Below are 72089 nucleotides of genomic sequence, written 5' to 3'. Positions count from 1 at the left end.
CTTTACATGAGACAGTTAGCCCTGCCTTTGCTTGCCTTCAGTTGAGACCAGTCTGCTGTGTCCAGCCATTGGAAGCTGGCATGTGCACAAGAATGTTTCATGGGGCTTTGTGTGTTCAGATGAAATATGTATGCTCCAGTGTGTTCTGCTGTGCTTGTGTATCTGTCCTGCTCAGTCAGGAGGAGATGAGCAGCTTCCTAAATAATCTGTTCTGCAACAGCAGAGCATTTGAGGGGAGCTGTATTCCTGGAAATACAGTGAAAAATAGGGAAGTCAGAAAGGCATGATCTGAATCAGACTACAATACTAAGCAACAGTCTCACTAATGGTGCTTTCTGCCAAACACTGTTTCACTTGCTTTCAGAACTGTCTGCATTAATGACTACTTCCACTTGCTAGTTATTTACATAAAGTATTGTTCTCATGTCACTGCTAGCAGCTAGATAGCTGCTCCTTGCTAGGTGAGATGAAAAAGCAACAGATAGACCAAGTTGCAAATGAATTCAGAGAAAGCTGGGTTTAATGTGGTGCTAGGAAGGATGAAATATTCCTCCCATAATGTCCCCACCATTCACAAGGTCAAATACATCACCACTGTGAATGCCCTTACAAGGGACCTCACCAATAGGTGAAGGGGATGGGCAAAGGTAGTCTGTGCTTTCCTTGATGTGTTTACTTGTTTCTCAACCTTTCCTGGAAAAATACAGGTGAATCTACAGGGACAAAAAAGAAAAAAAGGGAGAATATCAAGATTCCTGAGGAGAAGTCATAGGAAAGAAGAAATTGCAGACCTGCTCAGTGACTGTGACAGGTAGCACTTTTCCATAGTCTCTGGTGGACAAGCATGATGTCTAACCCCCATGACCAGCAGTGAAGCCCTTCATACAGCTAGAGAGGTCACCAGGCTGTCTGTCAAGTTCTCACACGTTTTGAATCAGCTTCAGGTTCCTGATGGTGGATAAGCAAATACAAATCAGTCTGAAACATTAAATCCCTTCCCTGAACTTAAGTTTCTTCCCAGAGAAAAGGAGACCATTCAAATACATTCATAAGAATTCATACAAATACACCTTGGTGTGATTTAAATTCTGCTCAAAAGGAGCTTCTTTTGTGTTTTTGGCTCATGACACATGAATTGGCTACAGATTCAGATTTTATCTGAAAAGCATACCATATCATATGTGTATCCATTGATAATACAAGTCAGTTACATACAATTCTAATATACTTTGAATAAGTTAGAACTCCAAAGGGTGCTCTATTGATGCTCAACTTAACGGTGAGTGACTCTTCATCTAAACAAGAGAAAAACTGAGTGTAAAGCCCGCGTCCAAAAACATAGGTTTTACTGCAATTTGCTGCTGAAACGTCAGAGCCAGCTGATCTCATTCAGTGGGAGAGCTCTTCATTGTTTTCATTAATCTGCCCAAGAATAGAAAAGCTGATGACTTAGGATGGCTGTAAAGATTGGAGCTCAAAAGTTCAGAGCATTTTGACTTAATTTAACAAGGATTTGGAGACATAATTACTATATAAACTTATATAATGTGCACTTACTGAAGAGAGTGAAATACAATAAATCAACATTTTGAAAAATTCCTGCAATAATCAAATATATTAATATCTTGGGTGAATAATTAGTTCCCAGACTAATGTGTGTTTTCTAGCTTTGTCTAACCCATTGATCTAAGGAATTTTGATTTTTTGGCATTTTTGGTGCACCAGAAATGTGGTTGCAATGGTGACTTAGCTCCAAAATTAATTCTTATCATAGCACAGTTTAAATTAAAGCAAAAACCCCTCTCCAAACTTATTTACCCAATTTAATAGAATTTAAATGTATAGAAGGCTTCTGAAGAGAGAAAAGTTATAGTCCATTCTCCATGCTTTAGGAAAGCAAGTAACACAATGCAGCAAGGCCGCAATAAGTGAGACACTAAAAGACATTATTTTAAGAATAAAGACTACTGTTATTTGAGTAGACCCAGACAGATAATGAGCTCTGTAGCACTGGCAAGTAAAAATTACTTATTTAAGACCTGATGTAGATAACACCGACTCTGTACTGGATAGAAGAAGGGTTATCCTAATATACTAAAGTAAGAAATGGAGCAATTTAAAAGCTATACAACATAGTAGGAACTTTTGATAGAACATTTCATTTTATATTTCTAGACATGTGGGAGAGGAGAACTTAGAGATAGTTATAAGCAGGGGGGAGAAAAGAATATGGTATGTCAAAACCTGAAATATCTGTCTTTTATTACTTTGAAGGCTTATTAATATTTGTATCTTTGATATGCTACCTACTTAATATAATGAGGTTTATCTAGACCCACCTTATCATGCCAAACCTGAGTTAGAGCCACATAATATTAAATATGCCTTCCAAAAAATTGGTTGATTTTTTTTAAACTGAAAATACTTTATAGTTTTTAACACTTTTATTTGATGAAATGTTCTAGTTTTTCATTCCTAAAGAAGGTCAAACAACATTTGAAGACACACGCAATCAAAAGTGGGTTAAATTTAAGAGAAAAAGGTTTCAAACTATTGTAAAGAAGGAAAAAAAAAAGGAAAAAAGAAAAGTACACTAGTCCTTGGAATAAACAATGCAGATACTATGCTTGGCTGAATTCTAAATGTAGCATTTTTGTGGACAGCAATCAATTTTGGATATGGTAAAGTAAATATTCCCAGTAGATGGATAAAATGTAACTGATGTTATTTTCTAGGGCAAAAACTGAGTCTATGTCCTCAAGGCTACTGCAGAAAGCAAAATCTGCACATCAGTGCTTGCAGCAAACAACTCAAGTGACTCAAAAGCTTTTCTTGAACCTAGAGATGCAATGTATTAGAAAAAGCACTAAAAAATTGATTTCCATTCCATATCTCTTTCCAGCTGTGAGAGCCAGTAGGTTTGGTTACTTTTGCCCCACTAGTGCCTCAGAGTCCTGGCTGTCTTTGAGAAACTGGAATGAGCAAAGTGTGCCTCAAATAATGGGAAATTAAGCAAGAAGGGAGGGTTTAATCTTCTTGATAACTGTAAATCTAGTTTCTAGGGAATTACTTCAGAACTGGAGCTCGCCCTTTGATGGTTCTGAAGATCTGGTAGTATGACCAAGTATCAGCTTTTTTGTGGTTACACTCTGTTTGGTCTCAGGGTGCCTGATTTGCCAGCCCACTCTGTCAGCATGTTTGTGTGTTTATTTTTAGTAGCAGACTGCAGACAGACAATTGCTGTTGGCTGCGGTGTGATTTCTTCACATTTTCAGGTGTCCATCATCAGTCCTTTGCTGGATGTTGCCTCTCCCTCCAGAACTGGCAGAATGTGTGATGAGAGAGGTCCTCAACCCTTGTGGTGCTCTATCGCCTATCTCTGCTTCCTTCATTAAATAGCAGCAGTTTTTAAAGTGTTTCAAGTTTTCCTGGTTGATTTGGTATTGAAACAGTGAGAAAGGCTTACCTGAGCTGTTCTGCCAGCTTTGCTCTGAAAGCAGTAACCTCAGGCAGAGGGGCTGTGATAAATGGTGGGAAACTGTAACACATACAACCACTAGACACTTCTCTGCAGATGAGTTTTCACTAGAACCATTGCTTTGGTTGATTTCCAAAGTGCTAAGATCCAAAACATGTTGAAACAGAAACAATCTTGTAATGAGACTGGAAAAAAATCATAACGAAATGGTTGCAGTGGAATTCAGTTCAGAAATATGTTTGGTGGCTGTGGAGGCAAGTTGCTGACCTTACTGATAGAGCAGAGAAGTATTTAAGGTCATAAAAATGGTTGTCAACAGGAAAGATATCTTGCAGTCTTCAAAGAAAAAACCACTTGTGTTCTTTTGCTGCTTCCTCCTCAAACAGATTTTTACATTTCCACGGAAAATAACATCTTATCAAGTAGATGGCAAGTTTTGATATTTCAAATGCTTTATTTAATTGCCAAAATCAAATGATGCTTGCCTCTGTGTCCTGCAGTTGAACTTTGCCCTTAGTAGAGCACTGTTATCACTGCATAGAACCACAGAGAAAAGTTTGAAGTGGAAATTATATATATATTTTTACATAATGACAGTTAATACTTTTCCGCCTAGTAAAATTGCTTTCTTATAATTTTCATTAAATGGTTATTTGCAATGTAAAATGTCCATTGTAAATTGGCAGATAGAATTCAGGAATCCCTGTGTGAAATTCCACAGTTTATATGCAAGAGTTTCATATAACTAAGTGGTAAATATAAATTAATAATTTTCTATGATCTCCTCATCTTTTATGCTTATTCCGCCCTCCAAATAAGTCCCAGAATTCCAGAACCTGGGAGCAATTTTGTCTAAAAAAAATAAATAACATTCACATCTCTGAAACCTGATCCCTTGAGTGCATGGCTGCTGAATATGACTTGTTTTTTAAGTTTTTGGGTTGCTTTCTGTCACTATTTACAGTGCTAGACAGACCTAGTGGAATTTAAAACATTACTATTTTTGTAAAGGCTACTTAAATTTTTTGCTGATGTACAGTTTCTCAGAACTATTACATTTTCCCAATCTTAAAAATGTAGAAAAGTCAAAGTTTCCAGTTCATCTTTAAGCCACTGTTATGATATTTAGATATGATATTTACAAAACTATCAGGGAATTTGACAATCTTGTACTGCATTCAGTCATACTAACTTCCTGTATTGTTGCTTATCTTTACATTTTCTTTAGAAATGGTGCTTTTATTTTGCTGCTTTCATTTTTAATATTGGGCATGAGGAACCTGCTTCCCACTCCACTCTAGCCCCGTCACTGCACACAAGGACAATATATTCCTCCTATTACTCAATAGCTAAATCCCTAGAGCATTTGTTTGTGAAGGAGGGAAAATGAAATAAAGGGCTTCTTAATCCCCTGCTCACCAAGCTGGGTACATGGCCATGCTTCTCTCTTCCTTTGAATCTGGGTTTCTGTGCAAAATATAGTGCAGTACTCCTGAGACCAGGGCAGATGGAAGCCAAAACCTGGCACTGCATGTCTTCCTACAGCCTGCTGAGCAGCCCTGTGGGCAGTGTTTGCCTCCAAGGACATATGCCTTTGTGTCTGACTGGTCAGAACATGCAAGCCTGGCCTGGATGGCCATAAGAAGGTGCAGAAGGTGCTGGAATGGGTGCATTGCATATCTTTGGTCTGAAAACACGTGCTGCTCCTCAGCCTTGGACGACACAGCAAGGTTTAGTAATAGACATGGAGTATTGGGTGGGAAGAGCATAGAGCTTGAGCTGACCCATAGTTGGATAGGCAAGGGCCACAAGAGGTGGTGGGGAAGCAGGAAGATGAAACCTGACAAAATGGCCACTGGCTATAGTCATTCTGAGTAAGATCAACAAGAGGGTCACCAGAAGGAAAGGTTAGACTTCAGTCACTCTGTTCAGGAAGTTTTATCAGCAGGAACCCAAAGAGAGAGGACTGCATGAAGAAGCATCTGATTAAATTGACTAGCTCTTGCTATCTTAAATCTGATGGGCAAATATTTTTAGACAAAAACTGGGTAAACATATTTATTCAGCATAAACTGTTTGTTCCTCTGAGGAAAATTGTGGGAATTTTCGTGCTTGCAGCTGGCACGCATACTGCTGTGCAATGCAGTTTGCAGTCAGACTAGCAGTACCCCAGTTGTAGCTGACCCCAAAAGTCTAATCTTTTGCTAAACATTTTGAAGTGTTTTCTTCCTAAATACTAACTCAATTGTTTACTGCTAATGAATGGTAGGGCTGCTAGCTGCAACCAGTATATATGATGCTTTAATTGCAGAGTATGGCTCAACAGAAGAGTACTGGGAGTCTGGGTGGGGGCTGAAGGAGGGACTGGATAATGACACAACACAAAGGTGTGCATTTGCAAGAGAGAAAACCTGGAGCTTTGCAGAGTTTCCAGTTATAGTCCAGGTTGAAATACAGAAGACCAGTTATGCAACCCAGAGCCAGATTTTTGGCTCTCAACGAAATAACGTTGGTGGCCTACATGGAAATATAGATGGATTCATTCCCTGAACCCCCAGGGAACATGGTAGGTGTGTGTGGTTCTGGCACAGGCAGCCATGGAGCAGGAAGGGCGATGGTGCTGAGCTGCCAATGGCTAGAGAGCACAGCACAGCGTGGGATGCCCAGTGAACCTTTTGATCAGTGCATGGAACTTGGCAATCCCGAGGCTCACTCTCGCCAAGGTTGGATTTGTGAAGAGATTCAGTGACATGCAGCCATTCCTCCAGGGTATATGATTGAAGTTCATGGCAGATTTGCCAAAAAAATTTGCTAAATTCAAGCACTGCCTCCTCCTCCGTCCCCAGGAGTAACCTCATCCTACACATGTGCACACTACACTACAGGTACATTAGGATGCCCACTTAATTGTAGCACAAATTCTATTTGAAATGCAGTGAATACCCAATAATAGCACCTAATAGCATTCTTCACTCCCACAACTCTTTGTTTGATCCAAAGGTTAGAGCATTTAAAATATCATCAAGAAAACACAGTGCTTACTGATTGAGACAATTGGATTCCTTTGGAAAAATATGAAACAAGACTTAACAACAAACTGCCAAGTGGTACTACCATGTCAATGAGATACTTCTTTCTCAACTTCTGGCAAAGAAGTAATTGCCTCTAAGAACTCATTACTTTATTCTCAGGGATGATATTTAAAAGATTTAGATGCTATGCCTCTGCCTTCACTGATGCTATTAATTGGTTTTGAGACACATCCCCATTTTGTCATTTCTAAAGGTGAAGGCTGTTCTGTGTTTTGTTAATGATGACAGCACTACTGAGAAAAAGGAAGGTCTAAAATATTTGACTTTAAGAACATGACAGATTAAATAACCTGAGGGGTCCTAATAATCATCATTCACAATGTAGGAGATGACAAGGGGAAATTTCTAAGATGACATTTTGTCACTTGTGGTAGTCACTTAAAATGACAAAAGCTATACATTCTGCTCTGCAGCTTCTTTACTCTAATTGGGCCAATTTTGCTATCATGCTATTATCCTGCAGAGCAGAACTGGTGACAAACAAAGAGGCTTTTGTGATCTCAGCTGAATATTCTTCCATGAGCTCAAGAAAATATCTTGCCAAAAGAGAATGAAAATTGTCCCCGCATTTTGTGACTGGCCAGAAGCCTAAGCCTCATGTCTGTCTGGAATAAGTCTCATCTGTATTTTTAGTTCCTACTTGCTTATGGTGGGATTTTGCAGAAGAGGCCACAAGTCAGAGGAACTAAAATCGCATTTGGGATTTTTCCTGTTACGTGAAATAACTTACCTTGGGATATGGCGTGGGAAAAAGAGGGCTAAACTTCCCTTCTGCACTTTTTGCAATTTTGGCAGTCTGCTTTAATTTAGCCATATTTTCTACTATGCATCAGCACATAATAATTCCCCTTAAGTATGTAATTACACAAAACTTGATTGTGTTAGCACACACTTCTTTGTAGCTATTGGGAAACTTAATCCATTTTAAAAATGTTTGAACTTTGGGAGAAAATTTATCATCAACAGCTACATGAAGAGTAGTAAGGAAGTGGTTCTATAAGCTGTTAATGTAGTGTAAAATCCTGAAACAACCCTTCTTCTTAAGACGAAAACATATTATTTGTTATCATTCAGAAGCTTTGGGCAAAAATATATTTAGTAACACACATTTGTTAACATGGAATAAAATGACACTGGAGTGTAACATGAAGTGTATGTGGAGTGGGCATATATCTAGATCATCTAAAATACAGTCATTTCATGGAAGTGTTAAGCTGTTAAAATGTATTGTTATCAAGAAACAGTTGTTTATTATAACAAGCATTGTTTTTCTGCATGACAGAAGTAGGAAAATTACATTATTAACATTGTCCATGATTTAGACAAAGATAGCCTTTGTTTTCATCTACTGAACAAGATATTTATATTCATTGTTTTGGAGAAAGTAAAATTGGAAAACAGAAGGTAAATATTTCTCTCAATCCTTTAGCACATTTCAGTCTGCAGGGTTCAGATTAAGCAGTGACGGTGGTGTGCAGTTAGTCAGCATTATGTAAGGCACCAAACATTGTAAAACAGACTACCAAAAATATTATGGTGATGTCACTTTGGCTGAAGAGCTGCACATTTTCCCAGACTTGCCCTTTACTCCATCTGCATATGTTACAATTCATATAATCATACATTAGTTTGGGTTGGAGAAGTCCTTTAAAGACAATCTAGAACAGCCTTCCTGAAATGAGCAGGGACATCTTCAACTAGATCAGGTTGTCTGAGCTCTATTCAACCTGGCCTTCAGTATTTCCAGGGAAGCTCTCCAGACAACCTGTCTCACCTTTCTCACTATAGAAAATTCCTTCTTTATATCTGGTCCGAATCTGTCCTCTTTTGGTTTAAAACCATTGCCCTTTGTCCCATTGCAACAGTTCCTACTAAAAAGTCACCATCTTTCTTGTAAGCCCCCTCTAAGTACTAGAAGGCTGCCATAAGATCTCCCCAGAGCCTTCTCTTCTCCAAGCTAAATAGCCCCAACACTCACCCTTTCTTTACAGGAACATATTTCATCCCCCTAACCATTTTTGAATCTCCCTCTTCTGGACCTTCTCCAACAGGTCCATGCCTCTTCTCTGCTGGGGCCCCAGAGCTGGATGCAATACTTCAGATGGAGTCTCACCAGAGTGGAGCAGAGCAGAGGGCCAGAATCACCATCCTCAACCTGCTGGCTGCTGCTGCCTGTTTATGCAGCTCAAGATACTTGGGACCACTCCGCTTGGTGTTGTCTGTAAACATGGTGAGGGAGCACTTGATCCCACTGTCTGTGACAGTGATGAAGATATTAAAACATCCTTCCCAATACAGATATTTGAAGGACATCCCTCATCCCCAATCTCCATCTGGACATTGAACCAGATTATCAGTTATCAGCTCCTGACTTCAGCAAGAGTTGTTTAGTTAGCTAAGAGTGCTCGCATCTCATTTCTAGCTACCTTACTGTTCCTTCTGCCCTCCTGAAATTCCAGGTCAAATTGGAAGTTTTGTTGCATTAATGAAGCTTCTCCATGAAGTATGCTTGTTTCCAGCTCCACAGCCACATGGTGCTCATGTAGCTGAATTGAATGCCATCCTACTGCTGACCCACCTGAGCCCTCTTGTGCCAAAGATCCCTGAGCAGCTCAGTTTTTTTCCTCCCGAACTCATCCCATCCCAGACTTCTTGCATAAAACCCACAATAAACTGCTGAAAACTTAAAGGAAGGATGCCATCCTTAGAGGATAAGCTCTAGTCTCTGATGAAAGATCCTGGTAAATGCCACTCACTGCAAAAGAAGTGCATCAACATGAAATGTCTGCATCAAGTGAAGGAGTCTGCATCAAGCAGCATATGTTCTGACAGATAATTCTTTCAGATGATGACAGGACTTAAAAATGTCTTAATTGGGACTGACACAATGCAATATATTAATTATTTGACAGTGCATAATATCTTTATTTAGAACAATAAAGCATATGTATATAATGTAAATTCCAAATCTGAACTGTATAAAAAGGGATCTGGGAAAACACCTATCTTTAGGAGGACACATATGTACATACACATCACAATTTATAAACTTCGTTGATTATCTTCTGTCAGAATGTAACTATGCAAAACTGTGCTGACATTTACATTGAAATAAATGAATTTGCCCATAATGCAACCAGCAAATGTCTGTGTCTCTATCACTAAAGAGTCTGAAGTTTCCGCGTTCCATTAATTTGAAAACAAAATAGCAACATGCCACCATTACTGTAAATCTGGATTTAAGACAGTTGAATCCTGTTCCTGAATTGAAAAATGTTAGATAATTCTTAAATCTACCTTAACTTGTAAATCTACCTTAAAATATCAGTATTTTATGTGTACAGTTGGATTTATTCTATTTTGTGTACTGAACAGTTTCAGCATATTATGTTGAGCAACAGAGAAAACAGAGCTGCTGCAGATGAGAATCTTAAAAATGTGCAGGTTGTACACAGACTCCACAGTAAAATACATTTTATAAGCTTGCTTATAAAATGACCTTTTGATGAAATAAGTACCATTAATTCATTCAAGTAAACACAAATCTAAAGTAGAACAGTTACTCAGTATAAGACTATCTGCTTTTTTATTCTCACAAGGCCACTAGTAATTGCATGCAAAGTTCAACTATTTCAAAGAAAAACTAAAATGTTACATTTCTCACCAAACCACAGATATCCAAAAGCCAAATTTGGTTGACTTTTACATAGAAAATATAAAACACTGCTTTTTTCCCCAATTTTATTTTAAGAGGGAGGGTGTTGATTTTCCAACTGTGTTAATGCATGGGCTGTCTACCCAAAAGGAAGACTAAAAAACTGATCACTGTTTAGAAGTTAAACTTCTTTAGAAACTAAGAAGCAATTAAAGGTCTATTTCTGACACCCCATCTCCAACTGAAGAGTACCTTTTTCTATTTCCATTGATTTCAAAGATATCTCACAAGTCAGTAGTCTTTCAGAATCTCATTATGTCCAAAGTATAGATTTCCTCAGTGGGAAAGTTTCCAGTAAGTTCACAGTCCCACTTGAAAGTGCCATGCCATCTAGTGTACCCACGAATGTCCAGAAGTCTCCTTCTGCTTTGCAAAAGGATTGAGAACACCCAATCAGATCTCTCTTGTGTTCAGATTTCTCAAAATGAGGGCAAAGACTGGGAAAACAATGTTGCCTAATACCAGTTCTGCTACTCCAGGTGTCATACGACTTCTGTGCACATTCAAAGAACAACATTTCTGATATGAAGGTCAAAAGTTTATATATGAGTTTTCTTTGAGTTCTCATATAACTTAAAATTTACCTTGCTCCACAGAAGAGATTAAAGTGTTTGACATCATTTGACTTAACTTTAAGATGTTGCTTCTGGAAAGTGAACATTTTGTCATAGTTAGTTTTTGTTTATTGAATGTTTCACTTCATAATTGATATTTTCTATAGCAATGAAGATTAAGAAGCCTAAAATATCATGCTTTTGAATATCAAAGTATAATTTGGGGCACACCAATGTAACCCAGATTATGTCTTATTGAGTATCTGATTTTCTGGAAAGAATGCATTTAGAAAAATGAACATTTTTTATCAACAAAGAGCAATAATAAATACAAGAATTTTGTTTTATTGAATCTAAGAAAAAACCCCAAACCCTCAAATGCATAAACTAGCCTCAAGAGCACTTTGTATGAAGTATTTAAGGTTTTTGTATTATTTGTAAGGATAATTGCTTCCATTTACTGTGGATACTTTTTGATTCAGTCATAAACAATAGACAATTATTCTCTGCATTACCAATAAGGTGCAAATTCCCATCAATTAAGTAATGCTGACATTTCCTTTATGGTAACTCTTAAATAAGTTTGAAACTCTAAGTCTGAGGGCCTTGGAAGTAAAGAACTACACACAGTCAAAGAAGACTCAACTTCAGATGGGGAATTCCATTGTTTGAGGAATGCACTTGCTGTTTTGAAAGGATGAGCAACCCTGGTTATTAATTGGTGAGTGTTCCAGCATCTTCAGAATAAACAGGAAGGCCTACTTCTGATACTAAGTTTCTTCTGATTTAGTCTAAGTGAAGTTCCTCAGGTGATGCAAACCCCAAAGTTCCGTTATCCTTAATAGAACTATGCTAATTTATACCAGCTGAACAGGACTAGAGGACCCTTTTCTGACAAACTGAAAGTGCAAAAAGGGCCTGAATATAAATAAAAATACCACATGATCAAATCCTTCCATCAGTGAATTCATGAGAAATTTCAACATTGATTGCAGTAGGGTCACAGTTCCACGCAGAGTGGCTACATGCCACATCATCAAGTATGGTAAGGTTCTGAGATTTTTTTCTAATTAGGAAAGACAGTTTTACCAATAATACACACATACACAAACAAACACACACAAACACACAACACACAGACATACACGCATATATATTATATGCCATATACTTTCAATGTATGGTTCTCAGCAAATTGAGCAGAAGATTAAAACTTCCACATGAACTCTTAAAAAATTTAGTAACTGTACATTTTAAGAAGAACCCCAACTTTATGCAAAACTGTAAAAGGTGTTTTTTTTGTTTGTTTTGTTTTGGTTTTTTTTTTTTTTTTTTTTTTTTTCTTTTTTCTTTTTTCTTTTTTTCTTTTTTTTTTTTTTTTTTTTTTTTAATAATTTAAGTTACTCAAACTAAAACTCTTGCTGACCTGGTCAATATCATGACAGATGACAGTTTGTCACCTCATGTGAGCCTTAACCTTTTACTCTTCCAAAGTACAATCCCTAATACAGGTAAACAATTCATACTCATTATCTGGGAAAAGACAAGATGAAAAGATGCACAACTACACTTGAAACTTTTACCATGGTATTTTTAGGATTTACTTGAAAATGCACATCTGTACATCAGTCCTGTTCATATTCCATGGATACTGTAACAGTAATAGATGCAGAAGACAGGTGGGAAACAAAGCCTTTCTCTTTTCTTTCAAAAGAATTAACTTTCAAAAGTGGAGAATGCCAGGATATTAAAGCTTACTAATCACTTAAAACACAATGCAAGCATTAATTACAGCTGATGTAAGTAAAAGCTAAATACACTCTCAGGATCTTTCAGATTTTCTGCACTATACATTTAAAGACAAGGTATCAATGGCATGCATCTTCAGAATTTAAAATGCATTTCACGGGTTTGTCTTTATTGTGATGATTGAACGCAATTCAGACTCTACTTTGCCTTAGCACGACTGGAAATTTCCCCAGTGTTCACATATCCAGCTTCTTAATTCTTCGAAGTTCCATGAGGTACATGCACCTCCTGTTTATTTTGTCTTCATCCAGCATTTGCTTCTCCTGAACAGAGACCACCAACGCTGATGAATTCTTGAGGCTTTCTGGGGTGGGCAACCAGCCACCTGGCACCCGATAGAGACCACGTGCTGCTGTACACACAGTCTTTGACAGGAATAAACACAGCTCCTTATAAGCCTAAGTCTAGAACATGAGCTCATGGCATGACTTTGCTTTCAAGTTTTATATACAATGTTGAAGAGTATGTTATCTGTATCCATTTCTGCATTTTCTGTCAGTTCAGAGACCTTCATCTAAAGACATTGATTTAAGGTAGAGGACACAGAATTTAAATTAAGGATGAAAAGGTATTTAGGACTTAATGATTACACACAGTTGGAGGCATTTGAAAGATGCTTTTTTGTTCGGGACATACTTTGCTTGCCAGAGTCAGCTGAAAGTATTAATGCAATTAAAAAAACCCGAGTGTCACACAAGGTAGATATTCACATAAGATACAGTCCTGCTAAGTGTACACTCTTCTTGTCATTGTTCAATTCAGTGTTGGTTTCACAGTAACAAACACAAATTGTCCTCATTTCTGTATCATGTCTATGGAGTCATGGGCAGCAACAACAGATGCAGACTCAGTCTGTCACTCCAGAAGGAATACGAATGTGCTTAAAGCTGCTTCATTTATGAAGCGAACATGGAACTGTTACCTGCCTGAAGAGAAAAACAGAAATTCTGATTTTGCATATTAGTTTTCCTTTCTGTATTACTAAACAGTAGAGCTTTTCACAGACATACAACATAGACATTATTTTCTTATAATTTTGTAAATAAATTTAATGACACTTATATAGAGATTTCTTTACTCAGAAAGAAAAATGTTATAAGATGTACTTTCCTGGTCCATGAACACACTTGCCTGCAAAAGCTCATTCATGTCATCTAAGGCAATGGAACAGCTCTCATGGTTTTACTTAAGTGTTACATTTAAGCATTTTGGTACTGGCAATCTCTGGCAGCAAATTTCCCTTTGAAGTCATCTGGACAAACCAAACTGAATTTACATGTTTGGAAAAATGGAACAACTTATCCAATGCAGTGACAACTTTCCTTCTAAACGAGCATATGGTAGAACCAAAGCAGACAGGGAGACTGAAAAACCTCCCAAGCTGTAGCTAACTCAATCATATTGAATACCTGAGAGTAACTGTTACAGGATGAACTGCAAAACTGAGATTGTCTGTTACATTCTTATGCTGCTCTTTCCACTCATGATAAAGAATGAAGAGACTCTTACACAGATGTAATGGATTGAATACAGTACTGTTTCTGTGGTAAGAAGCCTCTTGCCAGAGAAGTGCTGTTCTGCAGAGCACAGCTGGGACTGAGAAACCTCACTCACCTTTGCTGTTCACTCTTACATACTAAAGCAAGACTATTGTATCTGATAAGGCTACAGAGACTACAGAAATGTGCTGACTAAGCTACAATTAATAAAAGCCCAGGTCTACTTGGCCTGTTCTCTTACACTCGCTAATTTTACCAGATTGTGTTTTTCAGTTCACATCGCTTTAAAACAGCTGTAGTGTAACAGCTGAAAGCTTCGCTGTCTCAGCTCTAACACCAAAAAGGAGAAGCAGTAGATGTCCTTTATTCTGGAATTCTTGTAAATTTTATTCTGAAGCACTCAAGTTAAAAATCAAAGGTCTAAATTAATGATACTAAATTAGCTGTCTAAATTAGCTGCTAAAGATCTTATGCACAAATGAAACCTACTGATAGCAAGATTTCTTTTTTTCCTAAAAATGGACTCTGAATCACTTTTTATTGCAGCAAAGTAGCTAAGTCTATGGTAAAACTGTTACCATAGCCAACTTACCAGTACATGAAACAGTAACAGTGTTGAGGGAGAAAAAGCAACAGCTACACTTGTAGATGTTCCTTTTCTTTTTGCTGCAACATACTGGAAAAGAAAAGGTCCCTTATTACTACAGTAACAGTCTTTCAAGGAAATAGAATAGATGGTTTATAAGTTAGCTAAAATAAAAAGGGAACCCAAAGAATTAGAATTTATGTTTGATATTAGTTCTTCCTACTTATAGATGAATATTCCTACTTTCTCAGGGAGAAGAAATTTTTAATAGTCATCTACGCCATATATGTCAAAACACATGCCATATAATTAAGAAGACATTTGATAGAGAATGCAATCTGTTTCAAGTTCCTGCAATGGCCCTCCCCTGCATTTAACTGTTTCATCTTTTCTTCATATAAAAAATGTTTTGTATTTTCTGTGAAGTTAAAAGGAAGATGTATGCTCTATTTCACAAGTTTTAACACCTATGAGAATGACATGCAGAATGAGCCATTTGTAGCAACTAATATACTTGGTGAAATGAATATACGGTCTTCTATTCTATATACTGTACTTGAAGAAAATTTGCTTTAAGAATTTATTACTTTAGCAAGCTGAAACACTGAAATTTTCAGCTTCTGTAAACAAACTGCTAGATCAGAACCTTGCCTATTTGTCCCTTTGCCAGTGGACAGCACCAGGCATTTCAACCAGTGTGAGAACAGTACAGGACAAATTCTTCTGCCACCCACATCAGATCTTTCCCTATATCATTCATAGTTAAAATCTAATCAAACATCATGAAATATGAAGTTAAACAATATTTTCAAAATGCTTTAGCATAGGCTATTCTTACTTAAAATGTCCCTAAGTCTTTTCCTGGATTTCACAGAATTCCTTGCCCAAGTCATGTCCAAGGAACTTCAAAGCCTTGAACCGTAATTTCAAAGGTATATTTGATTGGCTGAAAACTTCTTCTCTTTAAAAATCAGATAAAGTACTGTATAAGTAGGAAGAGAGCCATAAATCACTTCAGGATGACCTTAGGAAGTTAGCATTTGAACAAGTTCTCATTAACTTTCCACAATTAAAAAAAAAAAAAAAAAAAAAAAAAAAAAAAATTCCACCAAAAAAACCAGAAAGTCATTGCTTTCTATTTATTTCCATAACTTCAACCTACACAGCAAATTTACTTCAAAATTACTTTACATCCCAGAGCAAATAGCAACATTTACTTTATTTTGTTGTTTTCCCTATAGGTCTCAGCAATCCTTTCTCACACTGGGAATAAAGACAGAGACAATAATGTACCCATAATAAAATGCTGTATGCAGAACTATCCTCCATATCAATTTCTATGCCTAAACCAGAAAGTCCTTTAAAGGACACACTCTAAGAATGTATTTTACCTCTGCAGCAAGACCCTGTGTTTGGGGGTTTTTTGGGTTTTTCACAAAGCTAAACAGGAAGCAGTTCTCAGAGATAAATTTACATCTGTAAATACAAATTTTAAGTGAAACAATATACCTTATCTCATTTTCTTCTTGATAGTCACGACACTGTGTAGTTTCAACACTTTCTGGTCTGGATTTGGGATGTATTTTCTAGGAAGAAAATGCATTAAATATAAATATTATAAAGCTGTAAATATTCTAAAGCTTTCTTTAGTAACTAAACAATTGTATGTTTCAATTTGCTTCACATGTTCAATATCAAAGTCATCTTGCAAAATGTAAGCCAGATCTTGTCCTCTAACACACATCTACTACCGACATAAATATTACTATTGAAGTTTTTGTATTGTAGGCAGGGGCATAGGAGCCAAAAGCAAAAAAAATTCCTTTCTCAATATACAATAGAGAAACAGAAAATTGGATGAATCACACAATTTTTGTTTCCAATTAGAGAGTGATCATGCTGATAAGACAGGATTAACACTTTGATGGTGGAATTCAAGAATTTGACACATAAATTTACATCTTCAAGTCACAGTTAAGTGAAGATCAAAAGAGATATCTCTTGCTTTCAAATACAGAATGGTTCTCTTATTCCTACCTCCCCACAGCTAAGAAATGTAGTATCACTATGTAAACAATTATATGTAGTATCTATCTCTTACCTTCCAGTATATGGCTCCCAAAATAAAGCCAATAAGGAGAGACAGCAATGATGTCAGTGCTATGCTGATCCCTTGCAGGCTGGAGCTACTAATGAAGCCAAGTGCTTCTTCTGTAATTAAAGATACTCTCATTAGTGAAGACAGATTTATAGCAGAAAACTGTCTTCAGGGCAACACTATTATCAAGAGCACTTTCATGCACCACCTACATAACAGTATCTTGAATAGCAGAACAGATACTTCAAAGTGCAATGTACATGAGATGCACTTCATACAAAATCCTACAGGAAATTTTTGACCACAAGGATGCTCCACCCACTTTTGAAACAACTGTTGAAAAGTACCAACACCAATTCTCTTTTTGCCATTTGTAGAGAATTATCTCTTTCCCACACTTCAAAGTTTTGGATTTCTTAATTTTTGAAGGTCTTACTTTGAAACACAAAGCAATTATTTGGAAAAGAATATGTCAATTTGTGCATTTACATTAGTTCCATCAGACAACTCCCACTGATTGGAGGCACTCTGCCTTGCCACTAATCGATGACCAACATGAGGACTCTCAAGGGAGGTTAATTTAACAGAATAAGCCTGATCACTTCTAAAGCTGCCTGGAAAGGTACTGTTGACTTCAGCAAGATCAAACCCTTGTAACCTTGAGGTTTAACTGTGTGTTATTTGGTTATAACCATTTCTTGATAGCTTTTAACGTTTTGTTCAGAAGAGCACCCATCCTATTCTTTCATGTACACAAACAATTCCATTCCCCTCACTGGGAGCTGCATGCATGCTGAGACTAAAATTTGGCCCTTCAGTTATTTCATCAAGAGCAGGACGTGGAAAGTCCTACAGAGTCACCTGGGGACCCTCTTGAAATGCAAAGTGAACCTCAGGAGACAGGTCTTTTAGACATTGTCCACCCAGGTTTGGTTGATTGCAAATTAGGTGTCTGCAGCTCAAAAGGTGGGTATATTGACAGATTACAGAAAAAAAGAACCAAACTATAAGCACTGGAAAAGTGTAGGTGATTGGATACATAGAAATGAAAATGAACTGACAGCACTCAAAATGTGTGACTCATGCAAACAGCAAATGTCTAAGCACATACAGTATGATATACTGGGTCAAACAACATGTGTTTAGTACATTATTAAACAGCCGCCAAGAAAATACTTTAGTTTAGAAAGGAGTGTTCTTATAATTAACTAGCAATTCATTTTCAACTCTCAGATTTTCTTGTTGGCATTTTTCAATTTTTAGACAAATATTCTTTTTATTTCTGCTGTGTCTTCTAGGCTCAATGTAGAGAGAAATAAAAAGAGAACATAAAGTCTGTATCTTATCTATTCATATACTACATATATCTCTGTGTCTCAAACACTGTTTACAAAGTCTAAGTTCTGACTGTAGGGGCTTGAGTTTCACTCATATCCAGTAGATTCGGCACACTAAAAGGAAACATCAGTCAAGCAGAACCAATGGTAGCTTACTGTGAAAGAAATCTGTCTACAGAAAGGAAAGATAGCAGACAAAGTTCTACAGAAGTGAACATCAGCTGAAAAAGAGAGGCTATTCACTAGTCTGCTTCTGTCTGCGCAGACATTAAAGCCAAGAGCAGACATTAACTGGGGAGACATAACCTTTCCAACTTTTTGTCCCAGATTAGGCATAGAGGATGCTTGCTTGCAGAACTGATCTTCAAGAAAACTGGGCAAACTCAGGTGACTGGAGCCAGCCTGAACAACTCTAAAAATACTCTTCTGTTGTTGTTTATCTGAATTGTATTCTCAGAAGAAAATACCGATATTTCTCTTGTGCTCTAGGCAAGTAAAAAGCAATCCTCATTTGCCTAATGTCATTCTTCTCAGTGAGAGACTGCTGAGTTTTACAACTAAATTATGTAAAGCATAGGAGGATGGCCATGTTTTCTGGATTCCACCCCGCAAACTTCAGAAAAAAATTAAAAAGTGAAATAAAAATCAAAGGAAAAACTCTTCAGGTCATGTAAAGCATAATGTATTTGATAACATGCTATGGTAGACTGTATAACCTCAAAAACTCCTTGCCTATCTGCAGTGCTGGGCAGCATGTCATGGCAAGCATGCTCTTTTTTACATGAACTGCTAGAGAAATGTTCTGTATGCAGGGTAATCAGTGATATTTTTGTACCTTTGTTTTTAACAGTATTTTTCACAAACTTAATGCAATTTAAGACAACACAAGAGACCCTTTTACAATGAGATATCTAGAACTGGAAAATCGGATTTCTGAAAAGTTATCTCCAATGGAGATGATTTCTTCATCATCTTTGGAAAACTGGAAGGAATTTATAATTAGGTTTCTATGTGGGGACATGCAATCCAGGGATCCAGCCTAAATGCAGTCCCATTGTGACTCTCACCTTAGCCTACTTCTTAAAAATGACAACAGCTTTTATTTTTTTTTTTCCCCAAAACCTGACATGAATTAATTTGAAAGTTAAGTAACCCATAACTACCTTAAAAAGCAAGCAACAACAGAATATTTAATTTCACTTTCAAGTCCAGAAAAAATTCTCTTGAAAGATCTGGGGAGAATGAAATGAGTCATGGCAGGTTTCTTCATGTGCCTTTTATTTATATTAAAATTTAAAATGGAACAGGCTGAAGAATTTTCAGTCTGGAGAACCTCCCAGGAACTTGTGTCTTAATGAAGAAAAAAGGAGAGAAGTAAAGAAAATTGGCTACCACAGGGACCTTTTCCTCTGTTAGAAACTTTGGAGCTCTACACAGAAAGATTCTGACTCCCATCAGTTGTAAAGGCAGAGCAGGAGAAGGAATAGCATGAACCAGGTGCATCAATAACTTTATGACCTCCTTGGGCAATGCCAGAGGAACTGCTGACTCTATCCAGCAGAGTGAAAAAGGGGAGTGGATGCAGGCCAGCATCTCTCAGAGCTCTCACTCTGCATCTTGTGGAAGATTCCCTAAGGAAGTGAGGTCATTTGATGCTGATTTACATATAGTCTTCCCAGACATTGGGATGTTAAGCTGTAAACAAAATATATTTACTTTAAAAGCCATTCAGCTACACAATGAAGTTATTGAGCTGCTTCCTACCTTGAGCCATGTATGATTATGATTGAAAGCACTGTCTTAATTTTTTTTTTTTCCGTATATGTCTCAAAGGAATTTTCAGTTTACCTCTGCTCAGTTCCAACATAATTACCACAAGATCTTATCTGTAAAAATGCAGAGCAGCTCTCACTTGTTCATTAGGGTTTTCCATTAACTATTATGTTGGAACAAAGGCACAGAAGGCACCATCAATTGCATTAAGCCATAGGTGAACATTTTCAAATTGTTGTGCAATTACTGAATTAAATCATGGTATTTTTTTTTCTTAATTAAAAAAGGAGACCTTCTTCCTAAAAACAGTTACAGAGATCTCTGTGTTTACATGTTCTTTGAGCTACTCAGTACTAAATAATAGGGCTAAATTATTGTGAGGAAATTACAGACAAAAATGGAAGGAGGCAATACTGAACTCTCCGTGAAATTATAAAGAATGTTATGGCATTCATCTGAAGGAGATGTTTTAGTCACAGCTAGTAAGTTCAAGCTTTGATCAGAACAACAGGAAATTCATCTGATGGGCTCAACCACTGAAGGAAGAGATTAGGACTCAAGACTTCTTACCCTGACACTTCTTCTTTACATGGGAACCATCTCATCTACACTCTCTAGACCAAGTGTGGTATAATCATCCAAAGAAATATGAGCAAGACTGGAACTTTAATAGCTAATTGGAACTTCAGAGGACTACAGTCAGATAACACAAAGAGGAAGAAACAAACCAGCCTAAATAAATTTGGGATGGTGGCAGTAGCCTTTTGAGAATGTTATGGGGGAAAAGATGAAGTGGGAACATGTTACAAGTCTACATTCAACACTACAAGAATGAAAAAAACAGTATTACCATTCAAAAAACAATTAGAATAGCATAATTGTTCTATTTTTCATTTAGCTGGGCTAAGACTTTTTGTGTATATTTAGTTGAGATTCTACTCTATTATTGTAGTTTAATTTTATTGTTGCGTAAGAACAATGGAGTAATGAAATATGACAACAAAAGTAGGAAAAATAAAAATCCATAACTTAGCTAATTTATATGCAATTTCTATGATGAGTATTTCACAAATTATTTTATTAGATGATGCACTTCAGGTTTGTCTAAGTTGAATTTAGAATTGGGGCAGTTCAAGTCATCTGACGACACAGACTTTATTAATAGATTCAAAAGATATTAATGTGGAGGGTTTCTTTTGGAAACACTGAATGCTTCTAAATGCTCTAGAAACTATTAAAAGGAAAAATAACTCAATTTAAAACTGTTTAAAATTAAAGGGTTAATTAAAAAAATACTGTAGTTTGTGTCTGAAGATTTTTTTTCAGGCTTCCTCTCTTCTCAATGTTTTCCTTTTTGAAATTTGAATCTAATGGTGCTTTTTTGAAAACAGTAATGAAGCGAGGGGAATGCTACGCTGGGGAGTCTTCACAGGTGAAGTACTAAGGTTTATTCATTGTTGTTCCTTCCAAGAAGGTAAGGATTAACTAAAATCAAAATTTCCTCAGCAATAAAGTCAAGACAAAACTAAGATTGGCACTAAAGGCCATTTCAGAGAAGAAAACAGTAATGTCAATAAAGATTCAACAGCTCCCTACCTGCAAAAAAACACCAATTGAGTAACTACAATGGAACCAGTCAGCATCCAAATTAATATAATTTAATCTGATTATGAGTTCAAACTGTCCCCAGACTCAGCCAGACATGCAGTCCTCATGTCATTTCTACATAAGGCTGTTAACTGATATCCAATTTTCCAATAAATTGCTTAAGAGAATGATAATCAGTTAAAACACACCTGTACAGCATATGGTAGGCAATCAATTTACTGCATTATTTTAATTAGGCTTTTTTCCTAGTTGATTATCAGTTCCAATTATAAAACAAGATTAATAATCCTGCTTCTGCACTCTCCTCCACAGTACAGACACAGGTGCCACACTGCACTGCACTGCCCAGCACCCTCCTGTTCCTGTACTGGGTCAAACTCCTTTCATCTGAACTGCTCCTGTAATCTGTCTGTCTTTTGGCTTCTTGATTCATTCCCATTGCTTCAGGCTGTGGCTGAATATTTTTCCTCTAGAAATGACAGCAAATATTCTCACATGCTCAGACCTGAGAAACAGGTATGCATTCTTTAACCCCTTCCTAGTGCCTCAGAGTTGGTCTGGGGCTCATCAGGTTATTTGCAGACATCTCTGTGACCTCGTGGCAAGGAATCTACAGCAGTGAGTCTTCTCTTTTCCAAAGACTGAGGCTGGCAGCCAGGAGTGGAGGGGTTTTTGTAATTCCTTCTACTCTGAGGGGTTCTGGGCTATGATGACTTAAGGCCTACTCTTAATTAGAAAGCAATCAAGAAGGGCTTAAAATCTGATAGCAGCTGTGAGCCAACTAAAAGGTAGGATGCATAGTGCTAAAAGCCCAGAGGGTAACTAGATTACACATTCCAAAGAGAAGAAGCATGAGAAAAAACTCAGGCCTAATAGCAACTGTGCCACCATCAGGAGCTACCACTGTGCCCATTAGACCACATCAGGCTGCCCCTCGGCACGTGTTTCCTTAAGCATGGGGAGTACCAGTCACAGACCTCATCATCACACATTCAGATAACATAGATGTTCGTGAAGTGAAAAGGGGAAATTGTAAAGAGAGCTAGATACACATTGTCATCTTGACATGTCTGGGAAACAGGAACAAGGAAATAAGAAGATTAAACTTTGATCACCATTTCAGGAACCTCTAAGGAAAATCCCCTCTTGTTCACATGGGAAGCTCCAGATAGTGTTCACCTTGTTGTACATGACATCACTAAAAGTCCCTGAAACTTCACTGTTTCCCTCCACCCTTTCTGACCTCGTGATAGGTAATATTGAGGCTCTTACAGGAACCAATCTGGGCACTTATCAGGGAGCTGCCATGTAACACAGTGACTAAGACAGATAAGAATGATGGACATGAGTATGCCAGAGAGATTACATCCTGCCTGTCGCTGACCCCAAGTGAAAGCTGGCTGACTGTGGAGATGGCCCTACTGCAACTACAGCAAACAAACATGGGGACTGTCTTAAGGGCTGCTGTAAAGCTTGGGATTGACAGTACTTTCAAAATGCAATGCACAGGTATCCTCTTTGTTCACACTAGAGCTGAACATATATATCTATATATCTATATATCTATATATGAACATATATATATATATATATATATATATATATATATAAGCTCTTTGCATAGCTATTCTGTTCATTTGGAGAGACTTTCTTTTCTGAGAGTTAAAATGAGGTGTCTGGCCAAATTTGCTGAGGCCATATGACTAGTGAGACCTCATGACAGCCAAAACTAAGAGGTTTGCCCTCTCCAAGTTGTAGAGAGCTGTCACATAATTGTAACTTGATAGCATCTCTACATTTTTATGAGATAAGTTCATTGCATTTCGGTATGACAGCTGAGAAACACATGGTACACCATCAGGAACATGTAACTTCCCATTAATTTGCACAATTAATTACATTCTTTTCCTCTGAGCTCTCACAACCAGCTACCAGAACAAAATGGAGACATATATTCAATCACTTGTACTTACTGTTACTGCTAGTGCTACTGCCAATGCTGTCATTCCTAAGAGAGCTGGCAGCAACAGGAGGAAACAAAAATGTTTTTGTGACAGCGACTCTGGAATCTAAATAGAAAATGAATGTGTCAGAATTACAAAACTTACAATACAGTTCCCTCTATATAAGATGATGGGCTACAGGAGTACTCTGATGTGGCTACAGGGCTGTTTTAAAAGCTGGCTATAGGACTGTTCATAAAGTGAATTAAGCCAAAAAAAGGCAGTTTTATTAAGAGGTAGAAGTGTCTACATGCTGAGTTGCTGCTGAATGGCTAATCTGGAAAAGCAGTTGTCATCTGTCACTAGAGAGAGTAAAAGAAAAGGCAACACAAACCCTCCATTTACTGGAAGGGTAAGAAAGAGCTGCAGGAGCTTGACCTGAGCTTGTTAAAAATTTTAAATGAAGTAAACATTGCCCCTGTTCAGGAAAAGTGAGATGAAATTGAAGGTGATTTGAGGCTGCTGTGATTTACAGTTTGTCTTAACTTCCTCTCCTTTCAGTTGTGCAATCTTAGGCTCTTTTACCATCTCATAAAACTAAACAGAGCATAAAGAGAAGATAAGAAGAACAATGTAAAAAAGACAATTCAGGATTTATTTTGGATGAATAGAAACAGAGCAGCATAATGCAAGGTTATTTTGATTATACTGAGAAATGATGTATCTAGGAATGATGGCTCTAGAACTTGACTTAGGACAGAAACACAACCTTCAGTGTCAGTAGTTAATTTGTAGTAAAAAGGTGACATGGAGGCGTGGTACCATACCCTTGGCATCTCTGAAATCCAAGGAAAATCACACATTTTTATCTGCCTAGATTCTGCTTCCCAAAAGGAGACCCCTCTTACCATTCTCTGGTGTTCCTACTGTTGAAGGCAGAATGCAGTCATTCCTATCCCATCTGTCTGCAGACTCTTTGTAGACCTCAATGGTACTATTAAAGTGCCTAAAAAAATCCTCAGGAATGAAGTGACCTTCTTCATAAAGGTGACCATTTTCTTTTACAAAATCCTAGAGTAAAATATAGATTCAGCTTGAAAGAAAGTCAAGGGAAATGCTCATTTCAACACCTCAACAATTTATAAAAATACCCAAAGATTATACAAAATTGTTTAAATTTTTAACCTGCAGACAATCAGATTAGCTGTATACAATCTTCATAAAACATACAAGCCTTCTGATCTGAGGATTTCAAATTAGCTCTGGAATGAATTATTAATACAGTGTTGCAAAATTGCTAAGGAATGAAAGATAGTCTCCCATCCTATACTGAAAACCAAGAGACTTTTTAAAATTCCCCTCATTAAAAAAAACCCTCCTTGATTTCACATAACTTTGCAAAGTTTCACATGAGTCTTTTAATCTGAACACATGAACATGACAATCACTGGTATTGTCATTAAGAGAACGGGGAACAGAATACAATAGCTGGGATACACCACTGCTCAGAAACAGGCTGAGATCCCTGATAATGTACCTAAAAATACAAGCAACTATAAACAAGGAAGCCCAGTCACTCTGAGGTCTAACAGACAAGTTTGTTATGCCAGACTAAACAATATGATTGAGATCCATGTTGATGATTGACTGTTTTCTTTCTTTTTTTTATGTCAGCAAGACAAATTTGGCCTGGGATTACTCTGTACTCCCAAGAAGGACAGTGGTAAGAATATGGTCTAAGTATGTCCTACAGAAAACCTCCTGGTTTTGGCTCCAAAGTTATTTTATGTTTGATGCTGAAAGTACTAGACTTAAGATCATTATTCTCTACAGAAATCAATAGCTAGTTGTTTTGCTGAATTACAGGATATTTACTTTTCCATTCCACGAAATAAAATTCCTCTTCCCCAGCCACATCCCAGCTGGGTGCTTTGAATCATCAGGACGAAAATAGAAAAGAAAAAAATATATATACACTGAAGATTGGAAATAATTCAGTTTGAAATGGAAAAGAAGGGAATATCTAAATACTCACAGCAATGCAATGCAAATACATGGCAAGCTTACAAGGTTACTCCATTCTAAGAGCACCTGAATGTTTTAGTTCATTTGATTCCTTCTGGGTGTTGAAAAGGTGCAACTACAACAACTAAGGACTTAGCTGATAAAAATAACTGCATACAGAAGATAAAATACTTGCTCTAAAGAACATGGTGGATTTTACTTGTTTTATTCAGTGGGACAAAACCTTCAATCACAGAACTTATCTTCAATTACTGATAGTCTGGTCAGATTTGGACAACTGACTAGAAAAATAATTTCTTTCCCCCTTCCCTGCCTGCACAGAGAATCAGACATCTCTTAAGTGAGAATCCTTCCAACTGCTGTTAGAATCCAGAAACACACGAAAAAATGGATCAATATCCCCTGGTCTTTGCTGTGCCTTTTTCAAAAAAAGCAAATTAAATCATGGAGAAGCTTTCAGAGCTTCACACACAGTTATACATACTAAGAGTATATTAATAACTTTAACCACATCATCTTTAAATTTACATTCAGATCACTAGCAAAAGATATAATTTAAGCTGGACACAGAAGGAAGATTTCTGCTAGTTTTAAGAAGACCAGAATGAATTAATTATCTTAAAGAAGATTGCTGCATTTCTGACTTTAAATAACTGCATACAGGTCATTGTATATACTGTAAGTCTTTGTAAGGCATTTTTCTTTGAAACAGGAGATAACAATTAGCCAATGTTAGCACAGTGTACTCAGTGCATTTCTAAACAAAGTAGGAATTCAGATGCACAGGAATAGAAATGAAAACAAATCTAATAAAGCCTTGGATATTTCTAAACTATTACTGCATATTGTGCAAGAGAAAGTAACAAAGGAATATCCAGTACAAAAGCTGAAACTCTGTATAAGATTACCTTATTTTTATCAAAAGCAAGGCATTCCATAAGATCATTAATTATCCTTGTGAGATTATTGATGATTAAATAGTTGCTCAAAACATCCGACATATCTGGAATGTCAGAAAATTTCTGGAGAAGATTATGTAGACTCCTTGAAAATTCAGGCACCATCAAATGCAACCAACAGTGATTAGGCTGTCAGAGGATAAAAAGAGAAACAAACATAAATTAAATATCAGACATTTGTAGAAACTGGTTAAACATCGCAATGTGCAAAAGTAAATTAGACTGTTCTTTCCAATTTAAACTATCTCAGAATTATAAATTACAATTCGTCTTCTTTACTGTGGCAAATTTTCTCTTTAGTCCTTTTGGCAATATTCCTGTTCTCACTGATACTGACATATTTATGGTTGTCTGTTAAATGCTTCATTAAATTCTCAATGAATGCCAAGTGTCAGTGTGTAGAGCATTTGAGCCTTGGAACGTGTTTCTATGAACCCTAGTCTGTGCTTTCGTTAACCTATTTATTTTCTTTTCAATTTCTACTGCCTTCATAATTCTTTAAATACCAGTTTTCATTTATTGTTGTTACCTTACATGACTCAGTTAACCCCAAAGAGCCTTGATTTGAATTTCTTATTAGGAGGGTTTCCATTAAAATTTTGCATGAAAATCCTGTGTGCTTTTATCCACCTTTAAACTAGTTAGCTGAGTTAATTCCCTCTCTTCAGCTTTTTCACTGAATGGCATTACTGGGAACAGTTTCTAGATCTAAAAGCCTTTCTTCTTCCTGAGTCTTCGATAACAAAAGTGCTCTGCACGGCCTATCACTGTACACTAACACCTATGCAATTAGTTTGCAGACAAAGTTTGTACAGCTGTTCACATGACTGAAACCTGGTAATTCATCTTGCTGTCTTAGAGGAAGTAGCTAACTTCTTTTACTTAGATATATATAACAACAGTCAAATAGAGAAAAAAGTCACCCACCCTAACTTGGTATGATCAGCAAAAATACAGGTAATGTATTAGTCAGAACTGTAATTTGTACCTGTAAATACCTTCCCAATGAAAGCTAAATTTTTAATGGCAAATGTTATGAGAATTTCTTCCATACATGACATAATTTTTCCACTACTGAAAATGTTTCATTAAAGCCTTCCAGATACAAAGATCTTGGCCCAACAGACCCTAAGTACTCTCAGTATCACTAAACCAGTTTCCAGTTGCTGCCCAGTGGATAGGCACCTACTGAATCCACCTTCTGTGACACACAGCAAATGTTTGGCAATGTACACACTTCTAGGCTTAATTTCATTTTACTCAATTTCTTCAATAAACCTGCATACAGATTCTTCATTAAAAAAAAAAAAAAAAAAATCTACAGGTGTTGTTCTGCTTTGATGTGCAAATGTTTCTGGCAACAAAAAATACACTTCACATTTTTGAAGACTAATCAGACTATTGGGCTTCCAGGCTTAGAGAACCAAATGTAAATACATTGCTCAGCTCCACCTGAATTTCCACTTCTGTGTACAACTCTCTCACAAAATGATAACCCGTGGCAAGTCAGTGATATAACCTTTTGCAATTATCTCAACAATGACTTAAAAAAGAAAGAAAAAGAAAGCAAAATGGATAGCATTTGGCTTGAGTCTGCTTCCCTTTTTTCCTTCGAGGACAACAAGGTGAGGGGAGAGGCAGAAACAAATAAATCAGAGAAAGCTTCCTGAAACATATTCTATTCAAAGAGTGTATGTTGTGCCATGTCCATGTCGCTCTGCCCCCACGAGACAGGCAACGCATTTTCTTTCCTCTGCTTTGGAGCAGGAACACTGTAGGACCCAGAACAACTGTGCTTCCCTGAACTGGCAACCTCAAAAATCTTTTCCTTTGAGGTTTTGCGGGTGAGCATTCTCCTCTGGCAGGGACCAGCATAAGCTTGCTGCTTCTCCTAGGGAGCATTTGGCAATTCCAGCAGGGAGTCTATTTTGTTGCTCCCGTGGTTTAGCATGCGTGTGGGAGTCTCTTCTAACTGAACTGTTCTGACCTACAAAGCTGTATTTCACAAAAGCTCCAAGTTCTCTTTTCAGTAATGTCAAGCTGTGCAATCACTTGCTATGTCAATACCTACCAAACACAGAGATAAACCTGCTCTAATTGAAAAATATGACATTATTTGTAAGGAGAAATGGAGGTTTAATTCTGATATTTTGTGTAAACTTTGACCAAGATTTACATTTTAGGGCAATTGCAAACATGATTTCATTTGTACTTGTGGGCGGCTCTCATTTGGCTTTTACTTTCTACATCTGTGTAAAAGTTTGAATGTTATCTCCTCTTCTGAATTCAGCCCTTTGCTGTCATCTCTGCCTTTTAACCTTCAGGTTTGACTACACAGTTCACTCTTTACAAGACTACTTTTAAAGCCACTCAGTTGCCTTGAGCTAGTGCATAATGCAACAACCTTTCTGTTTAATGGATGGGTCAGTCTGTTCCTGTTACATGCACTACACTGGCTTCCCATTTGCTTTGCATCCACCCTGCCTTCCTACCTTTAGTCATCTACATTTGGGACTTGCTACCTTGGGTACACTTCCTACTTTATGCACGCACTGAAAATTGAAATCTATTGAAAAAAATTGCAGAGCACCATTTTAATCCTTTCAGAGTTGAGCAAAGGGATTTACTTTAGACAAAACCATGGGTTTCCTAGCTTGCATGGACCAAAGCAAAGCCTGCTTGTTCATCAAGCCTTGCTGTGGTATGCATAACACAACCTGAAATTCCCAGAGAGGCATTTGGCAAAGTGGGATCTGAATACCACTGAATACCTCCTCCTGTGAAGGAAACTGGCCAAGAGCTGCACCTGCCATTACCACGACTGAAAGTGGTGTGCAAAGGGAACATGGAAATCTCAGGTCTGAACTTCTCTTCTTCCTTTTTATTTCTTGGCTGATGGTTGTAAATGTAAACTGGATCTAAATTTCTGGATATGATGCATCAAGATGACACAGCAGTGAAAAGAATGGAAAAGAATCTGGATACTGGCAGTCAAAACTGAACCATGGAGAGAGGCAAGAGTGAGAACAACCAGGACTCATTGCTCAAGCAGGGGAATGTGCTTTTTCACCTGCCAACGTCTCCAGGAGTGCAGTAGAGGGAACAGCCTCAATCCAGCCCAACAGCTAATGGGATGAAAGCTGGAGAGACAGCACTCAGGCTACAGCTGTCCTCCACAGATGTGAACATCATCACATCAGACACCAAGATCAGTGAATTTTAAAAAGCCCAGCAGTCAGGGGATGGTGGCAGCCAGTCTTGCTTCCTTTTTCTCTAAATATTGGCTATTACAAGAAATGGAAAAAATTCCACTAGTTTTATTTATATAGGATCTAGTACCTGACTTCTACAGCATTTGTTTTGCAGAGCTTTCCTCTCTAAAGAACCAACTTTAAACTGGGTTTTCCAAAGTACTCCAAGTTTTAATAAAAGCCTCAAACTTCCAGCAAAACTCTTAAAAGCACTTCTAAATCTGACATAACCCTTGATAACCTCATAACTCAGGGCCCTTCACTATCCTGCAGCCTCCTTTTCCTCTTCCCATCTTCTTGTTATTTGGGACTGAATAACTGTTGCTTTTGGCATAATTTTCCAATATCAATAGGAAATATTGCTAGATTTGCCACATTCTTGTAGGGTAGGATGCATTTTTATATGTGTATCACATACAAATTGGATTTTTACAGTGAAAACTTTGTACAGACACATAAACAACTTCTTACATCCAGCAGATAATTTTCAGCTCTGATGTATGTGTACAATGATTAATTCTTAAGACAGGCACAGTATTCGTCACTTTAACTGACAAAATCATCTTTTTCTTACTTTTTTCCTTACCTTAAAACAATATAGCATTCAGCATAATTTGTACTTTTACCTTGTCTCGTTTTCTCCTTTTTATTGCAATCTACGCAACAACCAAGTTTTCAATACATAATTTCAATTTTTTTATTGTTAAATTGGGGAAAGTTAAAAAATATTTAGTAGATTGAGCAAGAAAACAATATGATTTTTAAATAAAAATGTTTTTAAAAATTCAAAGTGCATAGATAATGCTTATTTGAAAGTACCATGATGTATTAAATATGGGATTATATAGAAAGAATAACACAAAGCATGTTTGAAATCCTACTGGTTTGTTTAGTTACTGACACTACCATTTGCTGAACTTGGGGTTCTCTTTACGGGCTACTTAGTATTTGTTGTGCTCTAATGGCACTTCCACTGGCTGAAACAAGAAGGATTTCTACAGTATGTTCCAAAGTACAATTACGGAGGACCTATTTCTTTAAGAAAGCAATATTTTTCAATTGACACAACAAAATAATACTGATGAAGTAATAATACAATGAAAATTTGACTTTTCCGAGAAAAATAAGTTGAAAAATTTAATATGAATAAACATTTTCCTAGAATTCCTGTGATTAAAAAGGTTCTAAGGAACTGCAGGAATCTCTCTACATTTCTTTTAAATAAATACTTGGGAACCGTATGAAAAGTGAAATAAACATTATTTAATTGTAACTTGCTAAGACATAGGACTAGGTACAAAACGTTACAGCCATCATTGGTTCCAGTGGGCTATGTTATTGGGATTAACTTTAAGTGGTTCTACATACCAGACTATCCATCTTCGGGACATATTTAAGGGTTATCATATAATCATTTGGGAGATTTCCAACCTAAAATAAACAGATAATAAAAATGTTATTACTTACTACACAAAGTAAGACTTTATTTCCATTACTGCATTCAACAAAATCTACCAAATATTCAACACAAATTTTCAGTAATTTACCAGCTGCAGGCAAAAATGATTACTTGCATACTCACTTTCGTGTGGAACTGCTATTTGCACTTACTTGCTTACAAGTGAACCATCTTTCCACAGCTCTGTAATATGCCCAGATTGGATCTGATCATGTTCAATGCTACTGCTTCCCAGCAGAATTAAAGTCAACAATGGGTTGAAAAGAGGTGATCTGATGTTTTTCATTATTGCAGAAACTCCACTGCCCTTCCATCTTTTCATGCCTTTAAGCATTTACTTGATAACTTCTACTGTAGACAGTAGAGGACCCAGAAGCATTTAGCCCTTTTTCCTTCAAATAACGTCCAACTTCAACATGCTTCTGAACCTAAATACTTGCCTGCCTTGTGCTTAGTTATGTACCAGGCCAGAAAAACACTTTGGAGTTGTGCTTCTTACTAATGATGAGCAATATCATTATATCACAGCAATGTCCTGGGGCAAACGAGAGCTTCCACACACGTAAGCTGCAGCTTTGCAGATGTGGGTGAGCATGAAGTGTGCTGCAGCAAGGACAAGGAGTGGAAAAAGGGTTCTCACTGAATTATACTATACAATCCGCCACAGATGGGATCCAACACTACTGTGAGACATGGTTGAACATCTGGGGAATGTGCTGAGTTGGGAGATGAACAGTCCAACAGTCACTGGGCTGTCACAAATTCAAAGTCTTTTGAAGTGTTTTTTTAAAAAGATTTAGCCATAATATGATGCTTAATGATACAGTAAACCTATTTTCTATCAATGAAAGTGTCAATTGATACTTCTTATCCTGGTTTGAAATCCATGTAGTCAAAAGCAATATGCACAGATGTCGCTCCTTTGGTGCAAAACCATTTCTACTTCAGGTTAAAGATCATTATTCTGCTGCTATAGCAACCAGCACAGCGATTTCTTTTCCCCCTGAGCAGTTTTTAGGTAGTATTTTGTTTGGCAAAATATATTTCTTAATTAAAATTTTGTTTCAATTAAAAATTAAATCAGTTATTTTAAAATGTTATGGTTCTAGAAATGATCAAGGGCAATGCTTATACATAGCCAAACAAAAGTGAATTCCAAATATTTTTTTAATTTATGTGGGCTAAACTACAATTTTTCAGCTCAATGACATCTGTCTTTCTCCTACAGCTTTAGAACGGTTACTATATAAATGATCCTCAAAAATTCTCTCACATAAATTAATTTTGTTTCTTCTTTTATTCTTCTTTTTTTTTAATACCTACACATTCCCAAAGCAGAAGCACCACTAAAATTCTCTATATTAATTTCTATTTACCTGGAATTTTGGGGAGTTGATTCAAGCTGCTATTAATACTGAAAAATATTTCAATATATTTGTTCTTTCTTTAGAGCACCAGATTTATTCTGACTCATCATCCAATCTTTTGTCTATTATTCCTTTCTTTAAAACATCACGGCATACCATAGGTATTCCATTTTGTTTGTAGCTTCTTTTGCATTTCTAGAGAGGTAGGATTAGCAGCATCTCAAGCAGCATAGATAGTGAAGATGCTGCTCAATGTGCAAAGTTTCCCATACTCACTCCAGAGGGATTCCTCACTTAGCAATGCCAGCAAAACCACTGTTCTTTAAGAAAGGTCACTGGAAGATTAAATTTGTTCCATATCAATGAACACTACAAGAATTGTTATGCATTATGTATACAATCTACTTTCCTGGCATCAGAGCCTCTCAAGCACTTTTCACGCACAGTTAAAAAAATGTAAGTGCCCAAGAGCTCTTACACCTTCTCAATCAGAACTGGAGCATACAGCTCACCCTCAGATATTTCTCTCCTTGACAGACTGTGAATCAGATACGATATTTTTGAATTTACTACTAAAAATGAAGATCACTGGGAGGATGGTGTCAAAGACAAAATACACGCACTGCCTCAAGACGAAACTTGTTAAAGTTTTGTTGACTGAAGTCCACACGTCAGATGCTGTGCTGGTAAACGATGGATCTCGGTCCAAGTGAGGGAGTTACATTTGTGTCTCACTTGGACTTCCCAACTCACACACAGAAAATAGGGTAAAGCCTCTGATGTAAGAGTGAAGGATAGACAAGATCTGCATTTTGTACTCTCTTGCCTTGCTGAAACATATCTTGAAATTTTGTTGAACACTAGCCTACGAGATTCTGATCCAAACCAAACCACTTAACTTTCATCTGCTGAAATGATCCTGAAAGGAATGAATGGACTCTGCACACCTGCTCTGTGCAGGGTGCCTGACTGCTGTGGCTTCCAACGATGCCAGGATGACAAGGTGTCTCAGCCCTGCCAGAGCAAAGGTGTGTGGAAAAAACCTGTCCCTTGACAGGTGGAATTGTCCCTTGATGGTGTGGAACTGTCCCACACTCAGGTGGTTACCTGAGTCCTGGAATGTTTTTTTTATTAGTTCCTCTACTCAACTCTATGAGTACAGTGACAAACCTGGGGGACCACAAAACACTTGCCTGCACAACTTACCTTGGTAAAAACAGAAGTAAGAGTTTTGATTATTATAGAGAATGTCAACTGATAAGAAATAACTTGCAAAGGAATGCATAGAACCAAAAGCATTGAATTTCAATTAAAATGTCATGAAATTTTCTCTGATTTAGTAGCTGTGTGTGATTGCAGATATCCCAACAGGCTGAGAAAAGTTGAAGAGCAGGGAATCTAGACTAATGTCTTTAAATCCTTATAAAAGGAACAATAAGGGTTATATTCCCACTTGTAACAAAATCTCGTACTGGGGAATGTAAGATTACTTTTGACATAGAGAGGTCTGAATATTTAATAGAGCACTGTTAACACTGCATAACCCAAATATATTTTAAAATATACTCATAGGCACATAGATGGGAGATGAAAAAAGGATGTAAAAGTGATTTTGGTTCCATAAACTACTCTGTCATAGCAACAGCAGACACGAGAGATGACCTGTCTACAGTCACATGCTTTGAAATGAGGGCTACTGCTCTTGAAAATTCTCTTTATTGTGATTGTTATGAAAATTATAAGGAGACAAATTATAAGCACTATATAAGATTTTAAGATATAATTTTTTATACACATATAAAAGACAAAGCATGTTAATAAAGTAAAAATTACCATTTTCTATTGTCAGTGTTTTCTTTTTTATTCTGACACATATGATGCGAAAAAAACATACTTTCCTTTTGGATATAATTTCTACCCTGAATTTCTCTCTATTTGTTTCCATTTTCCTGTTATTTTCATAGAATGGTTTGGGTTGGAAGGGACTTTACAGATCAACTGGTTCCAATCCCCTACCATGGACATCTTCCACTACTCCTGGTTGCTCAGATACCCATTCAACTTGGTCCTGACATTTTTCCAGGGAAGGGCCACCCACCACTTCTCTGTGCAATCTGCTCCAGTGCCTCACCACCCTCACAGTAAAGAATTTTTTGCTTACATCTAATCTAAATTTCTCTTCTTTCAGTTTAAAGCCATTCCCCCTTGTCCTAGCACTACATGCCCTTGTCAAAAGTCCCTCTCTAGCTCTTTCTCACTGCTTCCCTGGCTTTTGTTTTCCTGCAGGAGTTTCCACTGTCTGTACTTCATATCTGTGATCTAGTCTAGCTCATCTGCTAATGAAGCAGTTAATATAATCTTCATCATTTGGCTTAAGACAACATGCTAACAATTTCCGTTCACACTTTTTACAGTCATAGTGGCAGATTATTTGCAGCATAACAACTCTGGATAATTTTTTATAACCCCTTCACTCAGGAGAGTTAGATTCATTTAAAAATAAAAATCAAATGTGGCAGAGAGTGTAAAATACATATTTACAGCAAAGATGCAATGTGAAAGCAAAGTATTTGACAGCATGTCTCAAACAAGGAACCTATCAGTAAATCCTGACTATTGTTTGGGCTTCCAACATTCAAAATAAGAAAATTGCTTTAGAGAAGTAGTTCATGGAAGAAGAGTTATCTTAGGTTTTGTTCATGGACAAAACAAAAATCTGTAGGTCTATTCTGTACATCCTGCAGAGCCCAGTGAAAATTCTATTTATGTGTAGGTTTTGATGTTCATATTTAACAAACACATATACAACTGATTCCTAATTCTTACGCAAAATCAAATGCACAATTACAGCGATGCGTGTTTCTGCTGACTTACTGTGCTGAAACGAACAATGGGGACAGATTTTATTGACAGGTGCTGCAATTACAGTTTCATAACATGGAACATTTGCTCATCAAGTAATGTGCTTCCCTCCAGACATCTTCATTACAAAAGAAGCAGGAGGTCACGTGATGAGTAGTGCAGAATGAATATTCTCTAAATACTTCCATTCTCTATAGGTACAAAATTATGCTCTTTTAAAGTTCTCACCATTAAAAAACAAAAATGATTGTTCAATTGTTCTTTGCTTCTTAAGATCATTTTACTTAGGATATATTCTTCATACGACAAAATTATATTACCTAAATGGGAACAAATTTAATTATACAGAATATAAAAATCATTTTTTAATGAAGAGATACCAGTCTGCTTTGGTCTTACATTGATTAATGCTCAGAAACCTCATGGTTATTGAATTTCTTTCTTTCCAATTCTTTCTTCCGGTGTGAAACTAGCATGATGCTAGTGAAAATCCAGATTAAAACTACTGAAAACAAGTTACGCCACACATCTGTCCTCAATTTATTACACAAAACACAGTTGATTAGGCAAATGACCCATATTTTCAGACACTGCACAGCATGCCTTACTTATTCCCCAACAGCTTAAGCTTAGTAGATATCTCATGTCTATATTCACAGACAGTCTTGACTGAGACATGTCCTCATATCCCTGTAGTACAATAAAGCTGAGCAGAACACAGCCATAGTCATGCTCAGGAGTTTTCTACAAGTGATGTAAAGGGTTTACAGTACTTGGAGCAAACCCTGTACCAAACAAACAAAGACTAGGGAATTGTGGCACTGTTTAGCAAGCTGTAGGTGCACTGCGGTAGAAGGCTGTGTGTGGGGGAAAACATACTGGAGAAAAACCAAATGAGGGATATGGATTCACAATGAGAAGAATTTTAGCAGGAGATAGGAAGAGGATGGGAATCTGCCTGGAGTTCATCAAGGAGCATCTTTCCTGCAGCCACAAACAGTGTAACAGATACCATGGAAATAATGAGGAGAAGCTGAGGGCAAACTCAGCATGTGTTATGACAACACAGGCAGTGTTAATAGTACCTTTGAAGATAAACTCAAGAAGCTTGCCATTGATAGTGGAAAAAAAGGAGGAACAGCTTGAAGAAAATAAGTAGAAGATGAAGGGTCAGAGCAGCATGTGAAGAGACAAAAGATCAAAACTACAGAAGCTGAAGCTAGAAAAAGATTTTTCATAGACTGGATTTTTATCCACCATGAATATGGAAGAAGAATGTACTTGTTTGTCCAGAGACCTACAAAAAAAATTTCTCCTATTATGACAAGAAAAATAATGAAGATTTTAAAAGTAAACTTTGAAGGGTCTGTGAAGCATCAAGAGCCAAATCAGACACCTTTGTTGAAGACCTGAATGGCTGGGGTGAGATGGTGATGAAACTTTACAGCGAGGAGAAATGGCCCAGGAAAGGCTAACATTTGGGGAGATGAAAGAGATCATACTCTGCCTCCGAGGAGGATTCATGCCAAACTGAATCTAGGCTCTAGATTAAATATGTCTGATAATTTGTTATGAGACAGGAGGGAGAGAGGTGAATATCCTAAGGTAAGTGATGGGATTTGTGCACTACTGCTGATCACAGTTTATTGCACATAGACACAGGACTATTCTCATGAATGTGGACAAAAAGGGTTAAAGAACATGAAAGTCTGGCTGAAAATAAAGTATTTAGGAACAACTATTATATCACTGTGTCCAAATGTGGCAGAGTTTGTGGATAACATCATAATAACTACGAGCAATAACTGTACACACAACACTCCTGTGAAATCCTCCAGGCTACAATTTGTTCTCAGTGTGAAAGGGGAGGATATTTATTAAAGACCCCATGTTGTACAGGCACAGATTCTTTGGAATGAATCCAATTCATCATCTGAAACAATATCAGCAAAGAAAACTTTTACTTAAAGGCCAACAGGATCTCCAGACAAAGGGAAAGGCTGTGGATGCTGTCTACCTGGATTTCAGTAAAGCCCTTGAGACTGTCTCCCACAGCATTCTCCTGGAGAAGATGGCAGCTCATACTTTGGACAAGTACACCTCCCATGGGGAAAACTGTCTGGATGGCCAGGCTCAGAGGCTGATGGTGAATGGTGCCAGAACCAGGTGGTGATTAGTGTTCCCCAGGGCTCACTATTGGGGTCAGCAGTACCAGTTTAATATCTTTATTGATGATCTGGACAAGGTGACCAAGAACACTCTCAGTCACTAAGTTGGGGGGCAGAGTTGATCTGCTGGAATGTAGGAAGGCTCTGCAGAGGGACCTGGACAGGCTGGATCAGTTGACTGGGACCAGATGTCTGAGGTTCAATAAAGCAAAATGGCAGATCCTGCACTTGTCACAATAACTCTACCCTGTGCTACAGGCTATGGGAACAGTGGCTGTCTGGAGGAAAAGGACCTGAAGGTGCTGGTTAAGAGCTGGCTGAACATGATACATCATGTCTCCCCATGACCAAGAAGGCCATTGGTATCCTGGCCTGTATCAGCAATACAGCAGCCCCAGGGAAGTGATTGTCTCCCAGCACCTGGCCCTTGTGAGGCCACAGCACAAGTCCTTTGTCCAGTTCTGGGCCCCTCACTACCAGAGGAACAACAGAGAAGGGCAGCAAAGCTGGGGAGGGGTCTAGAGAATTTGGCATATCAGGAGTGGCTGAGGGATTGGGTTGAATTTTGAAGATACACATCATCAGAATACCATTCCTTAATTCAATGGTCAAACTGTGTTTCAAAAAGCAGAAATGGTACACAATTTATACTTCAATTTGCAAGAGGTTTAAGGTCTCCTGCACCGTATTTTTAAGTAATGTTGGAGTTGTTTTTATATGTACTACGGATATAGCTCATAGAGCAAAAAAACCTGTACTTGCTACAAAGTAGTATTCTCTGTAGGCTTCTCCTTTCTCATAAACATACTGTCAGTGTTCTCTGTAGGCTTCTCTCTTCTCATATACACACTGTCAGCTAACAAAGTTTTGCTTTAAAAATATTTTAAACCTTATTATGTATTTTTTAAATTTTGTTCTCAATGTCTAGTTGTCATGTTGTAGAATTTCAAAAGAGAATGATCAACATGAAATACAGTCACATTAATTGAAACAAAGAGTTCTTATACTAAATTGAGGGTACTAAACTCATTTTCACCTTATCTTTTAATTCTCAAGTGACTTTATTAAAATTATTTCTGCAAATATTAACACAGACAAAACAGGGAGACGGGCTTTCTTCAGAACATTCTCAGAATGAGAACTCAGCAACTCAGAGAGTGTGTCTGGGGCTTTGTACTTTGTGCATCTCTCTGTTATTTCTCCAACCCAAAGTATCTTTGAACTTGCTTGGTAACTTGACATCAATTCTGCATTTGTAGGATGATATGAAAGATATAGGTCTAAGTCAGGAGAATGACCATACAGCATCCTCATGGAGGAGTGTCTGAAGCAGCTCAGCCCAATCCACTCTACTCTAGTGTAACCAGTAAACTGTGATTATTCAAGGTGCTCGCACATTTTTTGTAATTTGTATTTGTACGATACTGAAGTTTAAAGTAAAGAGAAAGTTAAAGCATTTGTTCTCAGGACACATAATTGACAAAAAGTTATTACTATCCCTGCACTAAACAATTTCATCAGCCCTCACAGGAATTCTGTTGTTCTTGCATGCTTTCAACAGGTTTACATCAAAGCTTAATACTCTTCGAAGTGATGAAATATTATCTGGAATAAATATGCCAATACTTCAGAATTCTGCCTAAAGGGACTAATTTGAAGTGCTAAACATTTAAGTAGGACTACAGAGCACCCCTAGAGATTTACACTCTGTGCCAGTGTATATAAAAAAGACCAAAGAAAACAAGTTAAGAACACTGCACAGGCAGCAAATGCTAGGGGTTCCAATTTAAGTTTTGATAGCAATAACACTGATGTTGCAACTGTTTTCCCATAATAAACCTACAATTTTCAGCTAGATTCAATATGCAGACAAATATATGCTTGTTAAACGTTCAGTATATATTATTTCTAAAAAATTCTGGTGTTATATCCTGCGCTACTGCAAAATAGCATAATTATTAACGTCAGTGGAACTAAACACCAATTGACTTCGCAAGCAGATGCAGTTTTTCAGGTTTATGCAGTGGTCAATTAAGTAACAGTTAAAACTTCCTTAAATGAATTTAGTTTTTATTTGAAGCTGTGAGTCCTTCAGACAAACTTCTGGGCAGAGCAAGTAGAGAAACCTATAATGTGTGTAACTCACACCTGAAGACTGCAAAACCTGTTCAATTGTTATTGCTTTGATTGCTACAGTGATGTCTAATATCACACTATTTTTATACATAAGGCACTTGTCTTTCATGTACTCGAGGTAAAGACTTCTGCTTCAATTCAGCTGTTTGCTGCCAGTCTGCTCCATGTAAGTCAGTAATGCAAAGACAATAATCTTTCATCTGCATGAGGAACAATCTGTTCTGAAAGAATGCTTCAATAAATAAAGATTTTTGACGATTTTTATTGAAGTTTGGAGTCAGGAAACTACATATGTAGATACAGTCCATTTTGGTCAAGGTAATCTCTTCAATTAACACTGGAACTACTCTCACTGCAAAAAAAAGTTTTGTTCAAGTGACAGATGTTGATGGATTTTAATATTCCCTAGTTCTAATACAGATTTACTAACTTTGCTTAGAAATATAAGTGCCCTTAGACACTGACTACTTTTTAACATATAGAATAATGTAAAATAAAAGGTACTTACCAATTTTGCAATGTCATTCACATCATCTGTGACTGGATTCCCGCAGGATCTCTGGGCTTTGACAAGAGGATTAAGTAGGAGTAGTTGAAGACAAAAGCAAGTGATAATCCAAGTCTGTTTAGTAAAAAAGAAACAAGAAACCCCAAGTAAGCAATCACCAAATATGAAGTAACAAGAGATTGCAGTAATGTTTTTCATATGTGAAGTGTAGAGGCAGCAATACTCTTTATCCTCCTTGTTACAGCATCATCTTCATGGTGGGAATCCACAAATATGAACTTAAGTGATCTTTTCTGGAAGCAAATATCTTCAGAGTACTAATGGAAAACCTAGTATCAGGTTACTTGCACAGAATCATGCTTAGCCGGGTTTTTGCAAAGTTTAGAGATACCAAAGAAGAGAAAGATACAAACTTTACCATATTCTTTATCGTCAAAATACAGTTGGTTACATACTTGTCATTCACCTGATAGATCTGTGGCTCTAATGTGAGGAATGATAACATTATACCAGACTACATGAAGACAAAAGGAGAAAGCTCATAATCACAGCCATTTCATTTGAGCACTTAAACTGCAAGCAAACCCTCCTCTGGACTCTGCCCAGATACTGACATCTCAAGCAGCAATACAGTACATCTTCTCCAAGTGACGTGCTCTGGCCTCTCAGAAGTGCCAGCTTGGCTTTGGCACTACATTCCCCTCCTAAATCCTATTGGAAACAGCAATGCAATGTACTGACACAGGCTTATGAGACTCACACAGAAAAGCACCAGATAACTAGCTGTGATGCACCTGGGTGTCTCCTTGGCTACACTGCCTGAACTTCCTCGCCTTCTGTTGTTCCTTGTGCTTCACTGGTTTCCCACAGAGCCCTGTGCCAAGTTTAAGCTGCAGATCTTTATTTCCAGAATGTTAAAGCATTTAAGTTATGGATAATCAAAAGTTGCCTCGGGTTGTGAAGCTTCTTGTGCCAGCTGACTGAAGCTGTCAGCAAAAGCCGATGATGGTGTACATTTACAGCAAGTATGGAATTTGCCTGTGCAGGCTCCTCAGCCTCCATAAGGGCAGGACTGAGATCAGAATTTGCCTTTGCACAAACTAAGATACAGCTCAGCTCCGTCTGCTCTGTGTGACAGGTAGAGAACTCCAGCCTCTACACTTGTCTTCATATGATCTCCAACCTTTCAATTTAAGACCAAAGCAAATGAAACAACAGCAACACAATCCTCTAGGAAAACAGAAGAAAAATCACAGATTAAAAAGATGAAGTATCATTATAGTAATCTAGATGGCCTAAGAAAGAATGATAATAAAGATTGCTCAGGAGCTTCATAAACTTGACAGAACAGTGCCAGGCACTTTATCTAAAAGAGATGTTAAATGACAAGAGTAATATCTTTCATGTATCTTTTATCTCTTAAACCTTGTATCTATCCCACAAGTAAAACTGGTCGTTTGCTTTCATAGAATATAGCTTCCTGTCACCAGTGTGTAACACCAGTGTAACACCAGCGTGGGCTGCTGGTAGAAAAGACAATGAGGCTTCCTCTCCCTACCTCTTGCACTGGCACTGATGGTTCAGTTGGTTGTACCAGGCAGACAACTTCCATTTCTGTTTTCATGTAGTATTTTTCAGCTCTCAGATCCAAGTAACTGACACAGCTGAAATTTTCTGTCAAAGATGAGACAAGCCAGGACTGCTGATTTCAGTGGAGCCTGCACTTGCCTTTCCCTAAACTGTACCCTCAGATGTCACAGGGAAAGAAATCACAAGTATGAGCAAAGAGCGTTTGCAATGTGCAATGTGTCTCTTGATAATAATGTCTCTTGCTTCAACAAAACTAGCATTTAGAAATACTTTTATTTTAATATTTGTCCAAATAATTACTGAATATAATTACCAATGTGAAGGATTGAGAATAATTAATAGTTCATCTTACAAAACCTTTGTATTTTATGCTATACAATGTTTTGCTGTTATATATATATGAACAAGATGAGCTCTGGGGAAATGCAAATGTGCTGCTAGTTTTATTAAGGACCTTCAAGAGCTCCTTGTAGTATATTAGAGGTCAAAGCTGTTTAAGAACTGGTTTTAAGTGATCAAGAGAAATGTCTCCCTTTCCTACATAAACTTCAGAATCACAGAGGAAACAAAAGATGACCTCAAGTTAACAGGCTACCTCCTCATTCACAATTTTCGGAAATAAATTGCTGTAAAAAAAGGCTGGAAGTTAATGACAACTAGCTCCAAAATGAAGTGACTATACTGCTTTCAAGAACGAAAACTGACTAGTCCACCCTTTGGAGTAAACCAGTGCATTTGCAGCTACACTGGCAGGGACATTTCACTGACGTGTTCACTGGAGGTGGAGTTTACACCAGGAACTGACTATTTCTTTACTGGATTCTTCAGTATTGATCACTATGTAAAGAGGGAATTTGTTCACTGAACTGTGTCACAGTCATAGGATGGTGTTCAACCTAACAGTTCCATAATCAAAAAAGTCACAAAATTCTTTAACTAGAAATAGTTTTTTCAGCAGATCAACTAAGCAATATTAATAAACACAGTAGCACACTTCAAATAAAACCAGAATGTTGATGCACCTTGTCAATTTTTATACTTCTGAATATAAAGACAGCCCATATATGAAGCTTAAAATCACTATACATTTTATAATTATATAAACAAATAAGAATACTTTCTCTCCTCTGTAAATAATGGAATTTAAAAGCATAATAATTTTATAACTGCTATTAAAACCAAACAATTTGAAAATTCTGAGATTATTTGAGGTTTCTCTTGCTTATTTTTTCCCTGTGTCATCCAACAGGAACTGAAAATTTTCAAAATACTGCTAGTTTCAACATGTCTATTATACAAAATCTCTTAATTATTTGCACTTACAAAATATTTATATTACGCATGCCTTCAAGCACATTATATGTAAGGACTGTACAGATCAAAGAGTTGAGCTATTTTTGTGTTATTTGCTAGTGACCAAACCTGCTGTTTGAGCAAAACTTGATTAGACTGAATTAAATCAAGGACAGAACAAAAGGGAGCCTTAAACAATAGCTTTATGAATAGAGATGCCCATTTTATACTTTACTAAGCATAAATAAGTTACCTACACAGCACTCATAACAGATTTCCATATTTAATTATCCCTAAGTTAACATGGGATTTTTCCAAGCTGTCCTCAGAATTTATTCACACATCATCTATTAGCATTAAATTGAAGATATATAGTAGACAGGAGGCAGACCTGTATACCAAAGTGCCTCTTCCTATTTTTGGCTCAAAAACTATTCAATTGTCTTTAGATTCTAAAATCTCACAAATACTGAATATTTAAATTTGTGCAAGGGGAAAAAAAAAAGATGAGACTCAAAAGGATAATTAAAACTAAAGATTTCAAGTATACACATTTTTTTTTTTCTGCAAATTATTTGCACTATTTCTAGTAAGCCATAATCTAGCATTTGAGTAAACAGCATTTTAGAAGATTAGCTAGTGATCCAATGTGTTGAAGACCACCCTTTCAGTTGCAAATTAACATCCTTTTCATTTATATTCTTCATTTACCATCTGAAGTGTTTACAAAGGCTGCTGAGTGAGTGGTTTAGCATCTCTTTCACAGTATGCTAGATACTCAATCACATTAATGTTCAGCTAATTCCTTAAGTAGGAAGCAGCAAGGGGAATACCACATTGTTAAATAAACCAAACTTTGGAAAGTCTGGACATTTCCAAATATCTAGTTTGTCCTGATAACACTTCTAATCACAAGCAGGGAGAAGTCATTAAAAAAAAAGCCAATAAAAAAAACACAAAAAAAATCAAGCACAGGGAGAGGTAGTAACTACACAGATGAATGGGTTCTACACTTTAAACCTCCTTGTTTTCAAATCATATTAGACATGGAATTTTTCAGCCCAGTTTCCTGAGCAAATGATCTGATTAACCACAACCCAGCCACAGCTGAAGTAGGTTAGCTGACAATGTGGAAGAATATTCACCCTGGGCCAGACTTCCCAAATTTATTTTTCACTTCTTTTAATGTGAGAATAGGAACATCTTTCAATATTGGCCCTTCAGACAGTGTTTACATGCTGCTATGCTGATACATAGCTTGTGAACTTCTGCCACAGACAACACCAGTTGTCAGTCATGGACAGCTAACTTAATGTTCATACTTATGTCTCAAAAGCCTTTTGTAAGAAGATTTGGAGAAAAAATTAAGTAGTAAGAAAATATTTCTCAGCTTTTTTTCTTTTCTTTTCTTTTCTTTTCTTTTCTTTTCTTTTCTTTTCTTTTCTTTTCTTTTCTTTTCTTTTCTTTTCTTTTCTTTTCTTTTTTAACTACAAAGCATCCAGATGCATAGAAGCACAGTAATTCTTTCCTATGTCTATTTAGTTATTTAGCTGTGATAGAGATTAAATAATTAAAGTCATGGAAGAACTGTCTTAAACCAATTAAGAAATTAACTGCCAGCATAGCAAAATCTTTAAATGAAAGAAGAGCATTTACACAAAATGTAATCCGATTTTCATGGTATTCAATGACACCTTCCAGCCTGCAAATGGCAGTGCTAACTTTAATACCCCACATGGCTGTGCCTAAATACTGTTTAAGTGCTAAAGACTGCTCAAGCCCCCAAAAAAGTGAGTTAAGTCTGGAAAAAGAAGTCACCCGCTCACCACCACCTGATTCTGGAAACAATGAAGTACTTGGCAAGCACATTTGGAACTGGCAGTGTCCCCTGCACATTCTCCAGTACCCAGTAAAATTACTTCAGAGTAGCTGAAGGAAGCAGTGGGTTAACTCTGAATAATGTATAGTTAGGTATTAAGTCTAGTGTACACCCGCGTCCATCAAAACTGGCACTAGTCTCACCAATACAACAGCCTATCAACTAGGGTGCTCTCTAAGTGACAGACCTGGGTTACATCTGTAACCAAGGTAATTCTAATGCATGGGAGCTGAGCTGCGATCCTCTGATACGTCTACCTTGTAATTTTCATGGAATCGCAGAATCATTTAGGTTGGAAAAGACCACTAAGATGATCAAGTCCAACCATAAACCCAGCAGTGCCAAATTCACCAGAAGACCATGCCCCTAAATGCCACATCTACATATCTACCACTGGAGCTGATTTCCTGTCTATTACAGCTTCCTGGCTAAAAGGGACAAACGAGGGATACTGGTACTCCCAACTCTTATTTTTCACAACATTTATGCGTTTTACATTGTCAAGCCAACATGTAGAAAAATAGACATGTTCACTGAACAGGCATCAGAATGTCTGTGTGTATCTTTGTCCCACATGCTCTTCCATCTGGGCACCCTAACTTCTGCAAAGCTCCCCAGTCAACATGTGAATTTTTTGAACAACCTTTTGGCAGTCCAATGAACAAAATGCTCCATGAGTCACTCTGCAGGGGTGAGACACCTAAAAATCTCTGGATCACACCCTCCATGCTTTGTTATGATTACAAAGTCCAGATACATACTTTTTTAGTGACTGATACCACTCTTCATTTTTTTAAACAATGATGTGTAGTAAGGAGTATGATGATAAAAGTAAGCAACAGAGAGTATCAGAGTAATTTTTCTGCATTTTGATTTAAACACAGACTGTAGAAATACTAGTCACTCTTTTTCAGAGTAAGTTTTAGAATGTTTTGGACACAAAATATTTGAACATATATTTGGTTATTTACAAAATACAGTATATTTTCTACTCAGTTCTGCATATAATATCTAAAATACATAATATGAGGGTACTTCAAGGGGCTAAAGGGAAAGGAATGAACAAGCTTGTGCAACAAATAGAAACAGGGAGGGGTGCTATTGCTACCTACATTCAAATGAGTTCAACAGGCAACCTGCTTTCACAGCTCTTTGATCTTTTTGTGACAATACTGTATTTTTCTTTCTGTGACCTTCTCAAGCCTAGAACCTCTTTCCCCCACACTTTTGCAGTCACTTGTGTATCCATAAGGGATTCCTAGAATGACAAGAAAAGGAGTTTTCATCTAACGTTCTAACTGCTCATTTGGTGGCAGAGGGTTAAGTGGCACTCGCTAGAGTCCACCAGCCATACGTGCAAAAGCAAAGCCAATTGCTGTATTTTGATGCTTATAGGCCAGTTCCCTTCTAAGGTACACTCTTAATGAACTGGAAATAATTGTATTCAAGTCAATGGATAAAAGGTAGTCCCAAATCTGTTACGCGCTAATGCAGAACTACTTTTTCTCCAGTATTTTTCATTTACAGCTGGAAGGAGAAACCATTCTCTAGTTCTGCCAAGTTATGCACATCTATTTCCCGAATCAGACAAATTTAAGATAGGTAGTCTTAACAGCGCTGAGAAAATGATGAGTCACACCATTCTTTCCCCCCATCCAGACCGTGGGAAAACCAGGAATCTGCTTAAGACTATATGCCAACTTCATTTCATACGACCTCAGGCAAGTACTATTATCCTCTACCCCTTGCAGCTCTTCTTGATAGACGCAGCTGGCTGCTCCAGCCAGTATGCTACTGTTGCACTTGGTAAGGAGCACCCAAACTCCTGCTGAGTTTGGTTTGTGTGTTTCAGCTGAAACCAAGATGAATGTGATAAGCAAGAAGTGTAAATCGATACAGAGTTTGCCTTGCAAATCAATGGAATTCAGGTATTTTGCAATTACATTCAGTAAACTAAAATAAGTATTTTAAATGTGTAAATTAACATATTTATTTTGAACTTCTCTAAAGATACCATTGCAAAATATTTGGCTGTACTAAAAATATAAGCACTGGTTCTTTAAAAATGTTATCTGATCCATAATAATTTTTGTCCATTCTTTAATCTCACTTGACAATCAGGGATTCAGGCAGTTTCCATGCATCCTAAACTTGTTCTGGATGACAGCCAGTTTGTTTAGTTCCCAGGTACTGGGAAGTGAAGTTACCAAGAGACAGGTAATTATACATGAATGTTGCCTCTGGAACTTGTGTTAAAAGTTCCTGAATAAATATTTACTGATAATAATCCATCAGGTGGCATTCCAGTTCTGTAAAAGAGCCAGGAGATTTAAAGGACAAAAGTGTTTCAGTTGAACGAAAGGATAAAAATTTTTTAAAACTTCTATATTTTGAAAGAATTCTTCCTATTAAATCAGAATCAGAGATTATGAGCATCTTCAGAAGTCCTGCCCTTAGCAGTCTTTTTAGGACATGTGTACTGGCAAGAGGGATTTTCTTTTCCACTTCTTGTAAAATTTGATAGCAAACATTCAGGATCAATACTGAAATTTTTCATCTTTCTACTTGTAGAGTGATTAAGACCAATATTTTCTAGTTCTGTAACAAAGGGACTGAATCCAAATACATGCACAATCAAAAGAGAAATAAGCAGAAGACCAGACTTCAGTTGACTCAACAAAACCTCCCACAAACTTCAAAGAGGATGTTGCCTTTTTTTTTCCCCTGCTGGGAACTTATGGAAGAGTTTTCTAGCATAGATCCAAAGGCATTTTTAAGTAATTTGAAGGGGAAGGCAACATAACATTCAAGATTGTCTTTGCAGGGAGGACAAGCTCCTCACACTGTATGGAGGTGGATGGTCTGACCTCCTCAGGGAATGAAAAGACATTTTCTTAGATATAATACTTAATTGAAGTTTTTTTCTAAAGGTCTGTTTTGGAGGTCTTGCTTGTTTGCCAAGCAAGACCTCATGCAAAAAAATGTCCACTATATTGAATATTCTTTTGAATTTTAATGAAAATATATACCAAGTAATCTTCTTTAATCTTGGACTTTCAAGTATCAGTAAAGGAAAGGAAATAAGACTTGTTAGAGAAGTTCTGTACTGGATCCTTAATTCTAACCATCTGCTACAAATTACATGGTGTTTGGGTTGGAAGAACTATTACTCTGGCAAAATAAATTAAAATAAATAAAATCATCTAGAAAAGTGAAAACAACAGTGATTTTGGTACTTGGCATACACTAGAAGCCATGTACATGATGAATATGTCCTCTCTTGTGTATCATTCTTAGTATGAAGCAAAACATGTTAAGTGGATTCTTACTCTTTCATGCACAGAAACTTTGCTAGAAAATAAACTGCATTGTAAATCTGAAGAGTTTTCAGTTCACGTTCAAGCCTGTGGAAAGCAAACATCAGGAAAAAAATCCTTATACAAAATTAAAAGGAGTTTAGGTTCTTTCCCTTTTTTTTTCTTTTTTTTTTTTTTCTTTTCAATTCTTTTACACATTTTTTTAATAAGCGGGGAATGGTTTTTGAAATATAAGTCACAGAATTGCCAACTTGGTTTTAAATCAAAGACATATTCTCAGAAAGACACTGTTCTGTTTCTTGACTCTGAATTTTTTTGATAATATCCCTGATAGGCACTGTATCTTTATAGGAATATAAATCCAGAACTAATTTCTCTGACTTGCTTGACATGAGACCTGGGTATTGCTGAACACAGACTGAAAGTAGATGCCAGTATATCGAGACTGTGTTTCATGCACCTACCTTAACCATATTACATTTTTAGAATTACAAGGTTACCTGTGATTGAAGAACACTGTTTGGAGCTCTTGGATATGCCAACACCAGTATGAGCTTTGACAGTGCTGATGGATAACAACTTTTCACATCAGTATGGTAAGACTTTCCATTTCCTGACTTTTTATGGTTGCTCTCTACACTAGTGATGTACAAGAACACTCAGGATAAGGTGAGGAAATAGAATTTGCATTAATGATATGGTTTTTGTCATGGGATCCAGCCCTAGAAGTTTTTCTCTGTCCCTCTCTTGCTGTGAAGGTCTCATGACCAACATCAGGCAAACGTGGTCCTCTGCAGTCCATCCAGAATGTCTTTGGCATCATCTGCTACTAAAGGCAAATGACATCAGTAACCTGATTTCCAGCATACAGGGATAGGTCTAGCCAGTCCTCCTTGACAGATACTCAGAAGATCATTATTCTTGTGAGCATAAATCTGTTTAGCAACTTTATCTGCCTCATGCCACTGCATGTACTGTGCGCTTCAGGTAACTCCTGGGACAGGTAGGCTCCAGATAACATTTTTTTGTACCCCACTCTTTTGATAAAATAGCTTATATTTTTAATAGGAATGGATAAAACCAAATAGAAAGAGTAAAGTGGGATTGGAGGGAACGATCACAAAATCATTCAGGTTGGAAAATACCTCTAAGATCAAGTCCAACTGTAAACTGAGCACTGCCACCACTAAACCACATCTCTAAGCATCACATCTATATATCTCTAAAATACCTCCAGCACTGATAACTCAACCACTTCCCTGGGCAGCCTGTGCCAGTGTTTGGCCACCATTTTGGTGAAGAAAGTTTTCCTAATGGCCAATTTAAACTCTCCATGGAAGAACTTAATTTCCTCTTGTTCTATTGCTCGTTACTTGGGAGAAGAGATCAATTCTCACCTGGCTACAAACTCCTTTCAGGTGACTGTAGAGAATTTGTCACTCTCCTGAGCTTCCTTTTCTTCAGGCTAAACAGCTCTCCATCTCCCTTAGCCTTAGACTTAAGTTTCTCTTAAGACTTGTGCTCTAGACCCTTCACCAACTCTGCTGCCCTTCTCTGGAAATGCTCCAGCACATTAGTGTCTTCTTTGTAGCGAAGTGATCAGAACTAAACAGGATCTGAAGTGAATATTGGGAAATTATCCCAGATCTTCACTGTTCTGATGGTTAAAATCTGGTACTGTCCAGCGCAAGTGACAGTGGTTTATATCTATGCATTCTCATGGCAGTGCTGCTTCTTTGCTTGTGTACTTATACTCCAGTCTTTCTGATGTGTTGTCTTTATGTACTTATGAAAATCAACCCTACTATTTAAGTCTTCACTATGCATAATTAAAAAGTCCATTTGACTTTCATTGCTTCATGACAAAACAGCAACATAACTCCCCCCAAACCTCATGGAAATAAACAGAATTTTCCCTCTTACCTCTTCTCAGATTACAAATTTTATTTCTTTGCTTTCTACAGTACCTTAGTTTCATGGACTCTCCTCTCCAAAAAGTGTAAATAAAGGCTTGCCCTAACTCTTACTAAGTATTGTTACAACTGTCATAATGGGTGCAGTCTCCAACCAGGTGTTTGCTTCTGAAGTGAAGACAAGCAAACCAACACTAAGTCACGCAACCTTTAAATGGGATCCCTCCTCATTAGTCAGAGCAGTTTCTCCCATTGATAAGTAACTGTTGGCATAAAAAGTATTCCAAATTTACTTTTCACAAAAGCTGGCTTCTTTGGATATATTCCAGACAGCAGCACCTGCATCAACTTAAAAAGGTTTGAAACAGGAAATAAAGTTTTCACTTTGATCCCCGAAAAACCCCAGCTGAGAACTTTTCAAATTATGATGTAACATACATATTGGTGAAGAAAGTGATTTTGTATTTTGAAGAGCATTGTGGTTTAACCCCAGATGGCAACTAAGAACCACACAGCTGCTCATTCACTCCTCCTCCACAGTGGGATCTGGGAGAGAATCGGAGAGTAAAAGTGAGAAAATTCATAGGTTGAGACAAAGACTGTTTAAGGGGACATAAAAGAAGAAAACAATAGGGGTAACAATAGTAACAAAATAATTAGCATATACAAAACTAGTTATGCACAATGCAATTGCTCACCGCCTACTGACCTGCCAGTTGTCAAGCAGCATTGGCCCTCAGCCACCTTTCCCCCCAGTTTATATGGTGATCATGATGCCATATGCTATGGAATATCCCTCTGGGCAGTTTGGGTCACCTGTCCTGGCTGTGTCCCCTCCCAGATTCTTGTGCCCCTCCAGCCTTCTCACTGTCAGGGCATGAGAAGTTGAGAAGTCCTTGACTTAGGCAAGTTCTACTTAGCAACAACTAAAAACATCAGCATGTCATCAACATTATTCTCATACTAAATCCAAAACACAATGCTATACCAGCTATTAGGAAGAAAATTAACTCTATCCCTGCTCAAACCAAGACAAAGAGATTTAAAAAAAAATAAAAGAACAAACCAATCAGACAGTTAGCCAGGCCTGTGGGGAAAGTTTTCAACACCAACTACAACACTGATGAAAGAAAGTCATTCTGCTCTACAGATGCAGTAAATCTTGGATCTTTTGGGAAATAAATAAGAGATATTTTAGATTTCCTTCTATCATCAGTAGTGACACCTAAAATTTTAAACATAAGTAATAAAATTGCTATTCATTCTTTCAGAATTGAAAAGATTCTTTTATAAGCATTATTCTAAACCTACATGATTACCTTGGGGCATGTATCAAGGATGAAAAATATTGTGAACACACTGATCTCCTGTAGCATGAGGGAGTGCCATTACACAACTCAGCTGCAGAAATGGGGCAAGGTTATGGTCTTCCATAGTGAAGCTTGCATTTCTGCTCCTTTGCACTATTTTTCATCACAGAATTTACTATATCCCACATAACGTATTAATGGTGTGCCATTCATGATTTAGAAACATGACTTTACAGATTGAATGCTATGCTTTACAAGCACCTTGTACACCGTGGCATAAGAGAATGAATAAGGAAAATTCAACAAAACAGTGCCTTGTTTGCTAGTTTGAGATTTAAATAAAATACATAACCCTTTCCACATCATGTTCTGTCTGTTTCAAACAAAACATGTTGTTAGGCAATGAAGTCAGCTTCTGGTGCCATAAACAGCCCCTGTGAACATTTTAACAATTATCTATAGTCAATTTTTACAAAAATTGCCAAAGGTTTTGGTAAGATACTTTGTCAGGGGAAAAGACTAAAAGCACATGCAGGCAAGCTGCTTAAGAGTCAGCATACTAAAAAAACCAAAAAGTGAAAGATGAAACCTGCATCTCCTGTCCTTGGTGTTAAGTTTTCCTCTTCTTTCATCAAGAGATATAAGAAAACCCCTGAGGACTTTCAACATGTTGAACATCTTTGTCACAATGAAAATTCTGTTCTTTCTACAGAGCATTTCTTGGTACAGTATTTACCTGACCATGAGCCAGCATAGTATCTGTCAAGGTATTTCACTGGGAAATGTGTAAGTTTAACCTTACCATTCAAAAACTTGGAGCACATGATTCCATATTTGTCAATAACCAAACAAAGTTTCAATGAACTGATCACAAAAACACTTCTAGGTTTCCACCTCCCCTGAAACTATACATTTCTGAAGTTTCACTAGATCTTGAATATGCACTTCTTACCAGTTTACTTGAGAAGCTGAGCTGCACATACAAATAGTGCTCCAAGAAATGTTTGTGAGAATCATGCAAGTTTATTTCAGCTGTTCTCAAATAACACAGAGTAAGACAAAATCAGGTTTAAAACACTTTCAACTGGGAAAAAAAGCCCCCAAAATGCCAAAACGTTTTCCAGATCCTGATTTCAACTCAGTTCTCTCATATGTCAGACAACATTTCATTTCCTACATAATTTGAATTGCATGTCTTCCTATACATATACAAAACCAAAGTGAACAATTTAGCTTTAAGGTAATGATCTGTAAAAGGATACATTACATTTATACTGTTATTAAAATATAAGTACATTAAGAATGGATCTATATTTTTTTGTGAAAAGAATATTTATCCAAAGTGATAGACCAAAGGATGAGATTATTCTCAAGTGCCTTGAAGCTTGTGAGACTGCAGACAAATCAGGTAAGAGCCACATCAAATTAGAAACTAATCTTCAAAACATTTAAGTATGCTTGCAAGACAACGTAAGCACTGGGCAGCCAATAAGCCATTTACCTCAGCAAGCTGGAATTACAAACACATTATGCCGTGTCTTAAAGTAATTACATTAGTATATTAGTAAGAAAAAAATGAACTATTTTTTTTTCAGGTTTTTGATCTAAACCGAAAGCATTTTCATATGCCAAATGTACTTGAGTTGTTATTATTATTCTAACTGCAAATTTTTACAGTAGGAAACAAGCATCAATTCCTTTTTCAAGAGGTGTTAAAATGCATCAAGCCATTGTTAATTTTAAAAATTCTTTCTGAAATAATTTCCTGAGATGTATGTTTTTGGGTTTTTTTTAAAGAAAGCAAATTGTCAGAATGGCCATTTTAAGACTTTCAACCCATGTGTAAGGTTTTTCCAGGAAAATGTAAGTTTAAGATGGCAAAAATAGGATGGGACTGATCAAAATGCTTCCTTTAACACAAAAATCCAGCAACTGCATTACTGCATCAGAAACTCAAGCATATTTTTAATTCCTATGCACATCTAAAAGCAAACACACTTTTAAGTGCTTTTTCCTGCTAACACTGAAGTGCTGTACAAGAGTATCTTTCGGGGATTGCTGCATGGAAACTCCACTGGTTTTCAATGCCTAGAGCTGTGAAGCAACTTCACATAAAATTTTGAACTCTCACCATTGATAGTTACATGCTAAAAGAATGATCTTTCAGTATAAACATCTCAGCTGTCATTACTTTCACATGTAATTGAAGTGCAGCTACAATATATCTTTAAGTGTTCTCCTTTCCTCTAAGCTAAAGGCTGAATTGTTACAGATGGTAATTTTGGCAGATGGTTGTATATGAAACTGAGTTTATAATTAGGCCAAATCTGACTTGTACAATTAAGGCAATGAAGATTTGGAAAATAAGAAGTGTCAGATCAGTACATGATTGGTCTGGTGCCCACTGAAAACTGAAGAAAACCGATCATTCAGATTTACAGAGTATATTGCCTGCATGAAAATTTCTTCTGAATTGCATGAATTAGAAGATACGAAACATTTCACGCACAAAGTGTAAACTAAAATAACCATGGTGTTTTACCTACTTAAGTGTATAATCCCTTTTTCTTCAGTCGAGGCTAATGAGATGGTCTGAAGCCATCTAAGAGCTCCCTGCTGCTCAGTAAGGGCTCCTTCTCTGCAGCTTCCCTCCCTCTGACATTCACCCGACCCCTAAGCAAGCCAGTAAATTCAAAGACAGTGACTAGCCAATTCAGCTCAGAGACAAAAAGTGATCCCTGAGGAATGAGCAGAGGAGGAGATGAGATGTGCAAGGATGAGAAGACCAGGACTACCCCTTTCTGGATGTGACCTCTTGGGCACACTCTGATATATATCAAGCTGCATTTCAAGCTATATTATATCTAGCGTCAAAAACCTTTCCAGACTGGTAATTTTGTGTTAAGGCAGCATTGCCCATTTTAGCCTCTTCTATCACATACTTATTTATTCTTGTACCAAGAAAGGATCAGTAATGTCCAGCAATTGTTCTCTCTACTACTTCCTGCACATCATTCAGCAATTTCTTGTGATCAACTTTCAGTCTCTCTTCATATGCAAATTGCTCCCTCATAATGCTTTTGCCTATTTTAACATGCCTATTTCTGTTATGCTCTTTTTTACAATGGGAAAACCAGAACACTTTTCAGGATGGCTGATAATCACTATCATAAAAGCAGCCCCCTTTCAAATTTCTCTTTCTGCTTCCATTGCATCCCGATATGCTGTCTAAATTGTTCTAGTATGGGCACAATATAGGGATTTTTCATTCATTTTCCTGATGAAGCATTGCTACAAGAACATAAATAAGAGCTTTTAAGTAGCTTTTAGAAGTAATTGAAACTGCCGTTATTAATTCAGTTACAATTGGTTCAAAATATTGCTTCCAAAATGCATCCCCCTTGCTCTTCAACACAACAAACTCCACTTGCCATCATGCCATCTGTTCTCCCATCTCCTCTAAACCTTTACAAAGTTCCTCAGAATCTCTTTTAGTTTCAATTAACCTGAGTAATTTATGTAGCCAGCACATGTTGTTATCGAATCTGTGAACCCCATTACCAGATTGAACTATATGAGGTTACTGACAATTAAAGAACAACCTTTTAGGTTTTTGCCATGTTACAAATTAATGACTTGTTTCTACACTTTGCTTTCTGTCCTAAATATCTTTTTTCCTCAAACTGTTATGATAAGAGAGGTACAACGATGGGGCTACTCAGGTTTTTTCTTAGGTCTTTATTTTTTAAGAATCTAAATAAGTAATTTCCATTCTTTCTCCTTATTCATCCATTTTGAAACACAAATATATTTAGTGCATTGAATGCACCTCTTTTACAGGAACTGGGCTTTTCTATTCCTTTCATTGAACTTTTTTAATACAGAGTTCCCATCTGCCTCCTACCAAGCAAATTAAATACAGCAAGATCTGCTAGCAATGTAACAATAGAGGCAAGCTGGTAAGAAACATTTTCAGCTTTGGAAATATTAATTAATTATAAAAACAAGAATTAAGAGTTGATGTGTTAAGAGATACTATATATATAAGAAAACTTAAAAAACATCATGTTCACCTATTTCTATGAAGTTATAATCATCTTGTCTTTACTGCAAAATTAATCTGAGTTACAATTTATATCTTACCCTTTACATCTGTTCTCACAAACTGTATTCTTAATATCCTAGTGGTTTGTGAAGGGGTTTAGAGGGGTTTTGGTGGGCGGTTTTTTTGTTTGTTTTTGTTTTTGATTGGGATTTGTATGGACTAACAACTATAAACTCCATCAAAGTGTTTCTGGCACTCCAGTGTTTCCCCACAATTCTCCTATGTGTCCAGGAAGAACAGGCACATTAGTCTGATATATACCAACATGCAAGTGCTCTCAGCTTAAGAGACACAGGATAAATCCCAGCTAACTTCATCATCACCGAACTGTGACCACAGAATTAATATGAATGTCATTCACATGATATCTCAATGTTTTTGTTTGTTATACCAACTAGAGAGAACAGTAAATATCTAATCTTAAACCTGAAGCTCCACTTGTGGCTTTCCTTAAAAAAACATAGAAATTGTGGGGTAAACATTCCAAAAAGAATTTAAGTCATTCAGCTTACAGTTTGGTATGACTATAGAAATGCACACATAACTGGAGAAAAAAAATCTGAGAAAAAAAGCTCCCTAAGTCTGTACAATTTTGAAGAGATATAAATGCCTATTAGACACAGATGCCTATAAATCATAACTCTTACACCAGTAACACATTATGAATTTAGTTAAATAACTGATATGAAATATTAGGTATTCTCACAGCATCTGCAACAATACATCAGAAGACAACACTTTGAAAAAACAGCTATTTTATGTTACTTTTACAGATAACTTTCACAGGGGTTACTCATTAAAAAATGGAACTGTAAATTGCCTGCAGTGTGAGACAGAGCTTTACATTTGGTCAAAAGTATCCATGTGAATTAGAAAGAATGGCAGCTGTCAGTAGTGAAATTATTCTGGTACATGTTTAATAGCATCCTTGTTACAGATGTGCTGATAGAAAAACTCATACAAATATTGACAGAATATAATATGATTTCTTGGATTATTTTTACACCTAGTTTTCAAATGCTTCCTAGGATCATTCTTTTTAAAGAAAAGACATTAATTTGCCTGGCCCATTATGAAATTTATTTGGCTTCCATAATCAATATCACAGAAAATATAACCCATTGTTGAGAAAATTAGTGTAAATCTCCTCAGAGCATATACTTTTCAATGTCTACACTCTAAAATTCCAGTAAGACTAGTTATGCATTTTCATAATTGATACAATTTTTTAGCAAGTTTACTTGAGTGACACATCAATTTTTACAGGAAAAAAAAATCTTCCCAGTTTTATAGGAATTGTGCCATTTACTTTGAAATAAGTCATGGAGTATGTACGTTAGGAAGACAATTCCATCATACTGAATCAAGCCAAAAAGAACATAATTGTTTGACAAATAGCACTTTGAACAGGTACTAATTCAACAGTAACTGAAATAATGTTCTTGGATGCAATGGACTTGTTTCAATAGAAATAAACCAGATTTTAGTAGGCTAAAAGCAGATTAACTTCACATATGTCTCAGGCCATTGGCAAATGTCAACAACGTTCTGTTACAGTGGGAAATGACCAAGAGTACTGTAGAGAATCTGACCATTACTGGCAAATGTTTAGCTGATCCCTAAAGCCTGCATGTGAGAAGAGATTTTTATTTTAATGCACTGAGGAAAATGAGAAGATAGAAATTTTCGCTTCAATTGTTTAAAGAACTTTTTAAAAGTAAAATGAAAGCACCAATCAGGTATTTCTCACTTGGTTAGGTAACAAAACTGAGAGATACAGGGGAAAGCAATAATAACTACTTCTAAAAGGATTTCTTTTGGTCTCAATAGGTATCTGACCATTAAAATTAAAAAAAAAATAAAGAAAAGCAAGAATTTTCTTAATATATTAAGAAAATTAATGACTTTAGAGAGAAAAAAAAGGCATTGTCACTTCTAGAAATGGCAGAACAGTATTTCAGAGGGCTCTTCCTAACGGTAATAATAGATTACAAGTGTTGTAAAACAAAAAACCCAACATATCTCATGGAACAAAGGATTCATTGTAATCCTGTCCAAAGAGACACTTTGTTTCTACAGATGATACAAAATACAGTGGCAACATGTTATTTAGAGGATTAATATTTGAAATGGACCCCAAATAGTAATGAGAAATAAAAATGCCATAAAAAATGTAGAGAACATACACTGGAGATGATGCTTAAGCTGTATGGGAGCAAAGAAGATGCTGACAGACACACTTTCAGTACTGTGGATACTAGAAGTGCAGAAGTTCTGTTGCCAGAGGTGAAAACACTGACTTAAACACAGCAGAAGCCAGGAAAGGTGCACAAAGAAATGAAGGTAATTTTCTGTCTTAAGGGGAAGAGGAGAGAAACTTTCAGTCATTTTCAGATGTGGCCTTGTGCTATGATGATAGGTAAAAAAAATCCAGAAGAAAATGGATGGAGTATTATGAACACCATCTGACTTGAGATTGGAGTGAATTTTTTAAAATAGCAAGATTTTCACTGATTTCAGTAGCCTGAAACACTGCCTAGTGTTACACTATTAATGGATCAAACACTGAAGAAATATATCTAAACAGTTTGGAACAGACGACAATTATGGCCAGAATTTTTAGAGAGTGCATGGCAAATCTAGGGCACATTCTTAGCCAGGGATTATAATGCAGAAGATCAAAGCACCTCCAGTAACAATATTTAAATTTATGGTTTATAAGACATGTTGGCATTTCCTATAAAATAAAGCAATGCCCATCAGAATCATTTAAACTGGTGTCAAATACAGCACTGGTAGTTCTGGCTGTTAGAATAGAAATGCAATCCATACATTACCGAACCACAGTAACTTGAAATAGACACTAATTATGAATACTGGAGATATATTTTTCCCCTCCTTTTTAAAATAACCACCAAAAAGCTCTGTTTATTCAGGTACACGGTTTTCAATCCAAATGAAAGACGGTGCCAAGCAGTGTTATACAAGCTTCATAAATTCATTTGGCTGACTAATGTTCCTATTCCTGCATGCTTCAAAGTAGTAAAAGAAAAACAAATCTCAGGAAGAACTGACATTCAGATCTGTATCAGTTTAAAGACATAATGCATAATTTTGTCTGCTTGTTATTTAATGTAAAAGACAAATTTTGCTGAGTTCACTTAATAATGAGCAAATGGAGGGTGGAAATTAGAGGGTTGGAACTTAGGACTATTTTTACAATAGACAATTAGCATGTTTAAATTTCAGCCTCCCTAAATTTCTAAGCACTTCTTCTCATTTAGTGAATTATTTTGCATATATACACCATATTATTAATTTAAATGTATCATGCCTGACTCCTTAGTGTCTTACTTCAGTTAGACCACAAAAGCCAGCACCTTGATATCATACTCCCACTTTATACAATTATAAAATCCCCATAAAGAGACAGGAATTGTTTTGGACCAACATGAAATGGAGGAAGACATTTTCCTACACACTTTAAATCCTCCACATTTACAGGCACTTTACAACATTATACATGATATATTATTTTACATCAGTATTACATCCCAATATAATATAAAGTTTAAATAGATTAATTTCTTTTAAATGAAGTTTTTATATCAGTGTATTATACCACATTTTCAGAATGTGCTGTATACACATTCTTTCAAGTTCATTCTTTTGTCCTGGAACAACTCTTACAAAAGCAGTTGCTCTATGCTTTGCACAGAGTTAATTTTGTGTTTTAAACAGAGATAGATTGCCAGGACATGCACAACTTAGTTTTACAGTCTGACTTATACTGCCAGAATAACTTTTTTTCCAAAAGTAATTAGAGGTCATGTGTTACCAAACAGACCAAAGAATCCATCCAGCAATGATGTATCATGCTGCAAACATAAAAGGAAGACATACCTTGGTCTGCTGCTAGGAAGCAAGCACAAGCTAATGAGAAAAGTTACAAAACAGTGTAATTCACTTAGGAGGAAAGACACTGGAAGGTTATCAGTACAAGTCATCCTGACTACATCAACTACAGATATTCCAGCAATAGCAAATGCAGAATCTAGGCCCACAATAAATACACCGCATACACTTTACATATCTCTATAGCTGTATTTAGGGGTCTTCTGAAAACTTCTCAAGGTATATCTAAAGAAGAGATGACAGAGCTAATTGGACTAAATTTATCCTTGGCCTTAACTGGCAGTGAACTGATGTCCCTGGAGCTTATGGTAGCAAAACAAATGAAAGGCAGACCTGCTAAATAAGACATTGGATAAGAGTTTATTGTCACTAAAACAGTTAAGGTGATTGAAGCCATGTTCAGTCACATGGGATTGGCCAAATTACAAGAACAGATATGACAGACAGATTGATATTTCCAGACTCTGACTTGAAATTGCTTAAATTTTTTTGAATGGAGGTTCAGAGGGTGGCACAATGCACAATCTGTGAATTAGGATTTGTGGTCTGAAATACAGTCTCCCCCACATTCTTAGCTCCTGCGTAAGCCACCCTCCAGATTGAACAAATAAACCTTCAACAGAACAGCTTCAACAAGATAAACCAGATAGTCAGAACCTTCCCAGAGACTTAGGATGCTGCCCAAGAAAATACGTGAACATGTCTCTCTCCAGTGTGTATGCTCATGTAAATTTTTCTAGATTAGTTTTTCAGTCTGGATTGAATCAAGGTTGTTCACAAACCCAGAGATGATGCTGTAGACCATACATGCATCCTTTTGTGACAGCCCACACTAAACCTGCAGACTTTGCAGAGCATCAGTCTAAGCTGAAGAGTGTAGCCCACTGCCTGGGCCAGCTCCAAGGCTGCCAGGACACAACACTGCCCCCAGCTTCCAGCTCTGCTGCCCAAAACCAGTGAGAAGTCAGTAAAGGTAGAAGAGGACTGAGATACCCAGCTGGACTCCTAGAAATTCTTCACTGGAACATTAACAAATACAGGTGTCAAATCACAGGGAGAAAGTGCAGCTCTTGTGGCTTGGGCTAAATATGATCTTGAGGGTCCTGAACTTGATCTTCTCTATTGCATAGATTTTGCAGCAAAAGTGAAGAAAAAGAAAAATAACCAAATGCTGCAGCCCCTGAATGCTTACAAGTGTTCTTCAGCAGCAATGAAAGTTTAGGGCTGGGTGGTAAGTGAAAGGTGACCCTTCAGAAGACCTGTTTGAGAGATCCTTCCAGAACCACTGACCACTGTGAAGCAGCAGTCAGCTAATGGCCCTGCAACAGATGAGTCTGCACTCAGTCCCCCATGCCTGCACCACACGGTCCCAATTTTAACTGTTGCTTCAAGTGGTGATGAAATAGCTCAAAGCTAAGGATTGACCTCTCCACTTTACAAAACAGTGTGTTCCATAGTATGGCTGCAAAGCAGTAGGAACCATAAGGGACTTCTTCTGGCAATACCTGCACTGATATCTTAGACCTGATGCTATTTTCACCTTGCACCCAAACTTAGGTCTGCTCCACACAGCAACAATAATGGCAAAATACATATAGAGCAGAAAATTCCTAATGAGATTTAAAAACATTACTGTATCCATCTACCTGGTATAATTTAAACATGGTTTAAACAGAAACAGCAACCAATCATTCACCCAGTGATTATTAGATAAGTGTAGGAAATTCGATGTCAATTATTTCCTATACTAATATTATCCAAAGTGTTCATTAATCTAAACTCCTAAACAGGCTTTTATTCAGACATACAGTAGAATTAATGTCTTCATTATCGTACTATCAATGATCTTTGATATTACACATGCTACCAGCTTTAATAAAATAAAATACTTAACACCATTTTTGTTTTCTCATGTTTTCATTCACATACTAATAGATGTCTGATACTGTTTACATTTGTCAATAAGTAAAACCATCCAGCAAAGAAATCTATTTCATGTGTTCCCTGCAGCCAGTTATATTTCAGCATCAGTAATATTTATGAAAAGTCAGTTTTCCAGGTTTACATATGACTGGGTAGGCAATACAAATATGGGCCGAACAACAAAATAAAAGAGAAGCACTACTCCTTTCCACTCACCTTACATTCACCCATCTCCTTTTTCCCTCAAACACATAGCGAAAAACACAACCAACAAAAAACAAGCGGTTTTATAGCGTGTTTAAAAGGCTGACTAATCTCAGGTTTGGCACACCGAAGACCAAGGTGAGAACAAGCACTTTCATTTTCATGTCAGCTCCCACAACACTCAAATGGAATTGCGTAGGGAGATTTTTCCTTCCTTTGCTTCTAATAAATGGGTGTTGTGTTTACATACTGCATACTGAGCATTGCCCATCTGAAGCCAAGGGCTGCATCTTGCCAACTCTTAACTTTCATACAATATGGTGATTACATGAGCCAGCATGCCATTAAATCACGGAGCAAAACTTGGAGAATGGCACTGTCAGCTTGCAGAACTGTACCTGACGGACTGATATGCAGTGCATAAAGGGAAAAACTAGATTTCAGTGCAATGGCAGAACCGGGTCAGGAGAAGACTGGGTTACTGGCTTCACTTTAAAAGATAAAGCCAAGTGCCAAATAGTTCGCAGAGATAAAAACTTGCAGGAGAACAATAAAAGCAGGTGAAGAAAATAAATAAATAAATAGATCACTAAACATGCCTTACAAAATGCTCCCCCACCCCTGAATCTTTCAGACCATCTCCTGTTTATTCTCCATACGACTCTTTATGCCAGGACGTTCTTTCCAGCTGCAGTACTTGCAAACTGGCTTCCCCTGAACAGAGTCAAAACCAGGGGAACAAAGGAGACCTTAGTCCATTGCTTCATATGAATAGCACAGCATCTTTCTGGCTCTAGCAAATTCTCTTTTTCTATTTAATGAGCAGCAGATCTATACCTGCCATGAGCTCCAAATGTCTTCCAGTGCCTAGTGTTCATTTTTTTGCAGAATGAGCAAGAAAGACTGACGACCAGAAGTTACTATTTCCCTTAAAAGCAAGCTCACACCAAGGTGTCAGGTATCTGATTTGCATTTCTGATTTGGCCTGCTGATATGAGACTAGAAGTGCCAATTCGAGTACTAGTTCTTTTTCCAGGTACTGGTCTACAATAATTTCTACAGAGGTTTCCACTTTATGGCACAAACATACAGACAGGACCTAAGATGGTCATTTAACCTCCAACAATAATGCATAGAGGTAGAAAGCTGTGCTGAATCCTAACACTTTTAATGCTGTGGTTTCTAAGAGGATGTGCATCTAACTCACCACAGGAGATCAAGTGCCTGAACTATGTATCTGTGATACCTTATCAGCCTTCAGTGCTACCCCACAGATGACCCCTCTTTGCAACATATTTCTTAGTAACTTAATCCTATTTAGGTTGTCTTCAAATCACACAAAGAACAAGCAAATCAGAAAACTGGTACATGTTTTTGCAAGATCATATCACACTGACATCACTCACTCTGTTTTATCCAAATCGTAAAAGGCTGTCCAGGCATCAGTGACATTTTATATGTTGTCATATTAGCCTGCAAAAGGGCATAAACTCACTTCTGATAATAGTTTTAATTACTAAGTATATAAGCCTACAAATCCTCTCATCCAAGTAATCCCTCAATAAGATTAATTCATGGAAATAGCCCCATTGAAAAAGGATTTGTGGGACTGAACCCTAAATGCTTAATCACTTCTTTAAAGAAATCATGACTTAAAAAGAAAAATCCAGGTGTTGGTATGTTTAAAACAGGGGGGTTATATATCCATCAAACCACAGAGTTTCATAAACATCACTTCTAGGACTGAGACTGCTGGGGAATGTGCTTTTCCAGCTCCTGTGGTTTCTCAGGTTAAGACTGATTTAAATAAACGGACCAACTTGCTCACGTTGAATCTGGTGCTCAGCACGACTTTTCTTTCAGCACTTTCGTTGTACTGACGTATGACTCAGCTACTCCTTCAGCTGCACCAGCTATATATTATCACTATGCAACATTACCTCAAAGATCAAAATCCCTGATTTATGTTAAACAATATCCAGGCATTACCAAGTGTTTGCAAGGCTCAGTGAGTGTATGGTTCTTGCTTTCTGCACTATGTCTATTGCATAATATTTTATTGTAAGAAATATTAACTTCTTCCCTGGTTTTCCAATGTTGTTCTTTTCACTATGACAGTTACCAGTCTAGACAATGACAAAAGTAGCCAGAGGAGAGCATATAGATTAAGATTTACTTTAATGTGTCGAGTGCCCCCATGTGCTTAATTCTTCTTTCTTGTGCCCACTTTAGTTGCTCTCTCTCTTTGCACAGAGTCTTCATGGTTCTAATGGCAAGTCTTCTTGAAGTATCTCCTGCTCTAATCCCCTTGGAATGATTAATGGTTTGGTATCACATTTGTTTGCTACTCCTTAAAATATAGGAAACAACCCTTTGGAGAACTAGGAGTCTGTCAGTGCCTCCAAAAAGCAGGAAGCATAACTGCTTGAAGGCTGACAGATGCTTCACCACCATGACAAGAAGCTGTTCCACAGGCTACAGCTTGTGAGCCCCTGAGTCAAGCCATATGGTCTTGAATGCCAAGACTGCCTGTCTTTCCCAGTTTACTGGGAGAGAGGGGTTGTTCCTGCTTTGCTCTGAATTTGTGAAAATAATCTGTTGACTTTTATAAGTTTACAGTTCAAATGTAATGAAATGCTTGACTGCTTCCACTCATAAATCCTCATTCGTAAACACATAAACACAGCTCTCAGACTTTAAGAGACCCTTCACAATTAATAATCTATTCAGTGCATCTAAATAATTATGTATACAGGGTCTGAAACATCTTTGTTCAAGGCATCTATAGAAATCTAAAGTGAATAACAGCAATGGATATACATTGCTAAAGTCCAGAGCTGATAATGTAAGATAAAACCCCACTTCAGCATCACTAAAAACTAAGTCTCCAAGTTTTAAGTTCTTAAACATGGGTATATTCTCCAGTGCTTTGGCCAGGTGAAATTTAAATATTTCAGAAAGTAAGTATTTCTAATTCCTCTCATCTCTTGAAATATTATTTAATATTGCCCAAAATACTTCAGTAAGGTCTTTTAATTTTTTTAAATATGTTTTATGTCTTTTCCAGTGACTGTATTCTGAAGTGTCTTCACTGGTGTGTAGATGACCCCGCAATCGCCAAGACACAGCCGAAGGCAAAAAGTATCTCGCTTCTAACCCAGAAATGCAGGAGGAGGGAAAAGCCCCCAGCGCAGAGGCAGCGTGTGCCCGTCCCTGCATTGCTCCCTCCCAGAGCAGTCCTGGCCCTCGCTGGGTCTGCCAGGATAGAGGGATCGGCACCTTGCGAAGCCCAGCCTTAAACTTTCTCCTGTCTTAGAGCTTCCTTGAGCCTCTTCTTGTTACAATTTCCCACTCATGTCGGTCCCTTGCTTCCTTCTAAAAAACGCCCAGCACAGTGACTGCAATCTCGACAGAACCTGCAGGAATAATGGCAGGGACCACCAGAGCGGCACTTCCCGGCGGGACTGGGGAGGGCGAAATGCCGGGATTCCCCCAGCGCCCGCCCGGCGCCGCACGCTGGAGCGGCGTGCGGGGACCCCGAGAACCGCGGCCACCGCGCCGCTGCCCCGATTATTTCATGTTCCCGCACTCGTACGGGTAACACAGACAACCGATTTGCTACGGCAATTTTTTCCCAGTGCCTTCCGAGATCTCCCAAGGCTCGGCAGCCGGTCCGGCCGCTTGCTGCAACTTTTCCACGGGCTGCGGAACGCCGGGGGCACGACCGGGCTGTACAATCTCATCCTCCCCCTGGCCCCGCTCCCGCGAGCCCGTTCCCCGGCGGGAGCGGCTCCCATCCCCGGCGGTGCCCCCCAGGGCCCGGACAGCCCCGAGCCGCCGCCCCCTGGATGGCACTGCCCGCCCGGGCTGCCCGGCCCCCGCCCCGGCCCCGCTCCCGCGGGCAGGTGGTGCCCCCGCCGCCGCCCCGCCGCACTCACTTGTGCCTTCTTCATAAGGAACGGCAGCGCTGCAGTCCAGCCCAGCCGGCCGTGTGCAAACTCCCTTCAGCGGAACTGTAGCTCCAGCATAATGCAGCAGCCGATAGTCCACGCATTGGGGTTGCCCACGGCGAGCCCCGCGCTGCCTCCGCCCGTCCCGCCGCCGCTCCCGCCGCGCCCCCTCCCCGCCCGAGCGTCCGCGCTCACTGCAGCCCCCGCGGCCCCCGGCCAGGGCTTTTATATCTCCGATCTCCCTCCAACGGCGGCGGCGGCGGCAGCCCAGGCAGGACACGCCTTTCCCCTCCCTCCCGCCCTCCCCGAGGACCGGGAGCCCGGGCAGACCCTGCGGGGCGGGGGAAGCCCGAGTTAACTTGGGGGAAGTTGGAGGCAGGGACGAGCCGAGCCTGCCCCCGGCCAGCCCGGCGGGGACGGGGCCGCGGGCGGGGATGCGGGAGGGGGGGGGCGTGCGGAGCGGGGGGCGCCGGCACCGGCCCGGGGGGCGGGGGGCTCCTCCCGCCCGGTGCCCGGCCCTCGGCCCTGGCGGTGCCCGGGACAGGCGATGGGAGCGGACCGCGGGGAGCGGGGCGGGAGGGGGTCTCTGGCAGCGCGCAGGGAGCCGCGCACCGGGGTCGGGCAGGGAGCCGCGCACAGGGGTCGGGCAGCGCGCAGGGAGCCGCGCACAGGGGTCGGGCAGCGCGCAGGGAGCCGCGCACAGGGGTCGGGCAGCGCGCAGGGAGCCGCGCACCGGGGTCGGGCAGCGCGCAGGGAGCCGCGCACAGGGGTCGCGGCATTCGAGGTCAGCCGGGCTGCGGGCGCCGGGCCGGGCCCTCGGGCTGGGTCCCCCCACACACGCCGGTGACAGGGGGTGCCCCCGGCTGAAGCCGTGGCCTCGGCGGGGAGGGCGGCGGGCTCGGGGGCTGGCGGGGCTCCCGGCGGGCCGTGCCCGGGGTTCCCGGCCCGGCAGCCGCTGCACGGCCTCGGTGGCCGCCCCGGTTTGCCTTTGCCGTTCCTGTGCTGCTTTCCCATACTCGGTGAACGCGAGTTAAACGCTGGGATAAGCATTTCAGCTGGAGCTTAGAAACTGCTTTTACCTGCTCCAGACACAGAAAAATTGTTGAGCAGTGCCTCCTAACGCTTCTGCAAAGGTGATCCTGCGAGTCTTTTCATATGCTATTACACTTTGCATCCCGTGTAAATAATGCATTAGTGCTGGGTGTGGAAAAACGACGACTTACTGCTTGGAGACTTCTGGCCAATTCATCGCACAGCAGCCACAGAATCTGAGTCCTCCTTAGAGAAGGCAGCTCCCAAGGTTAATATGGATTAAATTTTGGGTGCGAATTAAATGTAATGTAGAGCATTTTGTGGAATTAGTATCTCCTGAAACAACCACCCTTGGTGAAAATTTAAAGAACATTAAAACGAAGAAAAAATAATCTACCCAAGTCAATGGTCATTTCCTAAAGGAGATTAGGCATGCTCAGAGTGTACAGTAAGAGATTTCATTAGAAAAGTCTGTTTAATTTTCATCTGGAATTAATGATAACTTTTTAAAAGATTAGATTTCTGCCAAAGTAAAGGTGAGCTGTTCAGGTACAGAAAGGTTTTGAACTCATCTTGAACTTTGCTATATATTTGGACTTCATCAGATAAACATCTAATATAATTTTGCAGATAAACATATAGTATCGTTTTACTTCTGCATCCAATCCAGGAAAATGGGTTAATAATTTTCTTTTTACAGCATGACACTATTGATGGATTTTTTTGTTTCCTCTTTGGTTTTTTGGGGTCTTTTTTTGCATTTCATGATTATTACTGAGCTGAATTTGTCAGACTTTTATATGCATATAGTAATAGTGTCTTCCTCTAAAGTAAGAGACAAGCAGTGAAAGGGAGGAAGCCTGTAACATCAAAAGAAATCAAGGACCTCGTTCACTGAAAGGAACTGTTTATCATCTAGCAGTGATCAACTAGAGCTGCTTTCACTGTCTGCACTATTAGCAAATAGGGCCAGGAAATTAAAATGTTATGGCATATTTCCTCCTTAGAACAGATGACCAGTTTAGTCTCCTGGGGAGAAGGCCTGGAAAGTGTGAAAGAGCAGTCTGTCACAGCAGTTACCTATCTTATGGAAAACACTTCTGGTCTTTCTTTGTGTTGATCTCTATCACAGTGCACCATTAGTCATGACAGGAAAACTTTAGTGGACAGCCTGTTTTCAGTTACCTTACTGGTAGCTGTGCAGTGAGAATAACACTCTTAGGCATAATTAAGTCTCTTTACCACCCTGGCATCATGCAACTTTTCTCTCCATCCCCAGTCTCACTTCTTGAACTTGCCCTTGTGTTTAACACCCAACTATAGTGGAGTTTCATCTCTTTTCATCTCTTCCTTTTGAGTTGGCAATTTTCAAGTGTGTTACTGCTGACAGTGTCTTCACTTTGGTTTGGGAAGACTTTTCTATGAAATTCAGAATTTAGTAGTTTAAACTTATTAATATCTTACATCTGTGTCCCATAAGAAAATGTGTTTTTATTAGTCTTGCCCATTTCCAACATAGTACCAATTTTTGATTTGCCAGGTGAGAACTGATTAGCCATGGTCTGTTAGTGCATTGACTGGTAGCTTTCAAAAGCACAACTGAAAATCACATTCAGTCTTCTATGGTTTACCTTATTTGCATTCCTGAATGCTTGGGAGTGAACACAGGTCCTGTCATAGTTTTGTGAAAACCTGTTCCTTCACAGGGAAGATATGGAAAACAGTGTTAGTTATCCCATCTCTTCACAGGATTTAGTTCCACCCATTCAGCAGGATTGTCCTCACCAGGAATACTGTTCAGCCTCTATGGAAATACCAGCAACAGAAAATTAAGCCTTTCCAGTCTAACATGAATGGAAAAGCCTCACCACCTTTACTAGCTGAGAAATAGCAGTTAAATGGTTCTTAAATGTTTTTTTTTTTTTTATTCTGGAATTTTATGGAATGTCTGCTGTGCTTTCCACAGCTTCAGCTGTGCGAAGAATGTCTGTGCTCAGTCTGTTGATAGCTTGGCTGCTGCCTGCAACACCTGGAATTTGGGAATATGCAGGATCACATTGAGCCTCAGCCACTGAGATTGCTGCATTAAAAAGTGTTCTGTGTCAGCTTGGAAGATTGAAAAAAATTTCTCCTATGAAACCATTTAAGCTGTGAGGGCAAACACCAGTGTGTCCGTATTAGAAAGATAGCACACTAATCCTGTCTAATCGGTTACAGGCTGAGCATGAGGGGCTTTGCTGGCACAGAGACCTGGCCTGTAGCATCAGCTCAGTTAAATCCCCTCTCACCAGTCCTTTTTAACTTACTTTAGACATGTAGAATTGAAAAAAATATATTTAAAATTGAGGTATGTAGAGCCAAGAAACTCAAAAGATGGCCTCAAACTTCTTTAGGTTTAATTTACAGAAGTACATGATTGTAGAGGAATGACTTTCTAGAGAAAAGACAAACCTTGCAAGCTTGCAAGATTTACAGAAAATTACATTAATTATTTTGACATTGAGGAAGTACATTGGGATACTATCTCCTTAAGAGGTCCTTATCTTTGATACCACAAAATGTTCTAGGTGTTACTCTGTGAACTTGTGCATTCTGATTTCAGAATCAACCACAGAAATTCCAGAAACAGATTCCAGAAACAACCACAACCAATATTTAATAGTCTATCAAAGTACATATTTTGAATTTTTAATTGAGCCTTATGCTCAACAGTTACCAAAGGGACTGTTAGTTTCTTCTAAGCATCATACATCTCTTGCGCTGTATGCAAATGACAGGGGGAACTTCCGCAGTTATTCAATATCAGTAAGTCAGTGAGTAAAGGAATGACTCAATCAATACTTAGTCCATGGGGACATGCACACCACTACAGAGCCACTTTTTATTTCATTGAGCACCATAAGAGCACAGGATTCAGGTGTATTTTCCCATTCCCATGACCTGCCTCTAAAAATTGATCTGCGAGAAGCAGTTTCCACGGAACTGATTATTCAAAATATATTAGTACAGACTCAGATTTTAGGGATAATGAAGTTATTATATGGTAAAATCATAGTTCATTTGGCAGACCAGCTGTAAGGACTTAAAGAGCACAGTTGCCTGTCTCCAACACTGTTAGGGCCACAGAAGGACTTTGTCATGAGATAAGCACAGAATGCAAGAGGATGGCACTAACTCCAGGCCTGGTGGAGGCGAGATCCTGGTTAACACATCCAGACAAAAATTCCCAATGTGGCAAACTGTGTAAAGAGACAGCTGCTCACACACATATCACCAGCCAAACAAAGATCACCCCAAGTTATGGGAGAGATGGCATCTGTGACCACCAACAACCACTGAAGCCCCCCTGAATATGCCTCCATGGATGCTTGGAATTTAGACTGTAAATTAAGCCACCACAGGAAACTTGAGATAAGGAAAAGATGGTTTTATCTCAGACCTAGGGCGAGGTTAACAGGCTGGGGGAGAAGAATCTATCACTGATAATGGACTTAAAGAATGCGGAACTTACAGACCACAAGGAAAACCAACTCAGCAGCTGTGCTGAAATCAGCTCAGACTGGTAAAAGTTAATTTTGGCAGGGGGAGATAGCAATCACTGACTCACAACCCATGACCCAAGAAGCCCACTGACTCAGAAAAAAGACTGAGCATGGAACTAAGCAAATTTAGAAGTGAGGGAATAATTTAACCAATAGAATAAGACAACTCTGTGGCCAATGAGTATTAATTCCTTTGCTTATTAAAACATAAATAGTGAAGTTTTGAATCACCTCAGAACCCCCTCCACTGAGAAGCCCGGAGTAAAGAAGAACAAACAGAAACACTTGCTGGATCCATGGGTGGTGACCATCTTCTGCTTGAACTGTCTCTCCCTCTTACTACCCCATGCCTCTTTTCTATTTCTTTCTATCTCTCTAATTTACATTCATTGATAAATAAAATCTGTGTTAATGACTTTGACATATGTTCTCGTTTGTACCTTAATTCAGGCAAGGGCATCTCTCACTAATCAGATCTTAACACCACCTGTGGGAAAATGCAATATTCTGGATGAACAGAGATATCTTCAACGGAAAAAAAAATTGGATTGAAATTCAATTATTTATTGCAATGACAAAATGAGTAGCTCAGTATCTCATTATGATGCTTCTCCAAAGTCCATCTAAATGGAAGAAGAAGAAGCAAGCAGTACAATCATAGGAGTGGAGCCAGGGAGCTTCAAACTATTAGAAAGCTGTTCAGGAAGTGCCAGTGAAGGAGGCTGGAGTTACATGATTGTGTGTGAGATTTATTTGCCTAGAAGCAGATATGGAGACAAGCAGGTAAATGCTAAAATATAGTTAAAAATATATGAATATAGTTAAATATATAAAATTATAGTTTTAGATGCTAAAAAGTGACCATTAGCTGACTTGCAGGAAATCTTATTTCTACTATTCTTTCAGTATGCTACAGTTTTAGCATACTGAAGGTGTCACTGGTATGGGTGAATTCTCAGCTAGGAAAAAAAATAGTACTTGGAGAACAAAACCTGGGGAAAGCTGATGCTGCTGAAGTTTTGTGATCCTTGGCAATCCCCTTTTGGCTTCTGATGACCCTCACGTTGTTCACAGACATTAGCAGAAATGTGAAGCTCCTTGAAACTCTTGTAAAATTGCAGCCACTAAAGTTCCAAGAAGATCAGAGAACAACAGCATTTCAAAGATTTTTTTGGCTTAACTCTCAAAGTTTTCTTCACACGTGTGCCAAAAGGGGTCTGAATCTGGGATTGCACTACAAAACACTGTTTTCTTTTGAAGAATTACTTATGTGTGTGCTCCTGAAAAATCAGAAAGACTCTGATGGCATGCTTCTCTTTCCTTCTGTGGAGGGGGAGGTTGCAGGGATAAATGTTGTTTGGCATTCAAAAAGAGACTGGAGTATACGTGGGGATGGACAGATCAGCTGTTTTCCAAGCCATGGGGCTGTGTACACCATGCTGTGGTAGTTGCTAGTGGTTATATTCAACAGTGTTCAGCGTAGCTCAGTTTACCAGAGTACAACTGACACATCTTTTCTTTTTTCTGAAATGATGGAAGCCCACAAGGACGATTTGCTCTTCCTTGCAGAGTTTTTTGTGTTGGGTTTAGTTGGAGTGTTGGAGACCAGTGCTCAAATCTCTGATCAGTAGATGCAGTTATCAGCTCTAACTCTGAAGAATATTCTCTTGCTGAAGTTTACCAGCCATCTGCTGTGGGGTATCCCCAGAGATATTGAATGAAAAAAAGAGCAGTTATTGTATTCTACAGACAGCAACTCCTTCAGAGTGCTGTAGTTAATATGACTACAGCTCATGCTTCCAAGGAGCATATACAGGGAGAATGTAAAACACACTGCCTACAGCAATTGCAAGGACTTATTGTTACTGTATTAAATAATCATTATTTCC

General features: G+C 38.1%; 1 protein-coding gene across 2 annotated transcripts; it reads right to left on the bottom strand.

Moving 5' to 3' along the window:
- Positions 1-12409: 12409 nt before the first annotated feature.
- On the bottom strand, positions 12410-65780 carry KITLG (KIT ligand). Of its 2 annotated transcripts, XM_083859745.1 has the most exons (10): positions 65615-65780; positions 40228-40341; positions 31096-31158; positions 26426-26605; positions 24401-24563; positions 23523-23618; positions 16835-16944; positions 16243-16319; positions 14740-14823; positions 12410-13574 (listed from the first exon to the last, which is right to left on the bottom strand). In XM_083859745.1, the coding sequence occupies exons 1-9, from the start codon at positions 65627-65629 to the stop codon at positions 14784-14786; spliced, it is 858 nt and encodes a 285-aa protein (XP_083715871.1). In that variant the 5' UTR covers positions 65630-65780; the 3' UTR covers positions 12410-13574; positions 14740-14783. The 2 variants fall into 2 exon arrangements, with proteins under 2 accessions (XP_083715871.1, XP_083715872.1); XM_083859746.1 differs by lacking the exon at positions 23523-23618.
- Between the last annotated feature and the right edge of the window lie 6309 nt (positions 65781-72089).

Source organism: Zosterops lateralis (assembly GCF_965231275.1).
Source record: "Zosterops lateralis genome assembly, chromosome: 4".
NCBI lineage: Eukaryota > Metazoa > Chordata > Aves > Passeriformes > Zosteropidae > Zosterops > Zosterops lateralis.
This window is presented reverse-complemented; position numbering and strand designations above follow the sequence as displayed.

What these genes read in the sequence shown, in the direction of transcription:
- KITLG (XM_083859745.1), bottom strand. An exon ending in TGAATGACATTGCAAAATTG is followed by an intron (nt 31,159 to 40,227) that starts GTAAGTACCTTT and finishes TGTTTATTTTAG; the next exon opens with GTTGGAAATCTCCCAAATGA. An exon ending in TTGCTTTTGATAAAAATAAG is followed by an intron (nt 24,564 to 26,425) that starts GTAATCTTATAC and finishes ATTTTACTCTAG; the next exon opens with GATTTTGTAAAAGAAAATGG.